Source organism: Apteryx mantelli, chromosome 1, assembly GCF_036417845.1.
Source record: "Apteryx mantelli isolate bAptMan1 chromosome 1, bAptMan1.hap1, whole genome shotgun sequence".
NCBI lineage: Eukaryota > Metazoa > Chordata > Aves > Apterygiformes > Apterygidae > Apteryx > Apteryx mantelli.
Genome location: NC_089978.1, coordinates 168,135,517 through 168,196,464, shown reverse-complemented (window position 1 = coordinate 168,196,464; position 60,948 = coordinate 168,135,517). Strand labels below are relative to the sequence as shown.

General features: G+C 46.8%; 3 protein-coding genes across 11 annotated transcripts; all 3 read left to right on the top strand.

The window, feature by feature from the left end:
* The first annotated feature begins 379 nt into the window (after positions 1-379).
* APOLD1 (apolipoprotein L domain containing 1) lies at positions 380-5,219 on the top strand. 2 transcript variants are annotated; one of them, XM_013947352.2, is made up of 2 exons: positions 380-411; positions 2,608-5,219. In XM_013947352.2, exon 2 carries the CDS (start codon positions 2,613-2,615, stop codon positions 3,351-3,353), a length of 741 nt encoding a protein of 246 aa, XP_013802806.1. In that variant the 5' UTR covers positions 380-411; positions 2,608-2,612; the 3' UTR covers positions 3,354-5,219. The 2 variants fall into 2 exon arrangements, with proteins under 2 accessions (XP_013802806.1, XP_013802805.1); XM_013947351.2 differs by having other exon boundaries at positions 396-485.
* A 4,281-nt stretch (positions 5,220-9,500) lies between these two features.
* DDX47 (DEAD-box helicase 47) lies at positions 9,501-35,358 on the top strand. 6 transcript variants are annotated; one of them, XM_067311282.1, is made up of 13 exons: positions 9,501-9,614; positions 10,193-10,286; positions 11,737-11,925; positions 12,613-12,684; positions 13,187-13,305; positions 13,808-13,879; positions 14,025-14,141; positions 14,364-14,510; positions 14,931-15,068; positions 16,490-16,560; positions 17,092-17,221; positions 22,351-22,475; positions 33,926-35,358. In XM_067311282.1, the coding sequence occupies exons 1-13, from the start codon at positions 9,501-9,503 to the stop codon at positions 33,927-33,929; spliced, it is 1,392 nt and encodes a 463-aa protein (XP_067167383.1). In that variant the 3' UTR covers positions 33,930-35,358. The 6 variants fall into 6 exon arrangements, with proteins under 6 accessions (XP_067167383.1, XP_067167377.1, XP_067167371.1 ...); XM_067311276.1 differs by having other exon boundaries at positions 33,923-35,358; XM_067311270.1 differs by lacking the exon at positions 33,926-35,358 and adding an exon at positions 23,311-23,499.
* A 2,892-nt stretch (positions 35,359-38,250) lies between these two features.
* On the top strand, positions 38,251-45,043 carry LOC106488840 (retinoic acid-induced protein 3-like). Of its 3 annotated transcripts, XM_013947903.2 has the most exons (4): positions 38,251-38,352; positions 40,950-41,920; positions 42,890-42,942; positions 43,606-45,043. In XM_013947903.2, exons 2-4 carry the CDS (start codon positions 40,996-40,998, stop codon positions 43,696-43,698), a joined length of 1,071 nt encoding a protein of 356 aa, XP_013803357.1. In that variant the 5' UTR covers positions 38,251-38,352; positions 40,950-40,995; the 3' UTR covers positions 43,699-45,043. The 3 variants fall into 3 exon arrangements, 2 of the variants coding, with proteins under 2 accessions (XP_013803357.1, XP_013803358.1); XR_001293297.2 differs by lacking the exon at positions 43,606-45,043 and having other exon boundaries at positions 40,950-42,031; positions 42,890-42,918; XM_013947904.1 differs by lacking the exon at positions 42,890-42,942 and having other exon boundaries at positions 43,606-43,706.
* The last annotated feature ends 15,905 nt before the right edge of the window (positions 45,044-60,948 follow it).

Sequence of the window (60,948 nt, the reverse complement as noted above, 5' to 3'; positions counted from 1 at the left end):
AGCTTCAGGTATCAAGCAATTAGAGGCTCCAGCACAGAGTAAAGTCAGCTGCTATTTCAGGGAAAGGAAGGGCAACTATTCCCTGAAGGGGAATGACTGCACTAGCTCAGAGCCAGGAATAGGCTGGGGGGGGGGGGGGGTTGATTTTTTTTTTCCCCTACACTTCAGGAAAAGCGAACACACAATGCTCATTCGCAGGGATCGTTTCCTGAACGTGATGTATGCTCACTGTCCCTCAGGTCACTTTCCAGTGTGTCACATCCTTCTGCACACGGGAGAGCAGGAAATGGCAAACTCCCAGTATGAGGCAAAGCATTCCCATCACAGCAATTGGTCCACAGGAGCTATAAATTGGTCTCCTCCAGAAACAGACCAAAATTTGTCTTTGGGGAAGTTGGCTGGAAACTAAAGGTAAGTTGGAACCAGCATTCTTTTGGAGTCCATCCGAGCACTGCGTTAGGAAAGCGTCTGCAGTTCAGAAACAGGTTTGGGACTAATGCACACCTTATCACTGGGGAGATTTTTGTCTAAAAGCAGGGGTTGGGTTTGTTTTCTTTTATGCTGGCATAAATCAGTGTATAAGATGACTTGCATTGGTGTAAGGCTCATATTATATATTGAATGACTGTTCTATTAACTGTGCAGTGAGATGACCACTGTTATTACTGAAAACTATGTTCTCAGTAGGAAAATCAGCAAACACACTGCTGAGAGGCTACAGGAATCAATATATTTAATGATCATCATATTGATCCCCTGTTAAGCCTGATGATGCGCTCATTGTTCATTTCAATGTCTGTAACTATTTAGGTTAGTGTTAGTCTCAGTATGTTCAGCTTCATATCTGATTATAGTGTCAAAAATAAGATGACGCTGCCTCCAACTAAGAAAAGAGCAGTGTACCAAATGGTTCAAATAGCCAGATAACACTGTGGGCCTCAGAGAGACTGGGGTAGTTGTTCTGAGGGGTAAGGGGGGATCCTAAAGGGTTCTGTGTGAGACAGATTATAAGTAGAAGAGAAAAAATTGCAGCAAGAATTACCTATTTTTGCTTACACACTTCAAGACGGAAAGACTCTTTATGGTAGGAGGTTTCCTCCTTCCGGAAGACAGTGATTCTGCAGAATGAAAGCCACAAGGATCCTAACCATTCAGTGTGCCAGTGTGAGGGACCAGGTACCTCCAGTTCACACAGTAAAGAAGATTTAGAAGACATAAGCTGTTTGCAGTAGTGAATAGCTTTGCCTTGCTGGCTCTGGGACAGGGTCCTACTGCTACAGAAACTTCTCTTGACTATGAAGGCATTTAGGACTGCAAAGAACTTCTTAGTTCTATAGCTAGACCTTGCTAGGTGCAGAGGCAGTGCAGCATTGCACACAGTGCAGTGGTGTGGAAAACACAAGCTCTGCTCCCATCAGGCAGCTGGTGATGCTACATCACTCCAATTGCCTCCCCATGCCTCAGTTGCCCTATATGTAAAACAGGGCTAATGATGCTGACCTCTTCTGTAAAGCGCTTTGCAGCCTGACAGTGACCTGCAAAGGCTTATTAAATCGTTTCTTTCTACCCTTGTGAGAAAGGAAGGCAAAGAGAGCAAAGCAGAGATCACCTAGCACTGAAACCCTGAAGATTCACCCTCTAGAAGGGGAAGACGTTCTTCTGCTACCTTGTCAGGAAGGTTGCCATAGCCAGTAGTTTTCAAACCTTTTCTATTCACAGGCACCTGTATTTTCCCTCCCAAGGAGTACACACTGACAGGGAGCTTGTTGTTCTGATGTGCCCTTCATGGACCTCTTAAACAAGGTCCATAGGCCTCCCTGCCAGCGCCACTGGGGATCCACAACCATAGGTTGGACTGAGCACCACAGAACAATGGTTCCCAGCTTTGTCTAAACACTGACGCCAGGTTACAACAGGAAAAAAAAATGTTGCAGGACCTTGAGCTGCAATCAGGCATAAAGAGAGGAAGGATGTTCACAATCCCCATCTGAGACATCGATGAGCTTCCCAGCTCCTAGATGGAAAAGTCAGATCCTGACTCCTCCCAGCAGCTTCTCCCTGACCTCCTTTAATGGGGAAGGACCCTCAGATAGCAACCTGGGATGGCTGGCTTTCACCTCCCCAGAACCTGGCCTTTCTGTCAAGGATACCTCTGAATATTGCAAATCCTCTGAATCCCACTGTAGGGACAACACTAGCTACTTCTGGAACCATTACTATGCTTGGCACTAGGTCATTTCATCTTAAGGAAGTTTCTGTCCCCAGGGTTAGAAGAGGCATTTTGTGTCTTCATAGAGATGAGAACAACTGTACCTCTGATCCCAGACCTTAAGACACTTTAGTCTTCACAGGGATCAAGAAAACCATTCAGAAGTTTCTCTGTCTGAAGGTTACAGTGGACTATGGTAATTAAATGTGCATATGTGTACGTGCACGTGTGTGTGTGTGTACGTGAGTATGTGTGTGCGTGCAGACAGCAAGCCTTTCATGTAGCTGGGTGAACCAAAAAATTGGCTGAATGCCACCCCTGGAATGGAGGTCCAGGCTGAGCATGTCTCACTTTTTTTTAATATAAATCCCAAAACAGCTTTTTCTGTTTCTGGACAGGGGCTATGGAGAGAAACAGTGCTGCCTTTCCCCAAACACTAGACCCCACACACCACTTCCACACAGTGCTGCTGGATCAGAGACAGAGGCTGCACAGCCAAATTGCACATCTTCATGAGGTGGCTCAGAAAATCAACAAGCTCCGCAAAAGGTCTCTAATTGCCAACATCAGTGGGAGCTCCCTGACCGCTGCAGGAGCAGTCACAGCCATTGTGGGACTGTCCCTGAGCCCAGCCACACTGGGAGCCTCTCTCCTTGCATCAGCTGTGGGTCTGGGTCTAGCCACTGCCGGGGGGGCCATCAGCATCACCTCCGATCTCTCCTTAGTGCTCTGCAACTCCCGGGAGGTGAGGAAGGTGCAGGAAATTGCAATGACTTGTCGGAAACAGATGAGGGAAATCCTCAGCTGCCTGGAATTCCTCTGCCGGGGACAGGGCCCAGGGGACCCCACACTGCTCCAGTCAGAGAAGAGGGCCTCCATCTCACTGTACAACTCCATCTGCTTCATGGTGTTTTACGGCTCCCACAGCTTCCTCGTGCCAGAATACACAAAGGAGGTCACAAAAGTGAGCCAGGCCGTGCTGAAGGCCAAAATCCAGAAGCTGGCTGCTAACCTCGAGACCTGCACCAGGGCAATGGATGAACTCTGTGAACTCCTTGAGTCCAGGACAGAGCTTTCCTCACACACAAGAAATCTCAGCTTGGGCCCTAAAGACACTGCTGAGACCCCAGGATCATCCAGCTGAAACAGTGCTTGCCCCCATGATTAGAACCGAGCTTGGAGACACTACCTTATTAATTGTCACTGTTACCATTAGCACGGCTACCTGCTGTTATTACAATATCAGTGGTGCTCATCCACACAGGTGCTCACTTCTTTCATGTGCCTTATTTATATCTGAACACAAACTTCTCCCTGCCAGGAAGCCAAAGATTCCCCCCTTTGCAGCACCCACCCAGCTGAGGCTGGAGCTTATCATGGACATCAGACCCAGTGGGTACATGGCAGCAGACCCCAGAGCCTGCAGGTCAGCCAGGCAGGGGTAGGCAGGTGCTCCTCAGACCCACATTTCCCTGGCCATCTTCCTGGTTCTGCTTCCCCATGGTAGCAGAAAGTGAGTCAGGAGACTGCTGAAAACCCTGCAGCCCTGATGCTGACCCTGGATTGTAAATAATCTATGAGACTCTGAACAGTGAAGGGGCTGGGATACCCTCAACGAGCCAGCAACTGCCAATTTCCAGTAAAATACAGTTCTGTTATGAAGGTACATCTGGAAATGCTATTGAAGGAAGCAGCCCCAGAAATTACAGACTGTATTGGCAGATGGCTCATCATCCAAGGGTGAAACAGAGGAGCCAGAAAGTATTACCCCTTCTAAAGAAACCTTTCCAGGCTGAGAACCATAATGTTTGTATTCTATTTATTTTCATAAGATTATTTTAAGGCTTTGAAATTGTTTTTAAAGAATTTTTTTTTCTTTTTAAAAGGAGGCCTCCACTCCAAAGGGAAGCAGCTGTTCTTAGAGGCAAAGCAAGTCTGTGGCATGTGAGAGCAAGTTACCCATTCTTTGGTTGTGAGGGACAGCAAGGCTCTGTGGGAAGGGGAAAGTGTGGCCAGAATGCTGAAAGTTATAAAATATGTGATCTTTGGTCACCAGTGACTACTCTTAGGAACCAAAATAGGGAGAAGGAAGGGTCAGAGACCCTGGGACCAGGGCCCACCTCAGGGTACTGGTGGAAGAAAGCAACTGTACCTCATGCAGCAGGGAGGGGACTGTAGGTTGGTGTTACCAGTCTGAGCCGGAGTCCAGCTGTGATGGGAGCAGGTCTAAGAGGTGGTGGTGGGGGGTACTCTCTGTGCAGTTGAACAGCCTGTGAAGCCCACAGTGGTTTGTCTGGGAGGGAGGGAAGGAGGAGGCAGCACTCACAGAGAGCTACACATACGCCTAGGAACGCTCCCTGGGGAAGGCTTCACATCAGCAATACACACTGGTACTAATAATCAAGAAGTGTGCAGAGGGGTAGGATGATTCAGTGTTCAGAGCGCTTACGAAGCAGGAGGGAGGACTGGGACCCAGTTTCAAGTGACTGATCTGCCAAATATGTCCTCTCTGACTTTGGGAAAGTCACTCAACCCCTCAATGCCTGTTTCCTGTTTAAAAATGGGGACATTAGCACTTCCCTACCTCACAAGGATGTTTCTAGGACAAATATTACAGAGCGCTCAAGTACTGTGATGATAGGGATCATGTCAGTACCTGAAAAAGGTTTGGGGAAGAGACCCTGGAAGCTAGCTTGAGACAACCAAAGGAGTTAATGCAGGGATAATTCCACCTCCACAAGGAGACCCTAGTGGATAAGGGAAACTTCCCTGCACATTCATGAATCAAAATGATCAGAAAATTATTTTGTAATTCTGCAGCACTGAACAAACTCTTTGGGAAGGGCAACACTCCTTCTTGCAAAGCTTGAATCCTCACCCTTTTTTCTCCTCCTCTCATGATCTCAACATTTGTTTTTATATGTAAGAAAAAAGAAAAACTTTGCTCCTTCAGAGCATGACTCAGACATCTGTAATGTTCACACTTTTTTGCTGTAAATGAACAAGTATTCTGCTGATTCAATTAAATGAATATGAAGCAATTTTGTCTCAGTGTCTCCCTGTACACCTGCATGTAAAGGATCACATTCCTACCCCCTGCCTGACTCTTGCTCGATTTCATGCTCCAGGTGCTGCAACTGAGGAATAAGTGCGAGCAGCATACAATCAGTACAAGTGCTTAAAAGTGGAGAATGAGAAGTGAGATCATCAGCTTCATGTCACAGAGCTGGCATTTGTGTACGAGTGTATGCATTTACATTTGTGTGAGAGCATATTCTGGCCATATATGAGCCCATGTGGGTCTCTGACAATATGCAAAACATCACAAGATATTTATGTGTGAGCACACAAGTGTGTTTTTGGGTGCAAATTGCACGCTGTGTACACATGCAGACGCAATGCAAAATCTTTGCTAGTGCTCCAGCATATCACCAGCTAACTCCACTAAAACACTTAGAGCTTCTCCATTCCTTTCAGTATTGTCATCAACAGGATTTATCTTATCCTAAATAATTAACTGCAGAGATAGCTCTGTTTTTATCAGCATAGAAAAAATTATATAACCTACTTCTTCTCCTGTCCCCTTCCCAGTTTTTGGACAATACAGTGCTTGTTTACCCTTCCCCACACCAGGAACAAACAGGAACATAGGAACAACACAGCTCTGAATGGGCTAATATTGCTGGCTGAAGGATCTGAATTTGATCCAGTGCTTCACAAGCGCTGATTTGCTCTGCTCAGCACAGTCCTGCATTGCAGTCATAGACACCACTTCAAAAGCTGAGGACAAATCAGAGATACTTCTGCTTCTATTCTCAGCCACACAGGCAAAAAATCCCGCTTCTGTTCTGCCTTTCCCTGGTTTAACCCTTCCTTGAGGTCAGGATTTGAGCTGTTGTGCAGCAGTACTGGGGGGGTGTGATCAGACCCAAGGTACCTTACTCTCCCTGTCAGGTCTCAGTCACACCCTGCTCTAGATATGTCTGCTAGGAACACAACAGGAGGAGCAAGCAGAGGGCTGGGCCTCAGGCTGGAAGGTATTTTATACTACACAAGTCAGAGGAGGTATGTGAGTTTGTTTGCTTTAAGACCTAGTCAAGTCTTTTGGACACTTTCTAAGCCAGGCGATCCTGTGAGTCTTTGTGTGCACCCTCACACCTCCATTACACTGATCTAGCAATAAGCAGCCAGGGAAGGAGGTGGTCTGATCCTCCTCATCCTGCTCCAGCCACATCTTCTTGTCTCCTCCCTCACAGCCAGCAGTAGATCTCATCTGATACCCCAGGGAGCCAGCTCCAGGAGTCATGCTGGCAGGAATCTACCACACTGTGAAAGAAGATTCATTTTCTACCAGTTTTGCTCCCTGAAACAGCTTGCTGCTGGGTCAGATGAGCACCAGAGCCGGTACCAAGAAAGCACTAGAAGCAAGTGACCCAGGTTGGGACAGGGTAGCACCTATTCCAATATCGGCTTAGGCACAAGCAACACTTGGGGGAAGTGTCTTATCTAAGCAGCTTTTTTTACTAGCAGTTGTGTTACTTACACCGCAAACCAGTAGATGTGTTGGTTGAACCTTTCCTTTGGTAGTTAGGCAGCAATGGGGAGGGGGTTGATGATTAGCCTGGGCAGGTAGTTATGAAGCCTAGCCTTCTGATGTCATTTTTACTCCTCTTTTATTGAAACTGTTGCAGGGAAGAATGATTCAACGGTGAAGCAGGAATGAGATCATTGTTTTAATACAAAATCCCATAATATATTTTAAAAGTATAATAAAAGGTATCTACAACAATAGTTTCTCTTTGGACATCCCAAAGGGTGGATAGGACCATTTGCCATTAGCTGTGCCCTACTCTACCCATTGTCCATCTTGTTTTATTATGCATCCCTTATAAAATCATTAGCATTATACCTGCACTAAAATTCACCTGCTGTGGATGCTCCCACTCCCGTTCCCTCTAAGGAAAGCTGAGCTTGTAACATGAAGTAGGACTAGGAATGTACTTGGTCAAAGGCCAAGTCTAAAAGCCCTGGAGTGAAAGTTTTAAATCCAGTATAAACTCCAGTGCCCTGTTCTGAAAAGCACAAAACGGGAGACACCATCCAGAGGCAGTACTTATTTTATCACACACAAATGCTCTCCCCAGCAGTTTAGGACAGGAGGGAACTTCCACTCAAATATATCTACTGACAAAAGGGAATTACCCAAACTGGAATTTCACTAGAACAGCTGTAACTTTCCTCTACCTAAAACATCCTCCTACAGCCATTAGTGCACGGGGCGTTATATCTAACCCCCCAAACGAGCATCTACCATATTATATGGGCAATGAGTTCAACAAAGAAGCTGAAGCACTGACTTCCTGTCACATCCCCGACTTCATTTCTTGAGGCATCCTAGCAACTCTTACAAGGGTTCATGTCTAAGTACTGGCCAGGCATAACCTTTAGCACTGCTGATACATAGCAAGCTCACAGAGCAAACTTTTGTTTTGAAACAACTGGTTATAGCTAGTATCCACACTGTGTCTTTTTTTTTTTTTTTATCATTGCTCCTGAGCACAGTGGGACGCAGCAGTTTCATTTCCACTGCTGCCCTGTGAATTGTTTCAGGCTTCCTTTCCTTTCCCTGTCATGCAGAGAGTTTGTTCAGATTTCCTCTCGCTTTCTTCATTGTTTTGGGAGTAGAGGAAATGGCACACTTGGAACTCAGTGACAGATGCTCAGGTACGTCAGCATTTCCACTGCGAGCACACCCAGCTCGCCTCCCAGGTGGCAAGAGAGAGGGAGGTCTGCTCAGAAATGCAGTCACGAGTTCCATGTTGAAGTCAGCACTGCTGTCGCTTCCAGGCACAAGCTCTTTGATACATTTGCATCCTTTTTCCTAAAGCAAAGGATGTTCACCTAGCTCCAAGGCTGCCCTGCTGCAATCAGCGTTAGGACTGCAGAGCACAGAGGCTACACCCAAACTAGCCACAAACCAGTCAGTTCAGGAACTACAATCATGAAATGATATTTTGCTGCTGCTCTCCCCCAAAGAGCATGAAGTCTGTCACCTTTTTCACCTATCATTGTGCACCCGCAAGCTCACGTCCTAGGTGACAACAGCAGCAACCAAGGGAGCTGGGGAAGTGCTTGCCCACCGACCCCTCTCCAGATTCCATCATTTTATGTGAGTTGCTACAGTTTAGAGTATTGGGGTATGTGTTTCTGGCACTTCAAAGTTGCACACAGGAAATTACCATGAACAGGAAAAAGGGATGGAACAATGATATTTCTGGATTTTTCTCTTTCTCCACACTGGTATTTCAAAAGGTTTTATAGCAGTATTTCTGAAGAAAATGTGTTGTTTATATGCTTGTATTGTTGTGCCTGACTGGCTCATTTTGTCTTGTTCCATCACAATTGTAGAATTTATGAGTATGGAAAAATGACACATCATGCACACAGCCTAAGCAATGTGAATGCTGAGTTGTGGGCCAGAGGCTTAGCCATTCGTGGATAATGCCAAGCAAGCAGGTTTTTACTCAGTGAATTCAATGTGCTCTTATTTCCAGCACAGGTGATCATAGCTCTGTAATTTCCCCTTCCCTGGAGACCTCTCTTCAGTTCAGTGAAAATTTACCCACACTTTTTGATTTGGCAAAGTATAAAACTATTCACATAAATCAAACCCTCTCTGTGGAAGCTTAAACCCATTTAAGTTTAAAGCAAACATCCCTTAAATGCATTTAGAAGAAAGGTCTCCTCAAGTGTGCTGCTTAATAATAGTCTGCTGAATCAGGATGTTTCTGCAGACATGGAAATTCAGCCTTCCCCATTGAATTTGACTCCTTTACATCAGGAGGGGGGAAAATTACGGCATTTGTTACCTCAAGCATTAAACTCATTTCCCAGAGGCCCGAACTCTGAAGAACTCCATACACAAAGAAGATGCCTCCTAACCATGAGAAAACACGATCACCTCTATCTCACAGCAGCACTACCGCTTTGCCTGGTACTTCGATACCGCAGTGCGGCTCTGCCTCCAGAAAGCACAAGGCTAGAAACACCGGCGGCGGCCCAGCCGTGGCGGCTGACTAAGGGCAGGTGGCGAGGCCGTCCCGGCCGTTAACACCCACCGCCGCCACCTCACCTGCCCGCCCCCACGCGCCCCCGTCGCCCCGGAGACACCGCCCCCCCTCTCCGATTGGCTCGTTCCCCGGAACTACAAAACCCACAACCCCCCGGGGGGAAAGAACGGCAATTCCCAGAGTGCTTCGCGGCTGCACCGGCTTAGTGGGGACAGTGCAAAATGGCGGCAGGAGAGGCACAAGGGCAGCTGGTGGAGCCGGAGCCGGTAGCGCAGCAGCAGCAGCAGCAGCAGCAGCAGCAGCAGCAGCAGCAGCAGCAGAGCTTCAAGGATTTGGTGAGGCGAGGCTGAGCCGCTTCTGTCCCGGTTTTCGCTCTGCCGTCTCGAGGAGCACCCTTCCCACCCGCGTAGCGGGCCCGGGCCCGGGCTGGCAGCGTGCGCCGCCGCGGGTTTGCCCCGCGCGTGTTGCCGAGCGGGGCGGAGGCCCTGGCGGGAGGTCCGGGGACCTTAGGCGGGATTGCTGCAGCGGTCTGCGCTCCTCAGCCCGCTGTCTTTATTTTAAATCGCCTTATCTTCCCCTGACGTTTTCCTTTTTCCATGCTCATGTTCCCCCCGCCAGGGGAAGAAGGCAGCTGGATGCATGCGGAAGGCTGCATGTATCAACTAAAAACATATTTGATTAGTTTGTTGCTGATGGCAGTCACCTCTAACAGTTTAGAGCAGATCTGTGGTGTTATTGGGAGGGATCACTGTGAGCAACCTACGCTTTCATGTAGTTGCATTGAGGGTCTGTTGGGGTTTGTCTCTGTCAGAGACCAGCTTGATTCTGTTGCAGTATGTTATTTAAATCAGTGATTTGATTCAGGGATCCTTGCTGATGTCTGTTTACCTTTCCTGTTTTCACTAATGTTCAGGGAGTGACAGATGTCCTGTGTGAAGCTTGCGACCAGTTAGGATGGAAGACGCCAACAAAGATCCAAGTTGAGGCTATTCCAGTGGCTCTTCAAGGTGAGCAGCTTGCTTCTCTCATCCCAAATGTGGGGGTGCTCCAGGAGGTGTGTGTGAATAAATTTTGCTGAGTGGAAAGTAAATGGCAGGGATGAGAGCATTCTTGCTTCTTCATCATTGCAGATCTCTGTGTAGAAGTAGTCTCTGTGTTCATCCTTGTGTCCTTCCCAGATGAAACTTGGAATATTCCATTTCCTCCATAACACTGCTTGCAGTTTGATATTTTCAAATGGATACATGGGTTATTGTGTGCTCACTTCTGTTTTGGAGCTCTGGTGTTCTACATTAAATAAAACTGTTACCAATCATTTGAGCTGCTAGTCAGCATTGTCCGTTTCCTTTGTGAAATACCCAAGGATATCTGGGATAGTAGCTCTTCTGGTAGAGCTCTGCAGTGTGTGTCTGAAATTGGAGATGGTTTGACTGGTTACATAGCTTGTGTCATCTGCTTTGCTGTGAGCAGACAATTCTTTAAAGTTAGATTTCTGGAGTGAGTAATAACCAAGCTACAGTGGCTTTCTGTAAATACCCTGAAATTACAAGGGGAAAATTCAGCAAACGTTTCTGCCTCTGGAATATTAAATATATAATGAAGTACAAGCAGAAATACAGTGTAATGGCACTGATTTAAAATGGGGATAAACTTTCAGTGTCTGCTTTGTCCTGCTACTTAACTGTTGTCAGGCTCCTTTCTTAATTCACATATGAGAGTCTCTCCCCACCCCCACCCCCCCCAAAAAAAAATGCATTCCAGAGAAGGCATCCCCAATCTGAGGCCTATTGGCAACATGTTCTTCTTAGCTTCAGGAATTTAGAAGGTCAGAATGCTCCTACAGATGAATTACAACTTCTTGCCTGCAAATATGTCATTCAGTATTGTTCCTGGGCCAGGGACTTGCTGTCTTGCTTTTCTGACTGCAGACTGTTTTAGGTTATTGTTTTAATCTATGTCACAGCAAAGATGGTGGCTTGTGGAACATGAGTTTGGCAGTGCTGTTGTTTTGTAGCTGGTATGACCTAACTCTTGAACACTAGAGTCCTTTTCCTTGTAAGCTGGTAAACTGACAATAGTGGGTCTAGGAATACTTATACAAATGTGAGCAATAGGCTGTAAATTGATCAAGGGATTTAAGCAGTATTCCAGGAAAGCCTTTCTGGGACCTAAAGCCTGTGTATTGGAGAACAAAAGGAATTGGGACTGTAATTATTACTATTACCCAAGTGAAGTCACACTTTAAAAATGCTACAAAAATCTTATGAAGTTCTCTGTTCTGGTCCTTTGTTCTCTTTAATCATTGTGTATCTTTTCTTTTTTCGCTGAGTAATTGCTGAGACGGGTCTCACTACTAACCTTGGGGATCTCCTGTGCTTTTTTGCACAATGTTGTGAAGGCCTCTTTCTCTAGTGCTAATTTGTAAATAGTCTTCTCCCTCCTTGCTGTTCCTTGTAGGCAGAGATATCATTGGACTGGCAGAAACAGGTTCTGGAAAAACAGGAGCTTTTGCTCTGCCAATTCTTCAAGCACTGCTGGAAACACCTCAGCGATTGTTTGCTCTTGTCCTCACACCAACAAGGGAGTTGGCCTTCCAAATTTCAGAGCAGTTTGAAGCTCTTGGATCTTCCATTGGTGTCCACAGCGGTGAGTAGCCTTGTGATGTTGGAGCAGTTTTGCCCAAGGGTGAGGGTCAGCAGCATTAGAGTGCAAAGGAAAAGGTGAAGAGTATTTGTATGAAAGGTTGAATGCAAGTTGAGAAAAGCTTCTGACACTAGAAAGCAGACAAGGTATCAAGTTTGAGAAAAGCTGTATTTGTGATGTATGGTCTTTTCTTATGGAGTAGTCTGCAGCTCTTCTGCATTGTATGTCCAAATAGTTAGAGGCAGAAGTAGGAAAGAATCTTTTCAAGCACATGATAAATTCACAACAGTAAGTATTTGTTCAGCTAAATTGCATAAAGCTTAGCTGTATAGTGTGATATAGTTTAAAATTTCCTTCAGACTCTCTGCATTGGTGCTGCAAATATCCACATAGCTTTTATGCTTGTAGAGAATATTTTTAGAATTCTTAAATTCTGCAGCTGAGTTAGGCTGTGCGGAATAGTTTCTGCCTACAGCTCTCTAACCATGAAAATAAAATAGTTGGAGATAGCGAGGGTGTCTAGTGTATGGCTTAAGATACCTGGAAAGGTCAGGGGTGCTATGACAAAACATAAAAGAAATTCTCATTAAGAAAGGTAGCCTTTCATTATAGCTGTGGGTGGCAAGGAACTATGGTACAGCGGTCAGCTTGTGCTAAACTGAGAGATTCACTGTATTGTTTGTCCTGCAGCGGTTATTGTGGGTGGAATTGACACGATGTCTCAATCTCTGGCCTTAGCCAAGAAACCACATATTATAATTGGTAAGTCAACGTGCAGGGAGTATGGGGAATGTATATGATCAAATTGTATTTGTCCAAAAACAAGAGTGCCCGAAGCTTTTGTGTAATTGAAGGAGTGAGAGTACCTCCTTACGTATTTCTGTCTTGAGACCTGAGTACTACCTAGTTAATGTTTCTATAATACACACCAGTGAAGTACCTCACTGCTACAAGCTCATTCCAAAACACTTCTGCTAGCCTGCCTTTGGCGTAGTTTTCTATTCCAAGTATTTAAAACCATGGTCTCATCCTTCTTAGTATACATTTCACAGTCCTTCCCCCCCCCCCCCCCAAAAAAAGTCTGACTCCATTAGCCTCATTTCAAAACATGTAAAGAGTATTTTATGAAAAGAGTGCTTCCCCCAAAGCAATCTGCCATTACTCGTCTTGGGCAAAGAATCCCGTTTCTGTAACAAGCGACTCTTGTCTGCCTGAATCTCTTTTGCTTTCATTCTTAATTTGCTACCTCTGATTTTGTTGGTAGCAACCCCTGGCCGTCTAATTGATCATCTGGAGAACACAAAGGGCTTCAATTTACGAGCTCTGAAGTACCTAGTGATGGATGAGGCTGACCGGATCCTCAATATGGATTTTGAGACAGAGGTAGGAATGTGCTAAAGGAAACTATTAGAACACCGTATGGGCCCCTTGAAGTAAACACTGTATTGAGCCATCCTGTGGAACTCAGAATGTAGTCACAGTTTGCTATTAATAGTTGCACTAAAGTCTATAGTGAGAATAGAATTTAGGAGAGTTCTACAGAGTGCTAACAGACCTGTAGGGGGCAGTTTGTCTCTGAAGTCAACTGCTTTCCCCAGAGTGCCTGACAGAATGCTATACAGTAGCTGTGTTGACAACGCATGCTTTCCTGCAGGTATGTTGCCTGCTATTGGTACTGTTTGACTTTTGCAGTCCAAGTGTTAGCACAGTATCAGTCCACATCCTCCCTTTAGAAGAGGGGAAGTTTTGGGGACTACTGTTCCTACATGAGCTCCAGATTGCACACATGCAGCACCCTTCATTTGGATGATTATTATACTTGGAGGGAACTCGTGTCTTCACTGCTGTTGTGTTCAGCACTTCCCTTTCCATATTCTTTCTACAGGTGGATAAGTTATTGAAAGTGATTCCTCGAGACAGGAAGACATTCCTGTTTTCTGCCACCATGACCAAGAAGGTGAGAGCAGAGCACCTGGTTTTAATTCTCTTCTATTGGGCTATACTAGCAAGTAGGCTGCCTGATACAGGTGGGAACACATCTAGGAATAGGTTTGTGATAAGACCTCTGTCTGCATAGTAGTAACTTACTTTGATATTCTCAGGTACAAAAACTGCAACGTGCTGCTCTTAAGGATCCTGTTAAATGTGCTGTTTCTTCCAAATATCAAACAGTTGAAAAGCTACAGCAGTACTATATTTTCATCCCCTCTAGATTCAAGGTAGTATCACTTCTGTTTTTTCCCTTTTCTGACTGTCTTGTCATTCCTACCTCTGCCAAATATCCTGTTATCTTCTCTGGCTTGTACTTAACTTCCCATTGCTCTAATGTAACGTATATGATTATCTGTTGTCTTCTGTGTTGTTGTGGGGGGGGGGGTTAATGTTTTTCTTTTTTTTTGTCTGTATTTTGTTTGTTTGTTTTTTCTCCTGATTCTTTACAGGACAGCTACCTGGTTTATATACTGAATGAACTGGCTGGAAACTCCTTCATGATATTCTGCAGTACATGTAACAATACTCAGAGGACTGCTCTACTGCTCCGTAACCTGGGATTCACTGCCATCCCTCTCCATGGGCAAATGAGTCAGGTATGAGCATACCCTGCGGTCTGGATGAGACAGGAGATGTATCACTTGGGAAATGGGCTGCACCATACTGGGTCACAGCTACCTTGCAGGAGGGCGACTCCACAACTGGTGAACTGGACCGGCCCCCAGAACTTAATCTAATGTGAATGCTGTGACTGATTTCTGTAATAGTTCAGAGACATTAGAAAAGTGAGGTTCTTGAGGGTTCCCCCCGCCTCCCCAGTTCTTCTGTAACAGTATTTCAACAAGAGCATATGGACTGGAAGCGAACACTTTCCTTTTTTTAAATATATATATATATATATATATATATATATATATATATACACACACACACACACACACACATATATATATATATATATATATATATATATAAAAAAAAAATGACTACTTGATTCTTGTCCTCTTCTCTTCCAGAATAAACGCTTGGGCTCCCTAAACAAGTTCAAGGCAAAGGCACGGTCTATTCTGCTGGCTACTGATGTTGCAAGCAGAGGTCTGGACATACCACATGTAGATGTGGTGATAAACTTTGATATTCCTACCCACTCTAAGGTGAGTTGCTCCGTGTGGGGACTGAGGGCTTCCTGTCAGTAGGAAGCGTAATGTTGAGCCTTGAATCTCACCAAAGGAACAAAGACTTTACTTTTCTCTGTTCTGCTGACTGGAAGTCTAGTTCACACTTTTGTAGATGAACAGATGTGGTGCAGCTTCTGTGACTGAGTTGATATTTCAATTTGGGGTGGGCTGATCTGAACTGTAGAACTGATCCCATAAGTTTGGTGGGGGGAGGGGGGGCAGACTCTGTGGCATTGTATGTCTCCTTGGAGTATGCGTTCTATTGTGTCATACTTAACTACTTCCTAAATCTGGAAGCCCTTATCTTTCTTCCCATGACTCAGGTTCTGCCTTAGCATTTTAAGCTGTTTGTGGGATTTGTTTGTTTGTTTAAAAAAAAAAAAAAAAAAAAAAAAAAAAAAAAAACTTCTCCCCTTTATGTCCAGTGAGGATTTGCTCAAGAAAGATGACTTTGTTTCACCTTCATATCACAAAAGTACTGCAAACTGAAAAATGTGGGTTACTTTCTTTAAGGAAGAAAGTTAGTATAGTATTATCTTAGGAATGTGACTTTGTTTCCCAGCCCAGTTCAGAAAGCACAGTATTGACACGCAGTTCAGTGCTTGCTGTTGTTCCCTGTAACAGTTGAAGGTACTATGCATTGTAAACAGAAGACAGCATAGTCATTCTTCTGAAGCCATTCTTTTTGTCAATGTAAAAAGACAAAAGGTAAATAATGATTAGGGGGAGCAGCATGAATAACATGCTACTGTTTTTGTGCACCTCCCTTCGGATTAACTGTCTCACAGAACACTTCTCTCCCTTTCTCATATCACTTAAGTGATATCCACAGATATTGCATGAAGGAGAGTGTCTTAATTTCCATAATGCAGTATAAAACCTGGAAAGCAACCTGGAACTATTTAAATAGGAGGCTCAATAGATCAGAAGTTTCCAAACTATTCTCATTCATCCTCCCTTCCACTGTGCCTGCCAATTTTATATCTACTTGCCAGATAATATCTGGAAGACGGACAACAAAGAGTACTAGATGCTGAGGCTGAAAATGGATGTGTTGGTCCACTTCTGTTTTAAATATTAGCTTCCCAAGGAAGTGACAGTTCCATTAGCAGAGTCATTTATCATTTCTGTCCTCCAGTTTTGAACCATCAGGTGACATCTCTTCTTTGGAAAAGGAAAGAATTTGGACAGCTGTGAAAACCAAAGATATGCCTCTACAAACCAGCATCCTCTCAGATCCTAATATTGCACACAGTTCCAAGCATTTAATCCTGGCCCTGCTTTGTCCCCAAGCTCTTTTTCTTTCCTGAAGAAACAATAATATGGCATATTGTCTAGGACCTGTCCTCTGTGTTTGATGTGCATATCTTATTGCTTATCAAGAAAACTGCTTTCAGGATTACATTCATCGTGTGGGGAGAACAGCTCGAGCTGGGAGATCTGGCAAATCTATCACCTTTGTCACACAGTAAGTGTTAGAATATGGTGGATTATTTTTTCCTGCTGTATCTCAGAGCAGATTATATCTGATCTCATCCTAGGTGAGAAGGAAATACTACTACTTATTTTGAGGCAGCAGTTAGATTTATTTAAAGAGGGGAGCATTCAAAGCCTGGGGAGGGGGGAGAGAAAGATCTAGGATAAATTCTAGAGGCAGGCATGAAACTAGCAGAGCTAATTGTCTATAACTTGATTATAAAAATGTACATATATTATACAATACATGGTGCGAATTAAATAAGAAACTTGTTTTTTGATAAATGCTGAAGTATTCCTTTTAAAGAAAGTCTTTGCCAAATAATTCTGAAAGGAGTTAAGTCAGTGAAACTGCCACCAAGGATGGCACCTTTTGGATGCAGGTAGAGTTGCTTCTGGGACCATCGGCACAAACTAACAATATCTGTGGGCTGAAGATGAGGGGCAGTGTCTGTGGGTAAAAACAGTTGAAGCCTTCTTGGAAAGGCTGATTCAAGTTGGTGTTTGTCTTTTCTTTTCCCAGGTATGATGTAGAGCTGTTCCAGCGCATTGAACACCTGATTGGCAAGAAGCTGCCAGCATTCCCCATGCAAGAGGAGGAGGTCATGATGTTGACAGAGCGTGTGGCTGAGGCCCAGAGATTTGCTCGAATGGTGGGTGGTGGCTTTTGTCCCCGTACTTACAGTTGCAGTTTGGATCTCTTTGTCTGCCAGAACTCTTGGTCAATCACCTGATTGCGTTGCAGGAACTGCGGGAGCAGGGAGAAAAGAAGCGATCTCGGGATGGTGATGATGATGACACAGAAGAAGCTATTGGTATCAGGAATAGAGTGGCAGGTGGGAAAAAGAAGAAAAGGAAAGGCTTCTAGCTCATGTTTGGACAAACTTTTACCTTCCTCTTCATGACTATGTGAGGTTGGGGGGAAAAAAGAAGTCTACCAAGCCATATCCAGTGGATTTTTTTCAGAACTATTTACCATTAATTTGGGGAATGCAGCTGGAAAACAATTTTCCCTCCTCTGCTTCAGCAGTGCCCTCACTCATTACAGACTGAGCCTGGTCTGTTGTAGTACCATGGGATCAGTCTTCCTTTCAGATGCCAGACCATCCCCTCTGGGCTTGGAAGTAGCTGTGGTCTGGTCCAGCTCATTCTCGAAGAGGTGCTGAAGAGAAGCATGGGTGCATGCAGTGTGGGTGCAGCTTTCCCATTGCTGCAGCTTCTTTCTCACTACCCAACTTGCTGAGTGCATCTGATATCAGAGAGGCCTATCAGAAGAAGGAAGAGAGGAAAAAGTAAAAGAAGCAACAGTTTTCACAGCATGGCTGTGATGCCCTTGCCTTAGTTAAAGGACATGTACTGTGGAGAGCTCCAAATATATTTTACTTAATTTTAAAGCTACCTGGTTTTCCTTGTCTCATCACTGACCCATTCTCACTTTAAGCATTGAGCATTTGAGCATTTATCCTATTATTCCATGAGCCAGCAATGTGCCCATGTGGCCAAGAAGGCCAATGGTATCCTGGGGTGCATCAGGAAGAGCATTGCCAGCTGGTTGAGGGAGGTGATCCCCCCCCTCTACTCAGCCCTGGTGAGGCCACACCTGGAGTGCTGGGTCCAGTTCTGGGCTCCCCAGTACAAGAGGGATGTGGCACTACTGGAGCAAGTCCAGTGTAGGGCTACAAAGATGATTAGGGGACTGGAGCATCTTTCTTATGAGGAAAGGCTGAGAGAGCTGGGCCTGTTCACCCTAGAGAAGAGGAAGACTGAGAGGGGATCTTATCAATATATACAACTATATTAAGGGAAGGTGTCAAGAGGATGAGGCCAGACTCTTTTCAGTGGTGCCCAGTGACAGGACACGAGGCAACGGGCACAAACTGAAACACAAGAAGTTCCATCTGAACGTGAGGAAAAACTTTTTCACTGTGAGGGTGACAGAGCACTGGAACAGGTTGCCCAGAGAGGTTGTGGAGTCTCCTTCTCTGGAGATATTCAAAACCCGCCTGGACGCAATCCTGTGCAATGTGCTGTAGGTGACCCTGCTTGAGCAGGGGGGTTGGACTGGATGATCTCCAGAGGTCCCTTCCAACCTCAACCATTCTGTGATTCTGTGATCAGCTCTGCCAGAAAATTGTCGTCTTAGGTCACTCTTCTCAGCGATTCAGACATGACATCAATACCTTCTGTGTTGGCTGAAGAGTGGCCCAGAACAGAGTAAGCCTGTTCTAGCTGGATTGAGCCATTCACTGTCTGCAGTTGGATTCAGAATCTGGAGTGATTGGCAAGTTCAAGGGCTGGTCAAGGCTTGGAAAGTTGTTTTTGTGGCTGAGTCTTGTAGTACCTGAAAACGAACACGAGAGGGTGGTATTCGCATAGTCAAGCAGCACGTGGGCCGGGTCTTAAGAGGAAAACGGGTATAGAGGCTCTTTCTATGTTGTCCTACTTATTCCCCAGGCAGTTTTCACTACGTCTTATGCTGAATTTAGTGTCATATAAGTAGATTCTTGCAAGAATGGGAGAAATATACTTTTATTCATATCAGACCAGGAGTTTAGTGCTAGTTTCCCCTGGCAATATAAAAGTTTATATTGGCCATTTTTCTTGGTGAGCAGAGTGAGAAGCTGCATATTGATCATCCAACATAAAAACTAACCATTAGAACTACTCACAAACTGGACTTTCTGCTCTGAAAAATTGAATGTTCAATTGGGGCTTTTTTATCTGAATGAAAATCAGAATTTTCTGGAATAGTCAAGACCAGCAGAATGGTTGCTTTCATAGTGTTAACATAAATATAACGTATATGTACATACACCAGTTTTTTGTTTTGGGTAATGCATTTTGCAAAATATGAGTTTTAACAAAGCTGTGTTTTTTAATGAGGGCAATATACATGTTTACTTTTAAATCACCTGTTTTCTGCATGAGGGACAAATGCACTCCCTGGTGTGAAAAGTGTGCTAGTGTCTTTTTTTTTTTTTTCATAGTAGTTTATTCAGATCTCCCAAATGCTCACCTTCAAGTCTGATACCTCCAAAGCAGGCTAAAGAAGGGAGGAGCAGCAGCAGATGAGTAAGGGTACAGCCCTTGGACATGTTAACTACTGAAAGCATCCTTATAATGTAGGAAGATGGTGTGTATCTTTTGTGAACATCTGCATCTTTATGCAGAGAGGCAGGGGTGGAAACTCAGTAATGAGAACATGTTAATCCTCCAGGGTCATTTGATGGCATCCCCCCTGGGGTAGGAGGAAATGTCTATAGAATGTACCAGAGAAGGAGAATTGAAAGATGAATAAAATGAGCAAGTATGTGGAGGGGGAGACATGTGAACACTTGTTCCCAAAAGAGCACTGGTGTTCCTGACTGTTTTTCCTACCTTCTGGATGCTTGAGCTGCCTTACATTTCACAGACAGGGTTGGGCCTGCTATCAGCAAATGATGATAAACCCTCTAAAGCTCTGCATCTATGGAAAATCTGTCAGCAATGTTCCCAGCTACATAACTTGGGTGATACGCATTTGAGTCAGTCCTGAACCAACCTCATAAAGTGATGTGAAGGGCAACTATACTGCTGGGGAAGGTGGGGCAGGGTCATTTCTTTTAGAGGTAGTATGGGGGACTAGTGGAGTCTTCAGCAGCTCTCCATGCTCTTTTGTGAAGATGGCTGCAACAGCTGTGGAGGTCTGTCTTCCCCCTTGATGGGATAAAATGTTCTCTGTGTCTCCTGTGCAGCTGCAAGAATAATACAGGAGGGAAATAGTAAAACCACTCCTTGTAAAAGTGCACAGAGCGTCCTTGAGAGGAATGACTCCTAGACAGTGTTGCTCATCTCCCTTTAGTTGGAATGACAAGCTGTGGAAAGCCTTAGCCCTAGAAAAGCAAAGGTCTTCCCACACCCACATTCTCACTGGTGCCTCACCTGCCACAAGTATGTGTTCAGTTTCAGCTAAAAATATTTCAACAAGTTGGAGTGGCAGGAAATAGTTTCTTACTGTGATTACACCATGAGAGCTAGGCTGGAGAATGTTTATATAACTGAAGTAGGGAGTGTCTAAAGATGTATTTAGCTGTCAGAACAGAATTTTCAGCCAGACTGAAGGAAAATCTGTAGCTGATCTAATGAGAAATGAAGGGAAAAATACAAAGCGAGACCTGTCTTGGGGAAGGAAGTTCAGAAAATACCAGTACTGATAGATGTATGGATGCATACTTTTGTATGGCATCTGATGCCAATGTGTTTGTTCAGTCAGGAGGACTCTCAAGGAACAATTCTGAAGCATGCCTCTCCATGCGCCTCTTGAGTCTTTGTACAGCAGGGAGCTGAGGTGGAGGATTAGCCTTAGTGACATGAGACTAAAACAACTTGCCAGTTTTTGTGGGTGAAACTCAAATGAGGTTTCAACAAAAGCTGTATTCCTCGAAGATGTTTAACAAGGATGTTTGCATTTTGAAATAACTCTGCACTTCACAAAGTCCATAATGAAAAGAGAATTGTTTATGTACTTGCAATACATATTTTAAATAATCTTTTGTAATTTTGTTTTCTAATACTGCACAGGCATGTAGCATTTCCTTAAGCAGGGAAGAATAGGGATATAGTGTCTTTTGTTTAAATATTGTATGGCTAGCAGGGGGTGGGAGGGAAATAAAAATAAGTGCTAGTGCAAGTGACGAGAAAGAAGTTATGTGCAGGCCCTAGCAGTAGGAAACCAAAATTAGAGATTTCATTGTATCATCATTCCAGATCAAGGTCAGTGAGGATAACTGCAAAAGTAGCACTCCTTGCAACCATACGGTGATCCAGAGCAGAAGCTGAGCTGAACTGACCTGTCTGGGAATGGGTTTGGCTAGATAAATTCCCCAGTGTGGTGTGCCCTCTACTCAGGGGCTGGAAGGGAAGGGGTGCAGGCAAGAGAGTGCAGCTGGGCAGGAGGGCAGGGAATCCAGGGGTCTTTTCTGTGGTGGCAGCCTGAGCTTAAGCCTGCTTAAAATAATCCTAGGACTGCAGCCTGAGATGTGTCAGCCTGACTTCAGGGCTACCTGAGGAATGCATCCTGCCCCAACGACCAGGCAACCCATTTCTCCTCTTCCCCACTACCCCCACCCCAAGATGACCAAAAGGGTGAGCTAAATATGCTGACCTTCTAGCAAGTTCATGAACCTCTGATGAGAAAAGGCTCGGTTTAGGAGTGAACTCTCAGCATACCAAGTGATTGAGAATCTGGAAGGACTTAGTTTATGAAGTGAGGCTGAAACCAGTAAACATTCCCAGTTTAGCCAAGCACTGAAGAAGGAAGAAGTTTTAAATACTTAAAAGCCCTTGAAAGTACTTAAGAAGGAATGGCATTGACTGGATGACCTGTGAAAGACACAGGCATGTACTGAGCATTTTGATCTTGCACAAATGTGAAGTTGTGGTTTGCCTGTAGTGGCATGTGAGGAGCTTCTGTAAACTTTGAAGTGAGCAATTAATTCTTGTAAATGTTGTAAAGCAAATGCAGAAAAATCTGGCTTTCATGCCAGAAGTAGTCACATAGTCATTCTGAATTCTCACTGTCTCCTGTTTAATCGCTTGCCAGTTGATTGGGGGGGGGCGGGACTCTCACTGTGTAAATTTGGAGAATCGGACTATGACTTTCTGACATAAAATTCTTCAGGGAAAAAATTAGTTGCAAGAAACTTCCTTACTCTTCAGACAGCTTATTTCTGGTCCAACTATGAAAGGTCCTTCTGAATAACAGTATTTAAAAGGGAGAGCTGAAGATGTTTCATTTCTCCAGCCTTTAGGAAATGGCCTGGGGGCCATTCCCCTGCTGCATCCCTTCCTGAGGGCCCTTCAGATACAGGAACTTAAGATGATGACAACAGTGCTTTTTTGCTGCTTCCAAAGCCCCTTGGGACACAGGTATGTGCCTTCCTCAACATGATAATATCATGTTTCATGGTGGGATGTATGTTGGGCTGTGCCAAGGGCATGCCTTGTTGTCTAATGGGAGACAACAGCACTGTGCAGCCTTCAGGTGTCAACACTATAGGCCCTGTGGGCCCCTCAGGAAGGGTCAGATACTCTTGGAGCTCGAGTATTTTTTTTCAGGGAAGTGTCTAGAAGCCTACAGCTGTGTTGACAAGCAGCTGACATAGGGCAATTATGCATGCCCAGGGAGAAGAGGACTGATTTGGCTTTACCTTCTCTGCTGGAGCGTCTGTATCCATTTGGAGATGTACACACTGCTCTATTGCCTCACTGTGAAATAAACTCTCTGGGTAGGACTCTGTCAAAAGCTTCTGCCTTCCACTATACATTGAGCTTGATGTTTGCATAAGGATTTCTAAGGAAAGGGATATGCAATTTAGGCTTTCTATGCAGAAAGTGGAAAATGTTTTTGTCTTCCATTCAAATCCTAGTGAGGGAAGAAAAAGAACCTTTTTGCAGGCCGCCTTACAGAGATTATTCCTTCTGTCCATCACTTTTATATTCTCCTCAGGAAAGGAAGCTTTTGACACATGCTCCTTATTTGAACTAATTTAAGTCTCCCCTTCTCCTCCCCAAGATTTTCTTCTACAAACATTTCTCGGTGTAAAGAAAGGTAGAGCAAGTTTTTCTATTTGTAAGTCAGCTGTATGAGGTAGAGGGAGGGTGTCACATGATAAGTTTGGATTGCATTGGTTATGTTGACTTTCTTGAAAGTAACAATTCCTTTGTGTGTTTTTCTTGTCCTTCTGACCCATCCCATAAGTAGGTCCAAAAAGTTAAATCTCTTGGCTTTGACACAGAAAAAGGTCTTTTGCACAATGAAAGTTGGAGTCACAAAAGTAACTTTCCTGGAATAGCAGTGGAATGGTGTGCAGGATTCATGAAGCAAGCCTGGGTGAGAATGTGTGGAGGATCGTTCAGTTCTATTTAAAGCAACAAAAATCAAGGTGCCCCAGTCAAGCATGTAATTGGATATACTTGGTCTTCTATTGTCTTTATTGCAGCTCAGTTAAGGTGAATTGATAACAGGAGGTGCCCAGCCTGATCTGTCCTTGAGAGCTTCTGTGCTTAATGTATCATCAGCAGGGAAGTAATATTTACTCTCCCTCAATATATGTTCAGAATGATAAATTTGCCACTAGGAGCAGATTTCCTATTACTGCTGCTCATGTGCATACTTACAGGTGCATCAAACCATTACCTTGGTGCATGCCAGAGAGGCTTTTTGATTATAATGGATTGATCTTCCCCAAACGCAATCAACAGTATGAAGCAGGCACCTGAAAGGACTGCTTCGACAGAGCCTAGATAGAATCAGCTTTCCTTTCCCGACCTCTGCAATTGCAGGTCTCAAGATGCCTCATAGAGATTCTGCAGATCTATGGACCATTTCCCATTAGATATGCTCAAGCCATGTGTTGGGAAGCTGAGTACTTGTATCTCAGTTTAAAGCTGTCTGCATGCTTTAGAATTAGCCAGGTATCTTGGAGTCACCTTTCCAAATTCCAAGACAAGTTCAGGTAAAAATACAAACTGTAAAAAATGCAAACTAAAAGTACTGGCTGTGCTGTCTGAAAGAGACAATACAGTGAAGAATGCTTGTAAGATGTCTATGTGAAGAAATGGCAGAAATGGATTTGCTAGTCTACTCACAGTAAGATCCAAGCTAAAGATAGTCTCCTCTCTGCCTGTACTTAGCTGAGTGGTTGCAGCCACAGTCTTGTTGGTCTCAGCTTGAGTTTGTTACGCAGAACCCCTTCCTTGTGAAGCCTGCTAGCGTGTTGTGACCCTTTGGTTCTTCCAAGGCTCCCACTCAGGTATGACTTTTCTTACCCTAGCTACATTATCTCTATCTAATTCAGAGGATAATTTCTTTGAAGGTCCTTGAAGGTCCCCTCAGTGAATTTCAGGCTACCTCTCCTCTTTGAAAATTCCAGTGCTGCTTTCACAGGCCAGATGCTGTCATCTGGTCCGGCCTAGGAACAGCTCCCTGCGTCAGCGAGTGGGACTTCATTGGGTGGCTCAGCTGCATGTTTCAGAATAAAATTTCCATCCACTCAGCCATAAATAAATATACAAACGTGCACCCACGAACACCTGTATGTGTGTGTATGTACATCCACACACGCACATGGACATATGCATACATGTTTTTTAATTTCAACTCATAGGTTGACATATGTACCTGATCAAAGCAGCTGTACAGTGTTAATACATGTCGCTCATTCCTGGCTCTTGACTGAGATGGGAGTATCAGTCCTTTGTGCTGCTAATGAGCTGGGAACAAGCGTTCCCTAACTTCAGCCTTTGTGGTTAGCTTTTGTGGTTAGCAAGGGATCACCCTCTCTGTCATGGTTTAGTTATGCTGATGGAAGGGGAACTGCGGTAATTGCTGTCTGTGGTCTAGCTGATCTTGTCTTTGCGTGAACTGTTTGAGAGCAGGTGACTGCTGTGTTCCTTTGAAAATCCTATACTACACAGGTGCGGCTCTTCTGAATTCAGTAGAAGCAGTAGATGCAGAAGAAGGCACAGCTAGTGCAGGGCCCTCTTAGTGTCCTATTGTTGACAAACCTGTTGTGCAAAGAGAAGTCAGTCTGCTGGAGGGCACAGTCTCAGTGAAATCCTTGGTGAGTGTCAATATCTCTTTATCTTATACACATGCAAAGAAGCCTTTTTTTTAACAAGTCCTTTGGGGAACCAGTTATTGTGTTGAACCAGCAGTATTTGCCTGTCCTGTGCCAAGCAGGTAAGGACTGAGAGAGGTCTCCTCTCTTGCCATGTTCTTTAGCCTCACTTGCCTGAGCCAGGGTAGCCTCCCAGGTGGAAGTGTTCAGTTTTGCTAGCTGTGTCAGACCTTTGCTCCTCCGAGCAGCCTGAGCTCTACAGGACTGTGTATTACTGATTTACAAGCACAAAAAATGCATTGGGGAGATGCTTTTCTCCTTCAGAGTGCTCATAGAGTGAAGACTTAAATATGCAGAAGCCTATTGAGAGGAGTGTGCAGTGGTTATTGACATGTGAAGATACTGGGATAAAGAGTAGGCCTGATAGAGGGGAAGTCCCTATTTTCAAGCTGGTTGGGGAGTTGAATGGAGCTGTTATCTCGTGGTGGGGAATGACCTTGACAAGCAGCTATCTGAAGTGAACCACAGCTGGGTGACCTAGCAATGAAGGGATCTAGTTTCCATAATTTGGACACTGTCCTCCTTGGCAGCCTTCACAGTGGCAAAACAAATACATCATCATCTGTCTGCTTTGCTAAAGCCAAGGTAAGTCTCTGCACCAAAAGCCATGCTGAGCCTTAAAATGAATCCTGGGCACAAGGAAACAGCCTGTGGACTTGGGCACTGCCTAAATGCCAGCTTCAGCTGTCAAATCCATTTTTTCTCCATGACTAAAATGGGCATTGGGCTGGGCCCTGAGGCAGGAGTGAGGATTGCCTGATGTATGAGTCTGTACTGATATATCAGAGCAGGTTAGCCAGCCTGCTCAGCACTTCAGGGAAATCTCACTGCCCAGATAAGCAGAATTTATATCTTTACTCTTCTGCACTTGTCTGGAGGATTGCATTATTACCCCATCCCCTCCCATGTCTGATCAGATAGAGCTGACCAGGGGCCACCCTGAACTCTTGGAAGGGTTCGACAACGGAGATCCCAGGACACCAGTGCCTGCAGGAGAACGCAGCCAGGGAACTACTCTCCCGCTGATGAGGGAGAGGGAATCTGTTGGTGTGGGCTGGGGTGAGGGAGCCTGTCCACCCACTAATGCCTGGGTGCAGCATCCCTCACTGCCTTCGGGCCTCTCCACAAGGACTGACTTACTCCTCTGAAAGCATCAGCCAAAGCCTCCCTTCACATAACTAACCAGTACCTGAGTGCTTCGTTCAGCTGGCATGGGCCTGCTGAGCACTGCTGAAGTCCTCCCTGAGCAGGGCTTCCTGGTTCTTGACCTGCCCCAGACCATGTTGCCTTATGGAGCTTCCATTCTTTGGTGGCTTTTTGGGACCTCCCATCTCCTCCCCCTGAGCCATGCCACATCCACCTCTGTGCTGTCTCCCAGATGGTCTCATGTGTGTGTCCCCCTATGTTCCTTCTGCGCCCTGCCTTGCCCCTCTGACCACATCCATAGGCTGCCCCAGCACCGGTTCCCTGCTTCACCTCTCATGCTGTCCCGTGCCATGGTCCTACAGGCTGCTGTCCCAGCAAGTGGGCAGGTGCCTGCCCAAGGTGTTTGCCTCCAGTACCACCTTCCTCATCTTCTCCAGGGAGTGGGGAAGATGGGAGCTGTGCCATCAGGTCCTGCATGGTGCTCTCCATCTTGCTGGGGTTTTAGGAGGCTCTGTACCAGTTTTAAACCCTCTTGCTGAAGGAACCTGCTACAGCCCCTGTGCAGGTGGAGGTCACTCTATTACATACCTGTGGACACGTCCCATCTCATCCAGTCAGGACCCAACTGGGATCTGTGTTCACAGATGCCTTAGAAGATGGGTGGTAAATGATAAAGCAATGAAGATCCTGCTGGGCCCAATGGGAAAGTGTCTCATTGCTTAATAACGTAGGGCTGCTTGTTAGGAAGAGAATGTTTGTTTATATTCATCATCTTATTTGAACTCATTAATTGTGTTAGTCTTAAATCTATTTGGTGTGTAAAGAGGAGTTTGGTTAGATTTATGACAAACCTATCAATTTTGTGTTTTCCTGGAAGCTCAGGATATGTCCTAACCACTAACAGACTCAGTAGCACCTGTTCTGTGCTTGGTGATTATAAATGAGAGGTTGGGAAAGTCAGATTTCAATTGGCCAGCAGAGGTTTTAAGCATGTGTACATCTAGATTAACCACTCCGGAGATTGGGAATTATCAACTGTTATGTAACAGGAAATATTTTTGAACTGCAACAAGACTGCAACAGATGCTGGGACTGATAAAGAAGTCTGACTGTCATGTAATATATCCAGAATTCGTGGTTTGTTCGGTGTGATCACATACATGGATTGTCTCTTTCCTTTGCCTTTACCTGTAGTAAAGACATGCTGCTGATGAGAGAAGTGAATCATTTTAGGCTGAATTTCATTTTTGTTCAGGTTTAGCTGGGACCTGAAGTTGGCCTAGTACAGTTGCAGTTCAACAAAGCTTCAAATCAACTGTGCAAGTTTAGTTCTGGCTGGAGGAAAGCTAACTATTACCACTGACTGGCTGGTAGGGTTGCAGATGGCTATGAAAGCCTAAAATTATGTCACAGGCCTGGTGATGGAGAAATTCCTTCAGCTGACCTGACACAGAATACTGTCCAGGCTCTAACCCCATGTAACATAAAATTGTGTGGTAACTTCTCCCCTTACACCTGTTACAGCACTAGGTGGAGCAGCATCTGCTGTGGGGCAGCTGCAGCTTCCCTTTGCCCATCTCACACACGCCATCAGAGACGTCCCTCCTCTTCACTGCTTCCCTGGGCTGCTCCTGCTGCTTGTCACCACTATCATTAGTTGGAGATGCACTTGCATTTCTGAGGAGGTTAATTAGCAGTTAAACATTCATTAAACCCTCCCCTGGGACATGGCTGTCACTTAGGGGTGTCATTTTTGTTTACTAAGCAAAACAGCCCAGGACTGCTGGCTATAGAGACAACAGCAGGCCCTGGGACTAGCAAGTCTCCTGGGCAGAGCTCACTGGGGTCCTGCCCATCTGTCAGCAAGGGCAGCAGGAGGAAAAGAGCACAAAAAGGTAGTTTCCAGCTTAGGAGGTGTTCTTTACTTGAAGTTATCAGTCCAAATTGGACCAAAATCCACTGGCACGTGCTCTCTCTCTACACTGCAAACCAGAAGCTCTTCAAACCTTGCAGCCAATGCATCATACCCATTTTGCTACTAACAGCTGAGTATTGACATTCTTTTCCCCCCAGGTTAGGGGAGCTCCTGTCTGGTTAGGAAAGTTGGAGGAAAAATAACCGGGGCTGGAGACTTGGCAAGCAGCCCTTTTTTCTGTGTAGTTTGGACATCTCCCTGTTTTCCTTCACCAGCCCCGGGCACAACATCCAGACTGGTAGTTCCCAGAGTACAAGAGTTTACATTTTACATTCAGCAGCGTAATGTTCTTTTCTAACCTGGTATTGCTTGTTATTTTGATTCATGTAAACCTGGCACACTTACAACACAAAATCTTTAGTTACCCCCAAAGCAAGGGAGGGGAACACAACCAGCCAGACAGCCCCCCAGTGTTATCTGAAAGCAGGAGGGAAGTTAAACAAAAGCTTGAGGTGAGACAGAAACTACTCCAGCAGCAGCTCAGGAGGCACTTTGAGTCCCACCAGCTAGTCTGGATGACCAGTGGAAATTTCCATTTGAACTTTGGATGGCATGATGGCATTCTGATTAAAGGAATGAGGGAGAATGTGTGTGTGTTCATTTGTGTATGTGTGACTATGTGTGTAAGACTCTGTATGCTAAAAGTTATTTTTTCATTGCCTTTATCAGAAAACTTACAACAATAAGAGCAGGAATTTTATGCACAGACTGCACTTTCCAGTTAGCTCTCCCCTTGAGATCTCCACTTTTTCTTATAATGGAATTAAAGGGGGAATAATGAAATGGATTACATTAGGGCCTCAGCTTCAGTTCTAAAATACTTAATCTGTCTGGCTAGGATTCAAATCTATGGCATTAAGTGCTTCATCTTTACAAAGTGCATCCGCTGAACTTAGTGGCATTTAAAGAATGCAGATCTTTTAGACCTGGCTTCAGAAAGCAAATGAGCAGGTGCTGTCAGAGTGGAGCACTTGCTAAACACCCCATGTTGTTTTTTTTAGGGGAAGCTATTTTCGGTGGTGCTCCTGGCACACGTTTGCCCTTTGTCTTAGTCTTCCTGGCTACCACTTTCAGCAACAGCACCCTTGCACCTTGCAAATCCTACATTTGTATCTATTTTTAATATGTATTACAACAACAGAGAGGCAAAAGTGCTGCAGGTGCTGTGAGGCTGGGTGTGGCCAAGCTGTTGTGTGTGCCTGCTTGTGCGCAAGTTTGCATGTTTGTGTGTGGTTTTATGCCCACCGAGATTAGCTGGTAACTGCAATGAAAGGCATCATTTTACAGAAGCAAGCATTTAGGGCAGGAATGTTATCAGGCCTCTCAAACACACCCATTTGCGTTTCTGCCTCTGTTAAGCAGGTACAATAGAGCACTGTTTCCCTCTCTCATCTTCCCCGAGTACAGCTATTTGGATGAGTATCATTACATCATAGATTTTATGCTATTTAACTAAGATTAACAGCAGGCATGCACAAAACAAACCTTGCTATGACCCTTGGGGAACCTAATGTCACCAGTGATACTAGGAGGTTTAGAAGTCTCATAAGGCATCAGTTGCAATTAGCAGGTAGAACAGGAGAGGTCTCAAAGACCCTCATATTGACACAACAGCTGATCACTCCTGGCAAATATTGGGGTTTTGGGGGTTTTCTGGTGAATTTTGTTGAATGAGGAAGATCATTCAAGAAAGGATTTTAGAGGGAGGAGCAAAGCACTGAACTCTAGTTTCAGGCCTCTAGCAAGGCACTGTTTGGGGATACTGGCATGCCTATGGTATCCTGGAGGTCAGAAAAGCAATCCACTGGCTTTAACTACAGCTTGACGGAAGGAGCGGTGGCAGGAGTGAAACCTTTGCATCTGAATGTGCCAAGTGAAAGGAAGGCACCCAGCATCATGCTGCCTTTTAAGCTGAGGATGCCAGGCACTATTGCCCAGCAGGCTCCGTGACCTCCACCCAGCATGAACGTCCTGGGCTGTGACCCGCACCCACCATGCCATGGTGGGACCTGCTGCCCACGTTCTATAGGGTCCATCTGTGTACAGCTGAAGAGTACCAGACCTCCAGGCCCCCAAGAGGGTGGCTCATGCCAGAAACCAAGTGCTTCCAGACTGCTGCTGCCTTCAGGGCAATTCACTCGCCTCCCACCTGAGTTGCCAGAGAGAGGGGGAGTCTCCAAGATTTGAGTGAAAAGGCTTTTGCACACCCTGGAAGTGTGGTTCTAGCCCTACCCTGACTGTGCTCATCCCTCATTTAACCAAATTCTTCCTCTGTCTTGCCACGGGCTTATTCTGTGAGCTTCACTCCCTGCAGATACTGAGTATCCCCTTCTGGGACAGCTACTGCTAGCAGGTGGCAGGGGAGACCTACATCAGAGCAAAGGCTTGCGGCACCCAGTGCCAGTCTGAGCATGCAACAAAATGTGCAGGTGGCCAAGCAGCCCCAGGGTCAGGACAGTGTGTGGGGAGGGGGCAGACACGTGACTGCAGCCCCACCAACAAAATGGGTGGTTCTGCACTATATCAGCTGGAGCTAATGGGGGGAGGAAGGGATAGGGAAAGAGAGAGGGCTGCTGTTTCCTGAAATCCCCTTCTTCATCTCTCCCTTCCAAGTACATACACTTGTGTGTGCATGCATGCATATGCATACATATGTATGCATGCATATGCATACACACACAGAGAAATACATGCTCTGGTTTCTCCTGGCTCTCTGCATGCTTACGAGGCTGCACGGGCCCCTTTTGCAGATGTGCTGCCCTGAGGAAGGACTGCAGCATGGGCTGAGCTAGGGCTTCCCTCACACCTCCTGACACACAAGTGCTTGACCTGCCCTGAGACGCATTTTAGGCACTTTATGGCCATATACTGTACCCTCACATCCTGTGACTCAAGCAATGAATTTTACCCTGGATGAATTAGCAAGCAGAACTGAGGCGTTGGCTTTATAATCTATTTATGTGTATAGCATGGCAACTATTACTCACTGGCATTTCTGCTGGGTCAACACTGGCATGGCGCTGCCAGCAGCCTGCAGCTCAAGCCCAGAGAAATACAGACCAGCTCCCCTCAGAACAAGAGGACCCACAGGCTAAAATGCACCCAGCTGCTGGAAGCCAGCTGTGTCTCTGGAACAAAGCAGTGCTAGGAGCTCCCTCCTTCACCCATGTAGACTTTGCCATCCCAGCACCACATACTCTAGAAGACTAAAATAAACAGAAGAGCAACTCCTCCTCCCCAAGCCACAATAAGATATTTTGCACTGGAGCTGACACCAAGGCCTTGCTTGTTATCAAGTCCCTTGGTAAAATTTCCCTGAAGCCATCATGGGTTGCCCATGGGCCTACATGGCTTCTCAGTAGCTCTCCAGCTCTTAGGGGTGACACAGAGACTTCTAGCACCCAGAGGTGGGGACCTGCTCTAGCATCAGGGCTCCCTCCCCTCATCAGAGAGAAATTCACAGTCTGGGAAGTTTTGTTCCCTGCTGCAAAGAAGCTACATTTAAAATACAGGAGTGTGCTGGAAGATTTCCTTGAACTGGGCAAGGGCATGTACCTAGAGCCATGGGGAAAGAGCAAAGAAACAAGCACACAAGCTGGGATACACTATGCAATCTCGAAAGGGTCAATTGTGAGATGGCATGCTCACCTCCACACTGGAGCACAGACAGTAATTCAGAAAAGACTGCAAGGAAATTTTCAGGAGCAATGGTCTGCAGCACAATTATTTTCCACCTTATTTTACATTCTTTGTCTTATATTTCTTTCTTCCCCACCCCCCATTTCCTCCCAGAGAAATCACAGCACTTGATTAATGATTAGCCTTGGCTGGATAACACACATGAACCCAAATAACTGGCTAATCCGAGGCTATCATTCTGTGATCGATAGCAGGTTTGTGCAGATCTGTATCAGTCAATAGGATGCATCTGATTCAGATCGAAAGTACAAATACAATTGTGTTTCTGATAACGTAGCCAAGACACATGATATGGAGTTTATGCCAGATTTTGTGCTGGCTGTGTGCAGAGAGACAAGATCAGTGCCAGCATGAAGCTTGTTGATTAAAAAAAACATCTATCAATACTTGTTTTCTGAAAAAACAGAGGAGTGATTCATGTTAGATCTCAGCTTTGCATTGTGTCATTGCAGTGGTGTTTGATCTGCTACCAGGAATTTCTAAAGCAGGATTTTCTGTATCATTGAGCAGAGACTTCATGTGCAACTTGATTCCCAGGAATGCTTCTTGTGCAGAAGCAGTGCCCTGCAGAACCTCTTATTCAAGACACTGCTAGCAGGACAAATCGGTGTCAAACTCCAAGGCAGGTTGACTGTTTCAGAAAATCTATTACCAACAGTCATCCATGTCAGAGAGGCCCTGATTGCCTCTCAGTGAGCATCTCAGCCAGTTATCTCTTCCCACCAATGTGGAGCAGAAAAGAAAAAGTACTCAAAGCATGGTGGGCAAGGAATACCAAAGGGAACGGCATTAATGCCAGGCAAGGGTACACAAAGAATGAGGACTGGCACACAAGAAAATCAAACACCATCTCCTCTTGGAGAACTTTGCTGAGCTCCTGTCAGGCTGCACCAGCTAAGGATGTGGCCAAACATCCCCTCTCTTCTAAATGATTTCCCCAGCCTCAGAATCAGCCTTTTGAGGAAAGGGAAAGCACAGGTTCTTCTGGGTCCCCCTTGGCATGTCTTCCTTCTGGGGAGTATCAGCAACATCCTCATGAGTTGATATGTTTACAGATCCTGTTCCCTTAGAGTTATGCACTTCTTGACAAACATATGTGCAATACAATACCCACCCATGCATCCATACCATTGCAGCTTAGCTGCTTTTGGAACACGTGTGGTACCAGCACAAAGGCAGATGGGGCTAACGGGATAAAGGACAACTGGAGCCTTCTTAGCTCCCTTGGTAAGTGGGGGGTAGAGGATGCCTCCAGCAAAATCCATCTAGAGGAATGACTTGGTGTCATCAGTGAAATGTTGATCTGCCTGTGACTGAAAGTCCAAAAGGAAAGGATAAATCTCATTTTCATTGAACTTGCTCATAGTCATTGAGGACTTTGCCACCAGTTCTGTTATATGAGAAAGCTCTTCCTAGCCAAAATGATCACAACCACAGATACTCTTAATTTCTCTCCACTTATTTATCCCATTCTTGCTTAGGCTTCCATACTTGTGCAGTATGGAAGATAATACAACATCTGACCCTGTAGGGTAGGGAGCAAGTCTAAGCCATGGAGTCAGGGCAGTTTCCTTAGGGTGCTCCAGAAGCCATTTGTTACCCCGGGTTTCCAGGTACTAGGCTGTGAGCATCTGTGATTACATAAGGAAATCATTCCTTTTGTAACGTAGCAGAGTGTTATGTTCCTAGCAGAGAACCAGGCAGTCTGTTGCTATTACATTTGCAGAAGTAGTGTCATCTCACCAGTTAGGGATGCTCAGGTAGATAATTCACAGGTTTGAAAGTCTGCTTATATGACATACTCCGTAGTGCAGGTCTGAATATTTTAACAGGTCTCCTTGCCTTTTTCATGCCAAAATCTCTCCTTCTCCCAGTAGATGAACTCCCTGAATCAGGAATCCGGGCATTTAGAAGCCAGAAGAAGAAAGGGGCTGACCAAAACCTACTTATTCAAAGAAGAAAGCCTGTCTGAGAGGCAGAAGCAATCAGTGCTCCCTGGCAAAGAATCACATCACTGTTATGTACTGAAAATGTTTATTTTGTTCCTGAGACTGAAAATGGCAGGGAACACAGCATGCAATTTGGAAGAGCTGATGGCTGCAGACACAAATGGAAGCTCTTAAGGACATCTGTATGAGATTTTTCTGGAAACTTCTAGAAAACATTCACTTTTTGGTGCCACATGTTTCATTCCCAAAAAAAAAGGATTTGACTCCTTAGATGGAGTTTTTGGTAGTCTCTGGACTAACTTTCAGAGCCAGAGCACAGGGAATTCAGAGACAAGACCCTGCCTCCCCCAGAACAGAGCCAAGTGTTATGGGGAGGTGCCACATGTCCCCTTCCAGAAATGACAGACCCTGCACTTGTCTTCACTCCTTTCTAAGTCAGAGGTGGTCTGAGCTGGCTGCCTGGACTGAAGGTCCATCACTTCTGTGCCAGTCCCCTGCCCCATGATTGTTTCCAAGGGTGTCACAATGTTTATACCTGAACTAATTTAAAACTGAAGGAAATGGAAGGGGCTGGACAGGGTGGAGACTGCTATGATGTTAGCTCAGTATGACTGTGATAAGTGCTGACGAGGGGATCTTTCAAAGAGCAAGGTGGTTTCCATGATGTCAATGTATTGTACAGGTAGCCAAACAGAAGCAATGGCACAAACATATGCAAGATGCAGCCAATACCACTGACCACAAATAAACACATTATCTAGACACATTCTAGAGCACTAAGCACCGTCTCTCCCCAGACATCTACTTTCTTTATCAGTCACTTTAATAAAAGATACTAACTCACTCTCTGACCCTCTCAGACATGCTTTCTGCTCCAGACCTGGCTGAGCTGAAAGGGATTGCAGTGCTCCGCTCTTTGCTGGTGATTCAGTCCTGCAACACTGCAGCCAGTGGAGCAGGACTGGCCCAAGGCTCCTTCTCACCATGGGCAGCATTGAACATTGGCATCCCAATGATGAGGGAGCAGGGCTTAGTGATGCCTGCGGTGAGAAGGAGAAGAGCAGGAGAAAGGAGTGAAGCCAAGGCAAAGGGAGAGCCCAGCCCTCCTCCTCCTGCCGCCCAAGGATGGGAAGTGGAGGCATGGGCACATGCTGCCCAAAGGGTCATTTCCTGCCACCATCCCTTCCTCTCCTTGTCTGTAGTATCTGCTGCTCCTCCCCACTTACCAGCAGTTAGCTTGCCTGTCCAGGACTGTAGTATGGCCAAAGCAAGCCATTTTGCTACCCACAGCCTCCTCTCAAGGGGCCTGACAGCATTGCCAGTGTTTTACTACCGGATTCTGTTGCAATGATTTTGGAGACTTGCCATGCAATTCAGCTGACAAATATAGAGACCCGTATCTGAATTCATTCCCTGATCTCCCTTTACTTCTGATGGAGAGAACAGGTGCTTCTTCGGTGTTCTATGGGTTCATCCTGATTAAGTCAACTGAAACTCCCCTGGGAAGTGCCTCTTTCTCTCCACTGACTATTGTGGGAGTCTGGACAACTGGCTCAGATGAAGATGTCTGCTCTGTAGACACCTAGGATTCAGTTCATTTGCCCACACATAGGTGCCTAGGACCATCTGAGATCTCTTGGGCTCTTCAGTGTGAGCTGATGCTCCAGAGGGACAGTCTCCCATAGCTCTTGCATGCAATATGACAGCCCTGTGCTGATGTCTCAGTAACCCTAGAGCAGCTTGAATGGGCTATTCACCTATGCTTACGCACCAGGATGGAGCCCACATGATGGACACCTACATCTAGGTGCCTATAGATAAGCTGAGTGTCTCAGCTGGAGAGCCAGAACACAATGCAGTTGCCCATACAAAAGTCTCTAGAGCCATTCAAGATGCTCAAGGATATCCAAAACATCTGCATGGGACTGGCAGGTCTGACACAGGAGGTAGGGTAGACCCACGTGCTCCCAGAGCAGCCACTGGAAGCCAGGCAGGATATCCTGTGGCATCTTAAATAACACTAGATGCTGATGTACGAGCAACTGAACTAAGGCCAACCACACCCAGGAGCATTTCAGTACATACAGAAATAGTCACCTGCATCCTATCAGCTGGGCCACTCCTTACGGCCTTCTGGCTATGATGGGAGCTCAGACACACAGCTCACATTTAGATGATAACCTGCAGACATCTAAATTTAGATGTCTCCATCTGCAAGTTACATCCCATCCCTAAAGCAAGGTGACAGTCATCTCACCCATCCAGTGTGACAATTGTGTTGTTTGCACTTGCTCATGCAGACCAGCAATGTTTCTCCACCCCCCTTGGCACGGCAGGAAGGCCATGGGCACCCCTTTTCTGGCTATCGTGAGTCAGCAGAACTTGGGCTTCTAGGTTGCTTGGGATGTTTTTAAAAATACAGCCCCATGTATTAATGTCTTGAAAGTACAGGGAGTGTTTGATGACTGACTCAAGGATTTCTCAGGGATTCTGGAAAATGTCAGTGTTAATCTTATAATCTTTTCTTCTTCTTTTTCCCCCAAAAACTGATATAACTTGACACGCTGCCTTCCATGGGGTTTTGTATGTCTACGTAGGTATAGAGAAGTGGATGGTGGTTTGTAATGTGCTCTGACAAGATGTAAATGGGCTGGTGGGTGACTGGCGACCTTTGAAAGGTTCTTGGGCTTTCTTTCTAAACCAGTTGAACCCTGCTGAGCTGGTGCTAAACTCCTTTCTTCCTCTCATTTTTCACAACTGCCTCTTTCTTGGCTGGCTCACCAAACCTGGGACCTACTTTAAAATTTAGTTTAATGTAAACTCAACTTTAAAGTTAAAGATTAGCTTACAGTAAAGAAACCTGATATGTCCTTTCCTAAGAAGCGCCAGGTTTTCACACTGAAATGGAAGTAAGAGGGATGTGAGGAACTGTCCTAGGGCTCAGCATGGCCCATCCTACGGTGACTGAACTGAGCATTGACTTTCACTTAGTGAGCCACATGGCCCCGGAGTCCCTTGTGTATTCCTAAGAAGTGTGCAAAAGAGGACTAAGAAAAGCACATTTATATGTGTTTCATGGCTGTCTCCACATGTGACATTCAAAAGTGATCAGCACCTGAAAGAAACCAGGGGCCCACAACCCCCCCCCCCAAATAATATATATATATATATATATGTATGTATGTATGTATGTATGTATATATATATAAAAATGTGGATGAGATAACTGCTGGTAGTCAGAACACAGCATGAGATTGTACAGCCACTCTCCCTGTATCGGGAAGGAGCACATTCTGCTTGGGGTGGGAGGGCTTTCCAAATTTAGGGGCTGTGGGTAGGGACTTAGTGCTTGACATGGCTGGGCCCTCATGTTATTCTCTGTACTCACAATAATAAAGTATTCCCAGTGAACAACATCTGAATTAAACAGATGAAGCCATGAAGGCACTGAAGATTCCCCTGGCTTTGCATGAGGTTGCACTGATAGGCGTGTCAGGCCAGAGGCACAATGTAGAGCAAGGGGGATTTGTCACTGCCTTCATTCATTAGCCATTTGGGCCAGCAATTTGGACAAAGTGACTCAGTGCCAGCGAGCAGACAGCATTGTGCCATCAAAGAGCAGGGCCAGGGCAGAGCTAGCAAGCAGGAAAGGGAAACTGCCTTTTTCAGGAAAGGAGCACATGGCTCTCACTGGCAAGGATGGAGCAATGAGAGAGGAGAGAAGGCAAGACATGTCCATATAGTGCGTATAGACACAGCTCCCAGCAAGAACCCCTGCTTTCCTCTGCCTCTGGGACTGGGCTCGCAGCCACTCTCCCTCCAGAAGCTGCGGGACAGTTTGTTTCCCAAGACTTCCTCCACTTCTACCTTCCTCAGCAAGCAGTTACCTGGCAAGAAAGCATGCAGAGAGGCAAAGGGCTCGGAGCTGGGAGGGAACACACTGATATGCATAGCCCCCACCAACAGGTGCCAGGAATCGGACAGAAGAGCACCTTATCAGTCGCTTGGCTGAGCCACATTTGGTTCAGTTGCAGGGCTGGGGCAGACAGAGGTTCCATCCCCACCCTGATGCAGCGGTGACTGCCCTGCTGACGTCAGGGGGTCTTACTTCACTTCCTGGCACAGGGACTGTATTTTCATAACAGCGTCGGTGAGGCAGTGGAACTGGAATAGGCGTGCTCAGCCACACCTCCCCAGCTCTCCAGCTTTTAAAGCTCCTGAGGAGCGTGAGCGCAGAGCTGCTGCTCCGCCGTGGTGACAAGAGCAGAGGTGACTGTGTTACTGGAGCACTGGGAATTTGTCTCTTCCAACCACAGCCTCCTTGGGACCGTGGGCTCCGGGCAGGACCCAGAAAGGTAATTCCAGGAAATGTCTTACAGAATCCAGGATGGATCAGCATCATCCAGCTGGCGTGGGATGGGCATGCAGGACTGTGGCTCCAAGAGCTAGGAGAGCAGGGGGCGTGGGGCACCATGGCAAATCCAGAGACTGCCTCCTACCCTCAATTATAACTTGGGACTGCCACCTGGAGGTTGGGAAGTTATGACAGACCCCCTGAGGAAATTATTTGAAATTTGTGTTTGGATTGGCATATTTTATGCATAACTACCAGTGAGAAAGGAGGCTCAGACCAGAGGGAAAAGACTCAGCACTACTGCCAGAACCATGCTTTGGGGTAAGCTGTAATGTAGACCCAGTGGACCAGAAGGCAGTGAAGTTACTGCAGCACAAGCTGCCATGCACACGCTGCAGAGCCCCTTGGAAATCCTGGACACTGGTGTAGGTATTAGACGGGCAGACTCAGCTTCTGGGAGGCATCACTCAGCAAGGAGACAGGGCACAGATTCTTCTTGCCTAGTAGCATATCCAGCCTGGGAGAAAAAAGAAAAGGGAGTTAAAAACAGAGCAAGTGACCCAGCTCTCCAAGATAAGGAGGTTCTTTCTATCCTGTTTGTTCCAAGCATTGTGACAACTGCTTGTGTGGCAAGTTTCACTTGTGGTAAGCACCAGTCAGGACCTACTGCTATGGGTGCATTCGGTGCGGCCTGGGGTCTCATGCAGGCTCTCTTGGCTCTCCAGCTGCCCAGACAGTGGGCACAAGTCTGTATCTGCCAGAGCTTGTGAACGGATAAACTAATCGGATAGCAGTAACTTTCTGTGGATAGAAGTGTAGCATTTGCTCTCTGGATTTTCAGAGACTATTATTCATTACTCACAGATGTCTGGATAACTCTCAGCTATTTGTGCAAGTGATCATAAGTCCCCCAAATTTTGTGAATGATGATTCATCAGAACTCCTCCAAGTATTATTCACTGATTCCATTCTCTCCGCGAGATTCCAGAGTACCTGCATATTTGCATACTTTGCATTTTCTGGCAGGCAACTTTTTGAAGAGCTCCACATCTCCTTTAACACAGTGAGGTTACCAGCTGCAGATACATTGCACCATTTGCAAGCAGGTCACATCAAGTCATGTGTGGGGCTCAGTGTAAGTCAGTGATATGTCCCCCCTTCCCTCCTCATCCCTTGATTAGGTCATCTACCATTTAATTAAAAACTCAATCTCCTCTCCCTAAAATCTGTGGTAAGGGTTTCAGAACTAGCCTCATAATTACAGTATGTTGTTCTGGAGAGGGGAAAGTCAAGGTAAATGGCACAGAGAGAAGCAAAACGTGGCTTTTGCAAGATCAGCTAATTTTCTTTATGTGCCAGAAAAGAAGATCTTTGGTTTTCCTATGTGGGTCATGATTAAGGCCAGGTCTTGCCCATTTTTCCATGTCCGTATTGTATCTAAGCTCCTGTTCTGACAGGTTGTAGAAACCTGAATTTCACTGGGCAATTCTGGCACCAAGAAAGCAGTACCTAGCCCCCAGGATCTAAACTCGCTCAGTGTCTGCACAGTGGGCCACAAAATGCCCAGCATCCCTGTGCAGTGGTTTCTGCATATGCTTCAAGCACCGGAGGAAGCAGACAACTTATTTCCACTTGGTGATGGGCAAAGCTCACCTAAACAGCCCTTTCACCCCCTGGCAAGACAGGCTCAGACCAGGCTTACTCAGACAACACTGAACTTCTTGTGACAAGACAGCAGGGACATGCAAGGTGTGTTAGAGACCTTGTCCTTCCTTGACTGATAGATGGCAGATCCTCAAGCAGTAACTTACTGTTTACTTCTCATGCAATGCCAGCACTAGCTCTGACATCTCTCAGCTCTCCAGCCACCTCACCTTAATAGTTTTGGGAGGGGACTGAGCTCTTTGAGATAGTTTTTATTGCTGTACTATCTTGAAGAAGGAGAAATATGAGTTTGGGGCTTACAGTTGGTGGCCTATATCTGCTATTTAATTTAGAGTGAGAAGATCTGTGCTGGAGGCATCCAGGATAATTATTTGCAGGTTAAAGGCAGTTAAAGCTTCTCTTCATTCTTACCCATAAACCAAAGCCAAGAGTGTTTCAGAGAAAGTAACAGAGAGAAAAGAAATGCAGAAAAGAGCTTCCTGTTCTCTGTTGCTCATCTCTGAATCTCACTGGTACAAGGTACCAACATTGTTTGAATATGCCAGAAGAGCTTAAACTGTCTTATGACGAACATCTGCTCTTGTATCACCCGGGACAAAAGTGACAAGGCAGCTCAGTCTCTGTGCTTCAGGGCACCAAGGTAACACCTGCAAAAGAGCCTCACCTTCTGCCTCTCCCCACGCTCCTTGACACTGCACAATCCAGGGGCTGTGCAAAGGATTTATAAGGTGAATCGCTGCCTGCTGAGGGGCCTGGCTTGCCCCTGCGAGGGAGCCCACACCAAACAAGGGGGCAGCTTTGCTCCCATAGCCCCCATGTCCTTACCACTGTGGTCTACCTGCCCAGTGAAGTAGGTGTGGACATCTGTCCTTCCTCTCCTGCAGCTGCAGTGCTCAGGTGGTTGATACAACACTGTATGTCTTTCTTCTGTAGCTTTTGGGAAACGTATCCCTGGGAGGTCGTTTGAGAAGGCACAAGGATGGCGAAGTCACCTCCCCGAGGCTGTGGCAGCATCAATGCTGACTATTACCTGCTCTGTGATGTTGAGCAGGCCTGGGGCATCGTCCTGGAATCGCTGGCTGCAGCTGGAGTCATCATCACCATTTTCCTCATCTGCTCACTCTTCTTCCTCATCTGTAAAGTCCAAGACAACAGCAAGCGGCACATGATCTCCATCTATTTCTTCTTCCTCTTAGGCACACTCGGCGTTTTTGGTCTCACTTTTGCCTTCATCATTGAACCCAATGACAGCACTCGCCCCACACGTTTCTTCTTATTTGGAGTCCTCTTTGCTCTCTGCTTCTCCTGTCTCCTCACCCATGCCTGCAACCTCAACAAACTAGTGAAAGGAAGAAAGCCCTTCTCCTGGCTGGTGTTGCTGCTCCTCATTGTTGCCTTTACTCTGGTGCAAGTTGTGATCAGCATTGAGTACCTAGTCACTATGCTAGTAAACCAAAGAGATATATTTCTGAATATGCCTGCGGAGAAGAACAACAAGGACTTTGTCATGCTTCTGATCTATGTGCTCTTCTTGATGGCTCTGACTTTCCTGGTTTCCATGTTCACATTTTGTGGGTCATATAAAAGCTGGAAGAGGCACGGGGCACACATCTTTGTCACTGTCCTGTTCTCCATTGCCATTTGGGTGGTGTGGATCACTATGCTCGTAAGAGGCAACAGAATTTTAAACAGATCTAGCTGGGATGATCCTGTCGTGGCCATTGCTCTGGTGTCCAATGGATGGATCTTCCTGATAATGTACATGGTCCCTGAAATTTGTTTCCTCACTACCCCACTGAAGCTGGAAGACTACCCTGCAGAAAATGATTTCTGCCATCCCAGACTGATAAAGCAGACCTATGGAGTGGAGAATCGTGCCTACACCCAAGATGAAATTCTGCAAGGTATGAAGTGACTGCTCTGTCTGCCAGCCCTAAGCATGCATGCACCACTCATGAGCTGAAAGGGGTAGGAGGGCTATAAGAAAAGATTTGAAGATGATGAACAATTTAAAGGTAGGAAAAGGAAAAGTTTCAGCATGATGAAGAAATGCAAGTGAATAAGAATCCCTCAATCAAAGAGGGAAAAGAGTAAGAACCAAGGCAAAGGCAAAAGTTATGTGGAAGGAAGGAGTGAGTAAGAGATTTACTGGGTGTCAGGGCAGAGACAAAATTCTTTGTGACTCTGTTATGCCTGGACGGTCTGGATAAAAATTCAGGACAGTTTTTTTGTCTGTCTTTTACCAACGTTTCAACACTTGAGACCTCTCCAGATTATACCTTGGAGATTATTTCTTCCAGTTCTGAACTGGTTTCCATTATCCATTTAAAAATAAACCCATTACCCCAAAAGGAGTCAGGAGGACTTACTTTTCTGTATGAGTCTCATTCCTACTTTGAGAAGCCAAATGGTTTACCTATTGAGGCTTCCCAAGGCTATGGTTAGGAGGTGTGGCCATACTCCCTGTGAATCCACACATTTGTCCCCTGGAGTCAGACCTCCAGGTTTCTAAAAGAATAGCAGAGAAAAGATGTGGGAATACCGCAGAGGGGGTCTTGTGATGGAAGTGGGAGTGATTTGGCCATGAATAGGACAATAATTGGGAGACAATAGGAGATGGTCTATAATCCAAGGCCACCTGTCCTACTTTTTACAATATCATTCATTCCTGCTCTCATAAGAAAATATTTAATAAGAAAGTCATCTGTGGATTTCAACCTATAGCTGCCTGCAGGTTGCATAGTTTTTGGTCAGTCTAAAAGCAGCTGCTAATGTAGCTGCAGGCCCTTTGAGTCTCCTGTGACGTGGTGTCTCCATGCTACCATATAACACTAACTCACTAACTTTTCCCCCCATCTTGTTTTGTACCTCAGGAGGCAAAGGAGACCCCAGCAACTCCCCATACTCTCCTCCATTTCAGATGAAGGTAAATCCACACTCTTCTTCATCTGTTTTACAAGATATAGGCTATTCTTCAGGGGTTGACTAGAAAGGAAGGAATAGGGGCAAAGCTAGATGGGCCTAGAGAAGGCTCTGTGGAGGGGGTTTGATGCCTTGCCCAGAGCCAGACAATGACGTGACATGTGCCCATGGCTGGGGGGAGGGAGTCATGGCATGTCCAGTGACATGGAAGGCAAAAGGGGCCCACAGCAAAATTTGAGGCTGTGGTTTTCAATATTTCTGGACATAACATAACATCACATAGTAAGTCCTCTCTTTGAGTGCAGTTCCTGCAGTGGACTGTGCTCCTTTCCCCAGACCATGCCCCGGCTGTATTCCCATCAATAGTTGCTACAAATTGTAGTGCAGATCCAGAGCGAGTGGGCTGCATGTCCTGGTGTACATTCACCAGTCCTGCTTCAGATCACAGCCTGGTTGGGTCTAGTAGCTCATGCCATGTCCCCACATGTCCTCTGAAGACACCGTCTCCATTACTTGTTTGTTCTGCCAGGATCCTCTTCCACAGCTCCATCAGCCACATTCTCAGGAAACCTACAGTTCTGTTTCTCTCCCCCTTGTTTTTTCTTAATCTTATTCTATTACTTTTCTCCAGTTTTGCAAGGTGAAGATGTTTTTGCTTCTTTTTCAGGCCATCAAACCCCAGAATGATTTTACCATCCCTCGGCCTAAGGCCCGGACCAGCCCTTACCATGACTACACTGGTGGGAAAGGCCCCATGTAGCCATTCTTCGGGGAGCAAAGAGACTAAGCGTCTGTCAGCAGGGGCTTGGGAATCAGGCCACGTGGTGACAAGTGTCTCGATCCTGCAAAAGAGAGGCAGACTCAGCCCCCACATTGTTGATGCTGATGATAAGGGGACGCGTCCTCTTCCCCCATTCCCCCCCCCCCCCGACTCTCCATAGGCACCCTGGTAGCTCCTTTATTCCTAGAAGAGGACTTCCAGACACTGCGGGCAATCCTGTCCCTGCTCACCCAGCTTCCTTGTGGGATGGAGCTCATCTCTTCTGATATGGGAATGTCCTAGGAAGAGCCTGGCCTGGCCTATTTTCAGCAGGAATGCAGCAGGACTAGAGCAGCAGGAAGATCGGCTGAGCAGCGACCTGCTCTGCCCCAGCCAGGATGCAGCTTTGATCAGCCCAGGTGGCTGCTGTTGTGCTCACATCTGACTGGAGAGCAGGAAGGAGCAGGAGGATCAGCCCTACACATCTCCACTCCTGCCCACCTTTGAGCACATCTCGGGTACTAGCAAGGACACCCATGATCCTGCCAAGTGAAGGCATGTTACTTCTCCTGCCTCCTGCTCCCAACCCTGCCTTGCTCTCCTCCAGAGCTCAGTAGGAGAGAGAGGGAAAGAATATTCCTTTTTTCTTCTTTGTTTTCACTTCCAACCCTTTCCTCATTTAGATCCAACAGCTAGAGGCCACAATGGAGAGGGGGAAGAAAATTTAAAGACACAAAAACCTCTACAGCTATTTCCCCTGACCCATTTTCCTTCATTTTCTGATTTGCTCTCTAGCATCAGTCTCCCTCCTAAATGACTCCTAGGTGCTAGCCCCTGCCCCAAGCCCCCAAGGTGCCTGCCATACCCCACAAATGCTCCTCCCTGCCTCCTCCCACCTCCAGCTGTGCATCCTTACAGACAAAATCTCTCTTCTGCAGCTGCTTGCAATACTCGTGGGATCTAATCCTGGGTGCCTTTGAGCTCTGGCTCCTCCCAAGTGTTTTGGTGGCATTGACTCAAACATTTCCCAAGTATCCAGGCTATGGAAGGCAGACACCCTCCTTCCCAGGAATGAGTGAGGGTGCATGCATGCAGGTGTGCGTGTGTGTGTGTGTGTGCATGTTGTGTGGACTGCACCCTGGCAATGAGCAATGAGTCTGCAGAGTTGAATCATTCTGTAGTCTGCTCTGCATTTGGTAAATAGCTTTCCATGCTACTCTATATATAAATACATGGAGCTATCCACACGGGTGTGTATGGTACATTGGTATCTGTCACAGCTATATATTTATTTAGTACTTTGTATATGACATATTTAATTAAAATTTAAAAAGGAACAGCCTGACTAATGGAGGCTCGTGTTCTTCCTTGGGGACATGAATCCTCTAATGGTTGATGGGGTGAGGGGATTTATCAACCACAGCCCTCCATGGATCAGAGTGAGTGATCTGGGAGGATGCAGTGGGGGGCCAAACTGGAAAGCAATACTGGATTCTTCAGAGCTGTCACTGTGGACCAGAGATCAGCTTCTGGAAGGTGGAGTATACATGGCTGCAGAAGAGGGTTAGTAACTTCTACGTGCTACTTTTCCTGAATAGGGAAAGCTGATTCAGTGTTAGTACTGCTTAAAAAGTGAAGCAATCTAAACCCAGGCCACACCAAACAGACGCAGGGAAGGGTGTGATCTTTTCAGTACTGCATGTGCCTGTGTCTGCTGGGGTCTATATTCCTGTATTTATTTGCTTGTGTCTTGCTGGGCACTTGCATACTCAAGAATAGGAAAGAAGCTCATATGTATTTCATTCAGCTTGTAAAAACGCAGCCTGCAGATGCTCTGAGCCTATGTAATATTTCATTTGAAAGTAGACACAATATCAAAACAAAATAATAAAAGAACCCCCTGATGATGTGAGGCTATAATCTCCCATTTTACAGAGACTTCTGTGACCATGAGTTTTTGCATGGCATGTCACGCTCCCATATATCCATTTGCTCCTGGCAAGCAAAGCCCCTTCCTCAAGCACAGTGTTTGGTCTATAATACGCCAGACACCGGCCTTCCCCACTGTCGGATGTCGCTGCCTCCAAAACTGTTAAGCTGCCAGCACTGCAAGCTTGGTAGAAGCTTGCTGCCACCTGAGTAAGAGAAACAAAACTACAGGGTATGTTTTCCACCTGTGTGGATCCCACACACTTACCAGCTCCTTAACCGACTGGCACAGCAGGAAAAGGCTTCCCAAATGCACCTTGGCCCCAGAGGCAGCAGAGCTGGGAGGGATGAGGAATATGACATGCACTCCTATCTATGGATGGCACAGTGATTTACATGAGTAATTGATTGTTAACGTGCATGCTGCTTAGCCAAGAGTGAAATTCTCCTTCCCCATACCACAGGTTTACAGTGCCATTTATAGTAATTTTCTAAACTACTGTAATGAGACAAATGCTAATCTGTACAGAGTTGTTCTTTTGCACTTCTTTAATTTCAAGGTAGCTTTGGGCAAGGGCTGATTTCATTGCCAAATTAAATACACATTTCCATGGAACTCAGTGCTGGCTGGCTGGGAAGGGGTGGTGCTGTTCTTTCAAGCGATGTGGATAGCCTGCAGGTTTCTTACCCCTCAGGAAATACTTTTGGAAAAGCAGCAGTTTCCTGTTTCCTTATAACAGTGTGCTTAACCCAACACAGAGTGCTACTTAATCACGCACATATCTCAGGGGAAATCCTAAACTGGTGCAGTCACACCTGAGAGAAACAAGTGAGTGGAGGGAGCAGGGAGGTTGGCTGATTTTTCATGATCTTTTTTCTTCACATCTTCCCCTCAGTGGAAGGTCAGTATACCCAATAAGGCCTGTGCCCTTCCTCTCTCCTGAAAACAGCTCCTTTGGTGGTAGGGCTGGCTACAAATCCACTGTCTGCAGGGCCCTCTGGTTCCTCCTCCCACCTCTCCTTGTGCAAGGAGCTCAGGGCTGTCCAGGGGGGGCAGAAAAGCACACACACAGGAGAAGAGACTGCACAGAGCATGCTGCGGTGATGAAACTGCCCAGGATTGCTAGGAACTGGGATAAACACAGCTTAACTCCAGGCCAGGGATGCCACAGGAGTGGGGCATGAAGGGGCAGCATCACCGCTCCGATGGGAGCATGAGCAGGACCTTCAGGCTTGCAGGCATGTGCACTGTGGGCCTGCCAGGGCTGTGGGGCTGGTGGCTCAGCAGGTGCTCAAGCAGATGGCACAGAAAGTCCCTGGGTCACAGTGAAAGCCCTGGAGCCCTGAGCGGTTGCAAGGCTGGGGCCAGGCGTGGGGGAGGACCTAGCTGGGTTCGCTGAGGTGTTTGGGAGCACACCGAATTCCCACACCTGCCAAACTGGCCTTGGACCAAGAAAGCAAGTGGCGGTCTCCTGGGGCGAAGGAAGGCAGCTGCAGGGGCCGAGGAACCCATGACGCTTTGTATGCTCAAGAAAAAGCAAGTCTGGGACTCTGTCGTATAGCTGCATCCCAATGCTCCTCCTCAGGGAAGGAGCGGCAGCTGCTGGACAGTGGCCAAGGACTCACAGCCCAGGGTGAGCAGAGAGGTGCTGGGCATCCCTTGCTCTCAATCCACTGACCTTCCGCTACACATTTCCAGCACCCACCTCCACTCTTTAAAAATAAATGTTTTCAGAATGGCTAGCAAAGGGGACAGCCCTGCTGGGAATGAAACAAGGCCATGACCTGGGGATGAAGCTACCCAGAGAAATAGGAGACACAGGCTAACAAGGACACCAAAGTCTTTCCTCACCATCCTCACCGAGTGCTGAGGTTGAGGGGTGGGAGCCCTGCTTGAGAAAAACTGACAACCTGTACAGGCATCATTGGCCCTTTCAGAAACCTGTGCGGAAAAGCTGCGTCTTCCCTGGACTGCCCTGGTACAAGAGATGGGCCACTGGGAGCCAGTCCCCGGCCTCCCTCCCTCCCTCCCCCAGACATTCCCCCCACTGCCATCCATTTCCCTCCCTGTTTCACTGTTCAACACACAGCAGTGTCAAACTGTGACTCAAGCTGTGCATGAATAACCAGGGCTGCAGGAGAGGCTGGGGCAGCCCTGTGCACCGCTTGATGCAGGCTCATGGGACGGCTCCCAGGTCTGAGCATTCCCTTATTGCAGCGTGTCCCCCACAGCTCTGCATGCTCAGGGACAGCTCTGAATGAAGAGATACTGCATTTTGTGGTTACAGCTTTAGGTTTTCAACCAGGTCCTTCCACCAATCTCTTTTAGAGAACAGCCACAGAAGTCTTTGACTTGGCACAGCCAAGAGGGAGCAATGTGGAGGGCTGGGGGGGAAGGAGGCAAGGAGAGGGGAGAGACAGCCAGGAGCTGAGGGAAGGGGAGACCACTTTAATCAGATCTGCCCCTCAGGGAATGAAATCACAGGGCCAGGTCTTAAATGTGACAACTGTTGACTCAAGCATGCATCATGCTCCTTTGCCAAAGGTTACCCTCCCCGCAGCAGGGCTGGCAGAACAGAGGGCATCTGTGTCCAGCTGTGCCCCAATGACTGCAGTCACCATCTCCCATACAAACCCTAAACCATAGTTTTCAGTCTGTCTTATCACACTGGATCACTAATGGAGGTAGCTGAAGAGCAGAACTGCCTCCCATTTGCCTGGCTCTGTCACAGGCAAGGTGGACAGCTGGAGGCCGTCTCCTTCAGCCACCCCAGGTGGCTGCGCCATGGCCTGGGAACAGCACCCAGAGGGAACCAGCACCCAAAGAAGCACATGGCACCATCAGAGCATTAGAAGCCTCCCACATTTCCACCCACACATGCAGCTTGCTTAGCTTGGCGCTGGTCTCCCCTGACACACACACTCCCCACGGAGGGACTGGCTTTAAAGTGCCTTAAAGGCAAACAAGAGCCCTAAAAGCTGCCAGCCCATAGATTACACAGGGGGTGCCTCTTGCTTTGTTCTGCCCCAAGACCCCTTCAAAGTGTCATCTCTCATATTTTGGCTTGCAGAGAGGTGGTGGTTCTGAGAAGCCACAGAGCTCCTCCTCATTTTCAGGTCTTTCCTGAATTTTAGTGAATTTAATAGAATCACAGAATTACAGAAAGATTTCAGTCAGATGGGACCCCTGGGGTCTCTCGTCCAGCCTCCAATCCAAGCAGGACTCACCTCAAGGCCAGATCAGGCCACTCAGGGCCTTGTTCAGATGAGTGGAAGCTATTTCCCAGGATGGAGATCACACAGCCTCTCTGGGCCACTGTGCCAGTGTCTGACCACTCTCATCGTGATTTTTTCCTTATATCTAATCAGAACTTCCCTTATGACAACTTGTGTCTGTTACCCCTTGTCCTTGTGCTGTGCACCTCTGACAAAATCTGGCCTCATCTTCTCAATAGCCCCCATTTACTTAATAAACAATGGCAATGAGATCCCCCTTAGTCTTTCTTCTCCAAGACTGAGCACGTCCTTCAGTCTCTCCTCCTGGTGACATGCTCCAGCACCACCTTAGTTTCCACCCCCGCTGGACTCGTTCCACTTGATCAACATCTTTGTTGTAGTGGGAGGCTGAAACCGGACATACTACTCCAGATACAGCCTCACGAGTGCTAAATAAAGGGGAATAATCACTTCCCTCACCTTGCTGGCTACACTCTTACTCATATAGCCTGGCATGTGTTTGGCCTTCACTGCCACGAGGGTGCACCGCTCGGCAATGCCTTCTCCAGATTCATTTCCCCAGGACCAATTACTCCCTTTGCCCTGAACAAGTCTGTGTGGTTATAAATAGGAGGAGGGACTGTACAGTCCTGTAGATCTGTCTTTAAGGCAGGTGCATAGGAGCTAGAAATGGTACCTAAGGCCACTGCAGAGGGACATGTGGCCTAGCCCAGAGCCAAGGTCCCTTAAGTGGGATCATCTCCCTCCCTTAAAGTCAATATGCCATCAAGCCTGCGGGTGGTTTCTAAGGAAACTGCTGTTTGCTTTGCCTTCTCAGTGGTGATGAGTGAAGCGCACTGTGCTATGTTACAAGGACCACTCACTCCTTCACAGTCCCATTTTCTTTGTGAGGCTTTCTCAGCTACTGCGCACCTCTGGCAGAGGAGAGGCCGAGGCGCAGGGCAGGAGCTGTTGTCGCAGCAGGCTGAGGCAGGCCTTGTCCGGAGGCATGAGCGTGTCTCCAGAGTCAGCTGGGGCCCTGCCTGGCTGAGGAGTTTATCTGATCTGACCTCTAACAAGTGCATTTTAGAAGAAAGCAAAAGGTGTGGCTTGCAAAATGGGCACCTGGTTCTCCCATGAATTATTCAGGAGCGGAAACTGAACACCATGTCTCTAGCATATGGCAGTGCCTCGTGTCTCACCCTGAATGGTCTGCAGTGGGGCTAAAACGCTGGAGGCAGGAGCGTGAAGAAGGGCTGGTAACGGTGGGTGGAAGATCTATAGTCAAGGGCAGAAAGAGACCCAGATACCATCCCTGACTCCAGCGTTGCTCCTCGTCCTGTGCTGGAGGAGAGCACATTTTCCTGGTGTCATCACACTGAGTGAGCACATGCTTGAACCTCAGCGATCCGGCTCCTCAGCGCTGCCCCGCGTCACCAAGCCACCCCATTTCCCGTGCCTGGGAAAGGCCCGCGGTAGCCCCGACGCAGCCGCCGGGGGGCGGCGGGGCCGCGGCGCCCTGCTGCTCCGCAAGCGCCCGCCGGGTGGCGTCGTTGCTCCGCGCGGTGCGGTGTGGCGCGGCTCCCGCGGCGCCCCCCCGCGGGCAGCGGCCGCCCCCGCGCAGCGCTGCGCGGAGGGGCGGGCGGCTGCGGCCCCCCCCCCCCCCCCCACGCCCCGGTGTCGCCCAGGTGTTTCACTGGGGTGCGCCCAGCGCCTGGTGTCTCGCTGCTCGGCTCCTTTGGAGAGGCCGCCCGGGGTCTTCTGCCGGCTTGCGGGGTCGTCTGCCTTTTGGGGAAGGAGCACGCCGAACAGTGAGGCGAAACTTCCTGCCCCTAAGACAAGTCGAGGCTTTTAAATTTCCTTTGTGTCGCATCAAAACCAACATGCTGTATGCCTTGTTTCAATTGGGGGGGGGGGGGGGAGATCCTCTCATGAGATAGTTAGAGCATCTCATTAAAATTTTAATACTAAAGCTGTAAAAAAGTGATTTCATGGCCTTTCATTGAACTTTGGTAAAATTTGCAATTTTGTTCCCATGAAATGATTTAATTCATTTGACTCAGCATTTTCTAATAAAAACCCTTAAACTTTCCAGCCTAAAAAAGAAGCTCTTCCACTATGACATTCAGCTTGTTTATAAAGCAACACAGAAGGCCTGTCTGTGAACTCATTTTATTTTAGGCACTGTTTGGTTTGATTTCGACAAACCTCTTCCTAACTGACAGCACTTCAGCTGCTGGAGAGAAATGACTGCCCGGAGAGCCTTTTGCACGGATGTGATGAGGTGAGAAAGGAGGCTCAGTTATTCCCCAAACCCTGGGCCACAGTCTCTTGGTGTTTCGCAAGGCTGTGGGAGACAGGTAGCTGGTGGGGCTAGGGCAGCAAGTGGGCAAGCAGGCCCACTGCCGGCAGCCTTGCTGTCTGAGCAGCTGGCTCCACTCTTCATCCCACGCAGCCTTCCAGCCAGAGGCTACTGAGCTTTCAGGCCTGCCTAGGTGGGACTGTGCCAGGTGAGCAGGAGAAGAGGTCCACAGCCACAGAGCAGTGATGGTTTACAGTGACGTGGGCAGGGCAATGTTGTTACACAAAGAAATGGCACGTAGATAACACTGAGATGTAGCTGACTGCTCTCAAGAGCTCCAGTGAACTGCCCATGTCCCTTTTCCGCCCTTCCCACTACCACTGTCACCGCTACAAGGCAAGGCTGTGATGTGGTCCCCCCTTTTTACATCCAGACCTTTGGGTGTCAGGTGGCAAATGATTTGTGTGAGCTGAGACCTCAGCAAGGCCAGAATTGAACACCCAGTTCTTGAGCACAGGGCTCCTCGCAAATAGGGGTTAATTACTTCTGCAAGGGTGTGTGTGCTGGTTTGAAGGGAAGAGGGCATGAAAGTGTATGGGCTCATCTACTCAGCTCCTATCGAGTGGTCTAGGGGGAAACTGAAGGGATAGCATTTTTCCAGCATGGCAGACCTGTCTGGGTTTTTTTAGCAACATGATAAGGTATTGGGTTGTGAGATGGGAGTGTGCTGGGCCAGGGTATGCTCAGGCACACGTGATCATGTCTACTCCAGAGCATAGTCTCAGCCTGCGGCACAGGCAGCTCTTCTACTGCCACTGTCCAGAGAGATGGCTAGTCTGGACTGGAAAGCAGTCCCACTCTAACCACGATCTGGAAAACTTCCTTGCTGAGATATTTTCACCACTCCTCATACATCTCTTACCATGCAGTAGTGAGTGGGGAAAAGGCCAGCTCCACATCTGGACATCCCTTGGCAGCACCAGTCCCATAGTCTATTTGTAACAGCCATGCAGCAAGCACATGACTGATATATACAATCATCTGAGCTGCTTTTAAACAGTCTGAGGTGTGTTTTCAATCTGGGCAACACAGAGCTGGACCCAAGAGTTGGATCTGAAAGGCAAGATTTCAGCCAGGAAAGATGGAGGCTATCGGAAGAGAATCAAGCCAGAAAGGCACAAGACATTTCAATTGCTGAGGCACAACTGCAAACTCGGTGTTAACTTCTTGGGACAAAGAAGAGCACTTTTCAGTCCCTCAGAGGCCCTTAAAGAGTGCTTAGCACTTGTTCAGTGCTGGCCTGTTCTGCTGCAGCAGCTGAACAAGTCATTCAACCTCCCCTAGTCTCTGTTTCTGATGAGTCTGACTCAAGGATGGTGGTGGGGAACATTTCCTCTGTCTTTTACTGCTTAGGCTGCAAATTCTCCAAGGCATTGACTGTTGCTAGGCTCCTACAAGGAGTGTGAGGGCTATTATAAGACTTCTTCAAACAAACTAGGCTTCTGCTGCCCTGGCACTCGCCTGCACAGCTCTCACAGTGCCTCACTGCTGGGGTTACCCCTCCCTGCTGCCTCTGCTATTCATCTTAGGAGTAAATTGGCTCCACAGCCCAACAGTACTTTAATATATTCACCGAAAAACAAGATGAACCCTGCCCTGTGTGAGGAGCTGAAAGCTGGAACATCCTCAAGTTTTCTTGTCATGTCAGGCTGCTGCTCTATGGTCTTCAGTACCAGATGGGGGCACTGCAGGATACTTGCACCATCAGTTTAATCTAGATCCAGTGTGGACACGTGCTCCCATTTCTGCTGAGTTACTCAGAATATTTAACAGTAGCTTATGAAACATATTTAACCTATTTAAAGTGTTAGAGTGAGTTCACACCACATCAGTGCTTCATATCTTCTGGCCCTTGCACTTTCGTTCCAACAGGAGGAGTCCTAAAGCCAAATTTACCATGCAGCCAACCCTGGCTCTAGCTACAAGTAATTCTTTCCAAATCTTGGAAACAAGTGGGGTGGGAGGAAGGAGAAGGTCTTCCCTCTGCAAGTTTCATTATGCGTCTGCCTGCTTTGAATATCATTTGTCTTTATTGTCTGGCTGTAATCTCCAAAACTGGAAGAAACTTTCTCTACACTGAATGAATGGGAAAATGCTGAAAGAAGCTGTATGCTCCTTTAAAGGATCCCAAAGAGATGAAACTATTGACACCATCTCTCCTGATTTTTTCATTCACAGTGCACTCTTCAAACATAATCAGTTTTGGGGGCATGTTCTGCCTCCAACTGTGCATACAATGCTCACACTGAAGTCAATAGAAGCATTATGATACATTTGAAGAGAGAATCTGGGACAAAATGTCAAGTTCTTGCTGGTAAAATCAATGACAGAAGTTTCTTTGGCTTTGGTTCTTGCCTTAAAGGCATCTGTGTGTCTAAGGCTGGAAGGAATCTTTTTTATGGGTATATGTGTCTTAGCAACATCCTAAGAAATAAAAACATTAACTTTGGTTACATTTTATATGGGAAGTTTGGAAACATTCTCTTGGCCCCCTCCTTAGCAGCTACGTTTGCCCCCGCTGCCTCAAATCCTGTTCTGTTCGAGGGATGGGGGATTATTTGCAATGATGTATTTCGCTGGGATCATCATAATACATACAGACAAGGTGCTGGATTTGAATTTGTATTGGCAACCTCAGATCTGACATTTAGTAGTGCTTCAATTGTATTTTTGATCTGGCTATTGTATTGCTAAGACTCCTCCATGATATCTTTTATGTGCCTATCCTTCCCACGTACGCATGGCCTGGGCCTGTGACTGAGATCACAGCTCACTATTACTCTGGCAGTGGTGGTGACCAGTCCCAACCAACAAATAAACTGTCTAACCTGGGACTGGGGCTAATGACAGCACCAAGTTTCTGGTTTCTTTTTCATTTCCCCTTTTGATTAGCTGTTGTCATTAAGCAGTGAAAAAGCTCAGTCCTGAAACTGCTTCAATCTCTTTGCATGGGTGAAGCAGAGATGAAGCCCAGCAGAGCAGCAGGGAGCCAGGCAGGGCAAGAGTGTGTCCCTGCTTGTGTCACCCTTCCAAAGTTGCGGGTGACACAGATCCCAAATGACTTCAGCCACCTTCTGCGGTCCCTTAGGGTGCAATGCCTGCTTCTCCACTGCTCTGCACCATGACTCCGGACACTATCACAGCAGAAAAGTGCTGGTCTTTGTCACACTCCTATCCTTGTGAACCCCCTTACACACAGAGAACTGAATACCTTCTTGCATAACTAGCTTTGCCATCTGTTAACACAGCCTGTGCCTCAGAAAAGCTCTTGCTCTGGTGGCTGGTTAATAGGCAGAGAGAGGACTAACCAGGCATGGGACAGCTCTGCTGGTGGGCAGCATCCTTATGCAGAAGGGGTGCTACCATCAAGGGGACATCAGTTGGTTTTAGGCCCCCTTCCTGCAGGATGCCCTTTCAGTTGGCACTGTTCATTTGCTGGAGTGTGACTCACCATAGGAAGAAAAGAGGAGGGCCAAGATGCTGGTGAGCAGGGGGCAGCAGGTGCTTCCACAGAGTGAAACAAGGGGGTTTTCGGGTTAGGCCTCTACATCCGGATGGGCCTATTCTCCCTGGCAGTTACTGAATCACAGCCCAAACACGGAAACCGGGCTTCAGTCCACGCTAGCAGCTGGACTCCAAGCTCTCTGTGGACTCTCTGCCCCGGTCCTGATGACTGGCTCTGTCCTCTCCTGCTAGCTAGATGAAGCAAGCACAGGTCTGCCAGAAAAAGCTGCATGCATATCACTTCTGCTGCATAAAACCAGCCAGCAGCTGCTTGCTGCAGAGATTTCATAAGAGGGCGGAAGCTGTGGGTTGAAGGTCCTTGGTCAAGGCTGTCTCTGGCTGCAGCTCTTCCTGGGAGATGTTCCTGTCCCCTGTCCCTTGGGCTGGCTCAGCTTTGCTGCACTGAACAGAGACTGGGAGACAGGAGTATCTCCCAAACAGGCAGCACAATCTCCTCCGGGCTGACACAGGAGTGTCTTGGCAAGGCGGGACAGCCGAGATGCAGCTCCCCGCATACCCTGGTCACCCACCCTCCCACAGCACCACGGCCTCCCACTCGGCCTCCAGCTGGTACCCCGGCCAGGGGGAGGAGAAAGCGAGGTAGGATGTATGTCTGTCACCTTGTCCTGACAGTGAGCGTTCATCCTGTGCAGCTTCCTCTGAGCATTCATAGCACTGACTTTCCTGGCTCAGCTCTATCCATCCCTGCAGATAAATTCCCAAATGCACTGTGAATTCACCGTGCTTCCTAAAGGGCTGTAGAATTAGGGCACTATTTACTTTTGGCTGACAATGGGCATCGAATGGCATGAAAGAAATACATTCCTCAGCTCCATCACTATCTGGGACCAAAAGAACAGATAAAAGAAGAAAATCAGTGGGAGTTATCATTATGTAGAGTTGCCATGGAAATAGCATGAGAGAACTTGGAGAAGAGCTAGCACAACATGTCTCCAGGAGGGCATAAATACCCTGCTAGCCTCACTCCTTTTTTATCACAGTAAGAGACGATATTTCCTGCAAGAGGTGGGAAAACATAAAACCACAGTCCTGACATTTTTTTGTAACCCTTGATTGATATCTCTAGCCAAGACCTCCCTCACCCCTCAAGAAGTAGAAATGTGAACGTTAGAGCTATTGGAAAGTTGTCCTGGAAAACATTTGATAATTTCAGTAAGATGGTACATATTCCCAGAAAATATTTATTGACCTTTTTGAAATCATCTGAGAAAAATAAAAAAAAAAGTACTATTTTAAGATCTTTTATCAAAGGTTGTGCTGACACCACCAAAGCAATGCTCACAGTGGGGTCAGCACATCTGGACTCACTGTCCTTGTCCCTGGTGCCTTTTCCCAGCGCACTGGTCCACCAGGCCATGACAATTGTGGAAGACGCCGCAGTGACACAGCTATGTGCGCATGGGCAAGGTCTCTTTGACATCTGCATTTCTAATTGTTACAGAAAATTGTTACGGTTGTCTAAGGTGTTACAAGCAACAGGGATTTCTCCTTAGAACAAAACTTGTATGATAAGTTCTTGATGATTGTTTTGTCTGTTTGCTCCACATCAATTTAAGATAAAATTATAAACATAATTTTATAAATTCTATTTATAAAACTGAATACATATGCATATTTTGTGACAAAATGGATCCATTTTTACCCCCATGAAATGACATCTCCCAAACACTGAATAATTCCAAAGGGGTTATTTTTATGGCCCTTGGTATTAATTTGTTGCTGAGTAGCAGCTCCCTGTCTATAGCCATGGGAATAGACATCATTTTTAGTCTGTCATAATCTAGTGCTGGATTTGTTCCAGAAGAGTTTGTCATAACAGTGGGCTGTGCCATGGCTATTTCTGATACATGGATTTGCAGACTATGGGACAAAACACTGTGGAAAACAATTGCATTTATCTTCGCATCAGAACTATCTATCTGGAGATACCCCTTTTATTCCCCTTCCTGCATCTCCCAGGACAGGGAGCTTCAGTCACAAGTAAACTCTCTGGCTTAGAGGCAGTTCCCAGGCCAGTCTCCTAATCTCCTGGGTGTGCCTGGTTATATCTTCCTGTTGTCAATAAAGTTATCTGAAAGCAGCTACCGCCAACATTTCTTCAGAATTTTTATTTTCTTTTTTTTTCCCCAGGGAAAGGAAAACCTCCAGAGGCTATTCAAATGCTACTGCCTTAGCATCAGAAGTGGGAGTAACTTGAAAAGTGAAATAAAAATCCCTGCTGGTGTCTATGAATTTTTTTGCTACATTCTGTAAAGTCTGAACTTACATTAAAAATAAATGAATTTTCAATAGCCAAAAATTAAATCACAGACTCTAGAAAAACCTTGCATTTTTCTCTCTTGTTTTTTTCCAAAGATAACACCATCACAATATAAATGAACTCCTGCTTCCCATTAATAAATCAGCTCTGTGGAGAGCTGTTTCCAGCCAAATGACTCCTCTGGTTCAAGATCTGGGGGGCATTCCCGGGGCCAGACAGGTCTCCTGGGCAACCTTTAGGAAACCAATACTGTCCATGCCTCGGGCACACATTGGAGGAACGAAGCTAAGGGGGCACAGCCGCCACGGCAGGGAGCAGTGCCACCACCATGCCCAGAATGAGAGGTGAGACAAGGCTGAGAGTGAGAGCTGTCATGTGCCAGCAGGCAAAAAATACACTGGAGAAGAAAGAGAAGCACCTCTGGGCACCCCTGGCTGCTTTTTCCAGATGTGTTTGTTGGCCTCACAGAAGGGATGATGTCCCACTGCAAACCCTGCCTGCCCGTTCAGATGAAGAAAGCACTCCAAAATCTGCAGGACTGCCTTGATCATTTTGAAATCGACTGGGCAGGTTCTCAATGGGAGGGTGTTTCAGGCCAGATTCCCAAGACACAATATCTCATAAAATCAGCATTTCTGTTTTTCCCCTCCCTGGGGCAGGGAGGGGTGCTCAGGGCTGCTCCCCGCGGCTCAGGATTTACCCCCTCCCAGGGTGCAGTACAGAGGATGTTCTCAGAGGAAGAGTATTGCTCCCCACAAAGACATATACCAAAGGCTTGAGTAAAGCAGATGGCAACATGGCAGGAGCAAAATGAATACTTCTGGGGATTTCCAGGGAGATCTTTGCTCCCTAGACCCCAGTGGAGGGAGGAGACAAGGTCTGGCTCCAGCATGCAGTCTTTGCAACACAGCCAAGGGGCAGGCTGACCCGGGGCTAAACTGCTGCCTCGGAGACATGCACAGGGCAAGAGAGGGTAGTCAGAAAGCAAGGAGCAACTTCTGGCCCACTGGTGGGTTAACAGGGTAGAAAGCAGGGCTGGGGAAGCTGGGAGGCAGCTCTCGTTCTTCGTATATGTCTAACTGTGCTGCAGTCATCCCTTACTGGAGGGGATTCAGTTCTCTCCCCATCCCCAACTATGTCTGCCAGGGTAGGGGGCCAGCAGGCAAGTTATGGGGAACGCAAGGCATTACATCCAACCAGCCAACCCTCATGCCACCCCTTCCCCTGAGACAGCATGATTCTCACATCGAGGCCTCCACCCTGTCCTGCCATACCTGCACACAATTTTCCTTCCCACTCCAGCCTGGCTTTCTCATGCCAGGGTACTGGTGTGCGGGTGGAAACAAGGCTTTGGAAAATGAGAGCAAAGCTTTTACATGGACTTAATTACCCCAAATAACACTGTTGCAGTAACTAGTGCCCACTACCATCCCCTCTCAGGCACCTTGCTTAAATAATACTACAGTTTGTAGAAGGGATTTCAACTAGCAAGCCCATTCTGATTTTGAAAAATATTTCCTTACAAAGCTGAGTCATAGAGAGGATTGAGAAATTCTGCAACCCGTGATTAAAGAGCTAGAGAGATCTGCCAGTAGAAAAGTCTGTCCAAACTTGTCACATTGTACACTATTTTCTGTTTCAATACTTTGCCTTAGGTAAAAGTTCATGTTTGTTTCTTGCCCTTATAATTCTGAATACAATGTATTTCAAATTTCAGAGCCTCTTGTCTCTTACTGACAGCAACAGTTAATTCTGCTGATCCTCTGCTTCGTCAGTAGTGTGGGAAGGTGACTGAACTTTTTGTCTAATGGTAAAAGACACTTCAATAGCTTCTTCAGACTCCAAATAGGAAAGATCTTAAATTAAACACCAGGGATATTGTAAATCTTGGGCTGAACGGGAAAGTTCTGGAAAAATACTCAAGGGAGAACATTTCCCGTGGCAATGCTTTTCTGTTTTCTCTTGGGAAAAGAGAAGAATGCGATGAAGAAGACATTTCCCCAACTGCCCACGACACACACGTAGACCCAAGCACCAGCCTGCACCACTCAGTGCTCTCAGGCACTCTCCCTCCAAGTACTCACCAGGCCCAAATCTACATAGCCTCCAACCTCAGGCATGGGCAGGGTGGTGCAGCTGCCTGCCTGGGACAGGAACCAGGCTCTGCTGTCCCAGCACAAGGATCCCGGGTGCCAGATCACACTGCCAGCATTGCACTGCACTTCAAACACACAGCAAGCCATGGGACAGGTCAGGGCCCTGCACCACATGGCTGAGAACCTGCTTTTCCAGCCCAGTTGCCCCTCGATGGCCTTGCAGCTCCAGAGCATCTCTGTTGCTGCTTGATCCCTCAAGGCAATTGGGGCTGGTCAGGGGATTACAGGTTAAGCTGCCCAGCTGTGTCAGCTCATGGGCTCTTGGAGTTGGGTGGAGGACCATGGCTCCTGTAAGTCCATACTGCAGGCCAGGCTGCAGAGGGATGTAAGACAGCAGGCACTGGCCCAAATTCTATGCTGAGTACATGGCACTGAGTTGATCTCTAGGCATGAGGATCCTCAAAGATACTGAAACACATAAATCACTGTGGTGCCTTGGGATGTAGTTTCTGGGATGTTTCACTTCCATTTGTACTTTTGAAAAACTCTCCACCTAAAATTCAGGTCCCTGAAGCCAGTTCTCTCATCTGGATTGCACAGCGGATGTGGCTGTGGCTGCCCTGGGACCTTGGGCTTCTGATCAGTCAGACCCCAAATCCAGTCTAAGACTAGAGTGGCTCCTTCCAGCCCCTACACTCAAGTTTCTTCCCACAGAAATCAGAAGATGTGCGGAGATGAGGGGGGCTGGCATGCCCCCAGTTCCCATGTGGGCATGGACTCAGGATGTGGACTTAGACAAACACCCCCTGGAAATCAAGCCAGCATCTGCACTAGCCCATCTCCTGCAGCAGCTCCGACAGAGGACTAGGAAACAAGCATTTGCCATGACTGAAACCCACCTTGTGCAACAGCCTCTGTTGTGAGGGAAGCAGAAAGATTATGAATGAGCTGACAAAACCAGCCTGCTGTTGGCATAGGCACTGAGCAGAGACAAAGTAGCTAGGCTGGAAGTGTTTCATCCATTACTGCCAGAGAAGTCACTTTTACCACTGATCCTGTTCTGATAAATCAAGTTGCCAAGCAGTTTTATAGAGGCGTTATACATCCAAGGCTACTTATGGTCCCGTTAAAAGAGATGCATTTCTTTTTTAGCTGTGTGGCTGAAATGCTGTCACAAAAGAATGAGAGTCACTGTTTAGAGAGCTATTGTAAAAAGAGGTATTATTGTAATTATAGCAAGAGGGATGATGTGAGCTAGGAGCCACCATCTTCCTCCCCTGTCCCATCACCTTCAGGCAGCCTTGCAAAGCTGCAAATTTGCTACTACAAGCATAAGAGCTGCTCATGCACCCTTTGCCGTGGTGACTGATGAGAATGGGGAAATAATGATGCTATTTCCCCATCCACCATATATCACCCATCCCCTCAAAGTGACGAGTATTGTAAGTCTGCCCAGATTTATATGGACAACTTAATCAATTAGCCCTTTTATAAAGGCTGTCTTCTTCTTAATGCAGTGTTAGATATATTTAGGCATGTGTCTACAACAGGAAGTCTTTCTTTCGGAAGCTAACAAAGCTCTGACTCTAGCAGACTTAAAACCTCGCTCTGCAAATTTTCGCAATGTGGCTATGTTTGCATTAGCAATTTATTTTGTGACAATAGAAGGCAATCATCAGGTCAAAGCAGTGGGTGTTGAGGCCTCTACACCTACACTACATATATACATATATAAATTTATTTATTTATATTTATACTTATATGTGGTTTGGGAGTTCAGGCTAGAGTGAGCCTACTCCGCTGGACCAACCAGCCCCACCACAAACGTTGGCTCAAAGCTGTTCAGTCCCTCCTGTTGGCTC

Bases quoted from the DNA above. Each gene is read 5' to 3' on its own strand.
- DDX47 (XM_067311270.1), top strand. From the start codon at position 9,501: ATGGCGGCAGGAGAGGCACAAGGGCAGCTGGTGGAGCCGGAGCCGGTA. The intron at 10,287-11,736 runs GTGAGCAGCTTG...TGTTCCTTGTAG, and splicing joins TATTCCAGTGGCTCTTCAAG to GCAGAGATATCATTGGACTG. The intron at 13,306-13,807 runs GTAGGAATGTGC...TTCTTTCTACAG, and splicing joins ATATGGATTTTGAGACAGAG to GTGGATAAGTTATTGAAAGT.
- LOC106488840 (XM_013947903.2), top strand. From the start codon at position 40,996: ATGGCGAAGTCACCTCCCCGAGGCTGTGGCAGCATCAATGCTGACTAT. The intron at 41,921-42,889 runs GTATGAAGTGAC...TTTGTACCTCAG, and splicing joins CCAAGATGAAATTCTGCAAG to GAGGCAAAGGAGACCCCAGC. The intron at 42,943-43,605 runs GTAAATCCACAC...CTTCTTTTTCAG, and splicing joins CTCCTCCATTTCAGATGAAG to GCCATCAAACCCCAGAATGA.
- APOLD1 (XM_013947352.2), top strand. From the start codon at position 2,613: ATGGAGAGAAACAGTGCTGCCTTTCCCCAAACACTAGACCCCACACAC.